Source organism: Phoenix dactylifera, chromosome 1, assembly GCF_051530095.1.
Source record: "Phoenix dactylifera cultivar Ajwa chromosome 1, Ajwa_hap1_PhDact_Kaust_v1.1, whole genome shotgun sequence".
Classification (NCBI taxonomy): Eukaryota; Viridiplantae; Streptophyta; class Magnoliopsida; order Arecales; family Arecaceae; genus Phoenix; species Phoenix dactylifera.
In genome coordinates, this window is record NC_143190.1 from 8858851 (window position 1) to 8930647 (window position 71797).

General features: G+C 39.7%; 5 protein-coding genes and 1 pseudogene across 8 annotated transcripts; 5 read left to right on the plus strand and 1 right to left on the minus strand.

Moving 5' to 3' along the window:
• The first annotated feature begins 5231 nt into the window (after positions 1-5231).
• On the plus strand, positions 5232-15163 carry LOC103715722 (uncharacterized). The gene is made up of 2 exons (XM_089925334.1): positions 5232-6187; positions 14446-15163. The coding sequence occupies exons 1-2, from the start codon at positions 5652-5654 to the stop codon at positions 15110-15112; spliced, it is 1203 nt and encodes a 400-aa protein (XP_089781460.1). The 5' UTR covers positions 5232-5651; the 3' UTR covers positions 15113-15163.
• Positions 15164-33289: 18126 nt separating this feature from the next.
• LOC148715028 (RING/U-box superfamily protein) lies at positions 33290-34043 on the plus strand. Its single transcript, XM_088720086.1, has one exon. It carries the CDS (start codon positions 33421-33423, stop codon positions 33916-33918), a length of 498 nt encoding a protein of 165 aa, XP_088576212.1. The 5' UTR covers positions 33290-33420; the 3' UTR covers positions 33919-34043.
• On the minus strand, positions 33878-41205 carry LOC103715707 (Protein kinase superfamily protein). 3 transcript variants are annotated; one of them, XM_026807940.3, is made up of 9 exons: positions 40899-41170; positions 40642-40700; positions 36649-36904; positions 36487-36539; positions 36342-36409; positions 36117-36206; positions 35898-35967; positions 35536-35816; positions 33878-34006 (listed from the first exon to the last, which is right to left on the minus strand). In XM_026807940.3, exons 1-9 carry the CDS (start codon positions 41096-41098, stop codon positions 34001-34003), a joined length of 1083 nt encoding a protein of 360 aa, XP_026663741.1. In that variant the 5' UTR covers positions 41099-41170; the 3' UTR covers positions 33878-34000. The 3 variants fall into 3 exon arrangements, with proteins under 3 accessions (XP_026663741.1, XP_026663740.1, XP_038970186.1); XM_026807939.3 differs by lacking the exon at positions 33878-34006 and adding an exon at positions 34618-35062; XM_039114258.2 differs by lacking the exons at positions 33878-34006; positions 40642-40700 and adding an exon at positions 34618-35062 and having other exon boundaries at positions 40899-41205.
• Positions 41206-50055: 8850 nt separating this feature from the next.
• On the plus strand, positions 50056-50712 carry LOC103715720 (mavicyanin pseudogene; annotated as a pseudogene).
• A 7253-nt stretch (positions 50713-57965) lies between these two features.
• LOC103715706 (uncharacterized) lies at positions 57966-65780 on the plus strand. 2 transcript variants are annotated; one of them, XM_039114259.3, is made up of 5 exons: positions 57966-58111; positions 58205-58354; positions 59972-60073; positions 63659-63819; positions 65456-65780. In XM_039114259.3, the coding sequence occupies exons 2-5, from the start codon at positions 58252-58254 to the stop codon at positions 65561-65563; spliced, it is 474 nt and encodes a 157-aa protein (XP_038970187.1). In that variant the 5' UTR covers positions 57966-58111; positions 58205-58251; the 3' UTR covers positions 65564-65780. The 2 variants fall into 2 exon arrangements, with proteins under 2 accessions (XP_038970187.1, XP_008801657.1); XM_008803435.6 differs by lacking the exon at positions 57966-58111 and having other exon boundaries at positions 58132-58354.
• Positions 65781-65928: 148 nt separating this feature from the next.
• Positions 65929-68804, plus strand: LOC103715719 (uncharacterized). The gene has a single exon (XM_008803456.5). It carries the CDS (start codon positions 67206-67208, stop codon positions 68298-68300), a length of 1095 nt encoding a protein of 364 aa, XP_008801678.2. The 5' UTR covers positions 65929-67205; the 3' UTR covers positions 68301-68804.
• The last annotated feature ends 2993 nt before the right edge of the window (positions 68805-71797 follow it).

Here is a 71797-nt window from a genome sequence, read left to right on the forward strand (position 1 = left end):
ATTTGAAGTACAAGGAGGGCACATCAATGGTAGATCGCTAGAATGAGTTGCCAAGTTTGGTGAATCAACTTCCAACCATGAACATGGTGTTGGAAGATGAGTTCCAAGCATTACGACTTCTAAATTTGCTTCCAGATAGTTATGATACTTTAGTGGTAACTCTCACTAACTCAGAACCAAATGAAATATTGACAATGAGCATGATTAAAGCTAGTTTGCTTGAGAATGAGACTAGAAGAAAGCATGTGGATTCTTTGCAACCACAAATTCTTATCTCGGATAATAGAGGGAGGAGTAGAAGTCAGAATTTTTACAACCTAGAAAAATCTAAAGGAAGATCCAAGTCTAGAAAAGGCATACATTGTCATAGTTGTGGTAAGCTCGGCCATATGAAGAATAATTGCAAATTTCTTAAGAAGAAGAAAAAAAAAATGAAAGTGAAGGCAAACAAGAGGATAAGGACACCACAATAACTTCTTCTGATGAAGAGTTGATTATTTTATCCGCTTGTGATGAAAACAAACCAAGACTTAGATTGGGTCATTGATGTGGTGCTTCTTGTCATGCTAAAGCATGGTTGGATCTCTTCTCTCCCTACAAGGTAGGTGATTTTGACTTTGTGAAAAGATGAGCAGCAGTGGCATCACAAAAATTGTGGGAATAGGTGATGTTTGTCTTGAGATTAGCTTGGGTAACAAGTTTATACTCAAACATGTGTGGCGCATTTAACACCTTCATTTGAACTTGATCTCCACCGAAGAATTAGATGATGAAGGCTTTGAAAATTGATTCGTTAATGGGTGTTGGAAGCTTATCAAGGATGCTCTCTTTATAACAAGGGAGAGGAAGTGATGTACATATTACCGAATACAAGCTAAAGTGTGCAAGAACCAAATCAATGTCGTAGAGAAAGAAGCTACAATGGAGTTTTTGCAAAGAAAGCACTCATTTCGAATGTCAAAGGTATACCTTTGAATCGATGTTCTCATTGTATTCTTGGTAAGCAATAAGGAGTTTTCTTTACACACACTTCTACTAGATAGCATGATTTATTGGAATTGATTTATTCCAATGTTTATAGACCCATGAGAGTAAAATCTATGGGTGATGCTACATAGTTTGTGACTTTTGTAGATGATGCTTTTTAGAAAGGTGTGGACTTATACTATGAAGCACAAAGATGAAGTTCTTGGTATCTTCAAGCACTTTCATGCTAAAGTTGAAAAAAAAAACTAGAAAATCGGAAAGCCTAAGAAGCGCATCTATACCAACAACGGTGGAGAATATAGAGATCCATTTGAAGAATATTGCAATGGCCATGGTATTCAGTGTGAAAAGATGGAATCTAATACTCCTCAATATAATAGTGCGGCGGAGGGGATGAATTGCATATTTGTGAGAGGATTTGATGTATGTTGTCACATGCCAAGTTGTTAAGATCTTTTTGGGAGAGGCTATGCGCACCGCTTGCTACTTGATTAATCGATTTCCTTCAAAACCATTCAATGGGGATTACCTAAAAATGGTGTGGATGGGAAAAGATACCTCTTTCAAGCACTTGAGGGTGTTTGAGTGCAAAGCATTTGTTCATACACCAAAAGACCAAAGAACCAAGCTTGATGACATGTTAAGGCCATGCATTTTCTTGGACTATAGGAGTGAATAGTGTTTGGTTATAGATTTTAGGATCCAAAAGCGAAGAAGTTGATTAGAAGTTGAGATATTATTTTTTTTGAAAACCAAAGCATTGAAAATTTTGAAAAAGTGAAGAAACCACAAGCCAGTGGAGGTGAACTTATTGATTGAAGTTTTATTTCTCCTCCTATGATTCATGATGAAAGAGGAGATATCCAAAAAGACAAAGTTCAATTAATTGATAAAAATCCTCCTCTTGAAATTGGTGCCGAGTAAGAAAAGCAACCTCCCCAAGAATAATCACCACTAATGCTAAAACTAAGAAGGTCTATAAGGCTACATCAACCATCAAAGAAGTACTCTTATAGTGAGTATGTGATGCTTAGTGATACAGAAGAACCGAAAACTTTCCAAAAAGTATGGGTTCATGAATAAAGGGATAAGTGGCAATAGGCTATGCAAGAAGAGATTGATTCTTTCTACAAGAATTATACATACGATTTAGTGGAGCTACTAAAGGGTTGAAAGGCTTTGAAAAACAAGTGGATGTTTCAGTTGAAAAATGATGGTGAAAATCAAGTCAAGTATAAGGCTCGGCTTGTCATAAAAGGATTTGAGCAACAAAAAAAAGTTGATTTTGATGAGATTTTGTCTCTAATTGTCAGGATATCCTTTATCTATATTATTCTAGATCTTGTTGCAAGCTTTGACCTAGAGTTGGAGCAACTAGATATCAAAACTACTTTCCTTCATGGTAATTTGGAGAAGGAAATCCTATATAGAGCAACCTCAAGGCTTTACTATCAAGAGCAAAGAACACTTGGTTTGCAAAATTAAGAAGAGCTTGTATGGCTTGAAATAAGCTCCTCGCCAGTGGTATAAAAAGTTTGATACTTTTATGGTGAGCTATGGGTACAAGAGGAAAAATATTGATCATGTTGTTTATGCCAAGAAGTTTAGAGATAGTGGCTTTTTCATCATCCTTTTACTTTGTGTTGATGACATGCTTCTGGTTGGCAAGGATGTTGGAAAAATTGGCAAGTTGAAGAAAGATTTAAGCAAATCCTTTGACATGTAGGGTTTGGGGCTGGTAAGAAAAATCTTGGGCATGGAATCAAGCATATAATAGGAAAGCAAAAAAGTTGTGGCTATCACAGAGTATATTGAACAGGGTGCATGATAAGTTCAATATGAAAAATACTAAACCAGTTTGAACACCACTTGTAGGCTATTTCAAGTTGAGTTTAAAGCAAAGTCCTACAAATAAGATGAAACAAATTGAGATGAAGAATATTTCCTATTCCTCCATCATAGGGAGCTTGATCTATGCCATGATTTGTACAAGACTGAATATAGCAATGCGGTTGGTGTCGCAAGTAGATTCCTTCCAAAATTGGGTAAAGAGCATTGGGCAACGACTAGTAGGTAATGAGATATTTGAAAGGCACATCCAATTTATGTATATGCTTTACTAGTACAATGATCACTCTTGGTAGGTTACATAGATTTGGACATAGCCAATAATATAGACACTTGATGGTCCACCACTGAAATGAACTATATCGCCATTACTGAAGCAAGGACTTGGGGCAAGATAAGTATGTGATCCATTGTGATAGTTAAGCCAAAGTGCTATTCATCTTAGTAAGAATGCATCCTATAATGTTGGAACCAAGCATATTGCCCATTCGCTACCATTGGATCTGAGATATCTTGGAAAAGTAAGGAATGAAAATTGTGAAGATCCCGAAAGACTGCATTCCATTGATTTGATGACCAAGCCCTTTACAAAGAAGAATCAACAACTTTGTAAAGACTTGGTGGGTGTAGGAGCTTAGTGAGCATTGGCATTTTGGCGTGGGATGCACTAAGCAATCAGAGTCATCCTCATGGTTTAGAGGATGAGTTTGTTGGGCTTACAAAGCATTTTGGGTTAGTCACATGTGGAGTGGCCCACACCATACTAATAGGTATTGGGCCTTACTAACAAGGCATGTATGTTGAAGTTGGGTACACAATATTAGAGTGAGTTTGTTGGGCTTACAAAGCATTTTGGGTTAGTCACATGTGGAGTGGCCCACACCATCCTAATAGGTATTGGCCCTTACTAACAAGGCATATATGTTGAAGTGGTTGCATACACAATATTAGAAAGAACGCAATGAAATAGAAGAAAGAGGTGGGATTTTGTTTTTCTATATTCATGCAAGATCCTTCTTTAATTAAAGTTCAATACAAAAGCTTCTTTTTCTTCATTCAATTAATCTACAAGGTGTTCAATGCTTCCGAAAATTTTTGGGATTTTTCTTTTTAAGAGCATGTTTATTAACTTTGTAATCGGAAGCTTGTTGGTGCATTTTTTTGTAGAGATTTTCTTATGTCTTTTGATTTTTCTTTGTTGTTGTGAGGATCCATGCGGGCGTGTGTTCAGTCCCACATCAGTTATTTGCTGGGTAGATCTTGGATACTTATACATGATCAAGGAACCCAAATAATAACTTCCGGCTAGCCATTTTGGGTGAAGTCCTGGGTTGTTATAAATGGTATTAGGGCAGACCTGGCCCATAACCTATGTGACTAAAGAACACTGCAGCACGGATCCATTGGGACTGACCATGGGCCAATCATGGTGTTTGTGATTAGATTTGAATAGATTTGAACCCTTAGCTTGACGAGGACGTCAGGGCTTAAACAGAGGGAGTATGTGAGGATCCGTGCGGGCGTGTGTTTAGTCCTACATCAGTTATTTGCTGGGTAGATCTTGGGTACTTATACAGGATCAAGGAACCCAAATAATAACTTCCGGCTAGCCATTTTGGGCGAGGTCCTAGGTTGTTATAAATGGTATTAGGGCAGACCTGGCCCATAACCTATGTGGACTAAAGAACACTGCAGCACGGATCCATTGGGACTGACCATGGGCCAATCATGGTGTTTGTGATTAGATTTGAATAGATTTGAACCCTTAGCTTGACGAGGACGTCAGGACTTAAACGGAGGGAGTATGTGAGGATCCGTGCGGGCGTGTGTTTAGTCCCACATCGGTTATTCGCTGGGTAGATCTTGGGTACTTATACAGGATCAAGGAACCCAAATAATAACTTCCGGCTAGCCATTTTGAGTGAGATCCTAGGTTGTTACAAATGGTATCAGAGCGGACCCGGCCCATAACCTGTGGATTAGGGGACACTGCAGCACGGATTTATTGGAGCTGACCACGAGCTGATCATGGTGTTTGTGATTAGATTCGAATGGATTTAAACTCTTAGCCTGACGAGGACGTCACGACTTGAACGGGAGGAGTATGTGAGGACCCGTGCGGGCGTGTGTTTAGTCCCATATCGGTTATTCGTTAGATAGATCTTGGGTACTTATACAGGATTAAGGAACCTAAATAATAACTTCCGGCTAGCTATTTTGGGTGAGATCCTGGGTTGTTACAGTTGTTGTTGTTGTTGCAGACCTTCTGTACTTCTCGTCTCATTGATCATTAAATTTCCACTAATGCCCTGTAGTTTTTTCCTTTTAGAAAGATTTTCTATTTAAATTGTTAGTTTCTGCTTCATTTGATAGTTTGGTTTTTGCTGGTTTCATCTTCCTAGCAGAGATATGCTTGCTCAGTGATTCGAATGGAGAAAGATACAGCTACGCTTATTAAAGAAATTGAAGCGTACCGTCAAATGCTTGCGTGATTGAAATGTGACAGATCGAGACAGTTCAACCGAACCTTATACTTATACACGGACAATGAGAGAAGCATTGACCTCGTAAACCCTGAAAAATTATCTTGCTCTATGTATTCCACCAGACTCCGTCAAATTTCACCTTCTCCGAGCTCAAATCCTCACTCATTCCCTTCCCCCTTCTGTCAGTACCGTTGACATCTTCATTCCTCCCTTTGTTCGAAGCCTTAGATACCAACTCCCCTCAAAACTATAGAATAACCAGGGCCAATGCCAGAGCTACCCAACCCCAATCTCCACCTTCCCCCAATCACTCTCCCCTTTCTCTAACGTATGTCCAACTTCTTCCAGCCCTTACCAAACCCGATGAGCTCGACAGACACCTCCGGCGATGGCTTGGACCGAAGCTCCGGCGGTGGGCACTTCAGCTCTGACCACACCGGAGAGTTCAGATACGGTGCCGGAGTTTCTGTTGGCATCCTCCTTCTCATCACCACCATCACTCTGTCATCCTACTACTGCAACCGAGCCAACACACTGAGACCAGCGCCGCCTGACAACGGTGCGACGTCCGCGGTGGCCGACGTGGAGGCCGGGATCGACGAGGCCACCCTGATGAACTTCCCCAAAGTGCTTTACTCCGAGACCAAGCTCCGCGACGAGGGGACGACGAGTTCATGCTGCTCCATATGCCTGGCGGACTACAAGGATTCCGACGTGCTGCGAGATCTGCCGGACTGCCGGCACCTGTTTCATGCCAAGTGCGTCGACCCGTGGCTGCGGTTGCATCCGACGTGCCCCGTCTGCCGCACGTCGCCGCTGCCGACTCCCCTTCCGACGCCTCTGGCTGAGGTCGTTCCACTGGCAACGCACTCATGACTTGATAGCATGGAGGTGTAGCAAGTTTTCATTCTGTTTTTCTTGTAATATTGGGTTCAAGGTAGGATTTTTCGCTGCAACTTATGGATGATTAGATTCAAGAAGAAGTGTTTCGCAAAGCAATTCATCGGATTCATGTGAATTTCTTAAGGAAGATGGAAGAGAAGGAGATAGTATGGGATGTTGCATGGAATTTCAGATTGGAATTTGGCTCCTTCAGTTGGCATTCCACTGTGTATAATAGGGAGAGGTTCACCAGATATTGCTCAAAAAAAAAGGGGGAAAAAGAAGGAATCACAGATCCCTTCCGGCCTTTTTTTGGATAGGTCAAAAGATGCATGCGAGAAATTAATATGGATTCCTGTCCTATGAATACTGTTCCCAAATCTGATCAATCTACCCCTCTTCTACTAATGTCATAAAAGATTTCAAATCATGAAAGTTCATGCATTCATAGGTCAAATTTCGCTTCAATTAAATTCGATTGAATTCTCCGTGTTTATTTCAGAATGACTGTGGAGTCATGCAACCATGGACCATGCTGTTGGATGGGTCAAATGGTCAAGTCAACATGTTTTTTTCTTCTTTTTTTTTTGATAAAAAGGGAGTTTTAGCAGTATAAATCTGAACAGAAATACAAGCCAGATCATAAAACAGTAGAAAAGTGGAAAATAAATATGAAAAGAAAGGGAAGACAAGAAGGAAAAGAAAGAACGGGGATTGATTAATTTCTTAGATAAGAAACTGATCTAATCCAAGAAAAGATTGGTTATTAGAGCCATTACTTCTTGCACCATAGATCTCTTTCCTTTGAAGACCTTTCTTTCCTTTTTGATTCGAAAGCCCAGAGAAAATGTTAACCTTGGTAGTGAGTGGCATTCTCCAAGTAAGCTGTGTTCGATCACATTTCCTTCCAGGTGAATTTATCTGGCTGGTTGACTAATAGTCAAATTAAATACCTACTTGTCTCTGCCAATATGTTTGTTTTTGTCATGGGAAACATGCAACTTGATGCTCTGTTTGACGGCCAATTTACGTTTTGTCCTACCATGGTCAGTATTTTACGTTTCTTTACGCAGCTGGGCCTGTTATTATACATAGTTTTGCAAATTTTGGTACACAATCATATCTATTTTATGCACACTTACATATGGCACAAGGATAAGATACAAAATCTCATCAAAATCAAGATTTGAGAATAAAATCTTCAGAAGATGGCCTAAACATAAAATAACTGTCAATTTAGAGGGTGGATCCCAGTTTGCTTCTGTAGTTAGCTCAAAAATTTGCACATGCTTTGCACTGGTAACTACTATATTTTTCTCCATTTTTTTTTGTTGAGTCTCTCATTTGATACACCAAGATGCTACCCCACTTGAAAGCCCTATGTAAAGGCCATCCTTATCCATGTTTAGATGATTCCTAGACTAACTCGAAAAGCTCCATAAGCTATGTTAACCAACAAATGTGCTGTAAGCTATAGTAGTGAGAAAGCACAGACTTTTTTGCTTTAATGAGTGCTTCCAATTTGAAGAGATTGAAGGTTTATTCAGTTTTTGAAAGATGAAAACAGAGAAATGAATTCCTTTTTGTTCAGAGTTTCTTTTACACATATTTTAACATGTCTTCATTTCGTTCTCTTAGATTGCTTCCTCATTTCTCCACCATCTTGTCAAATTAATATTTGTACTAATATTTTCATGTTTAACTTGTATGTTACATCACTTGTTATACTTGCATGTTATAATTTGGCTCTATATCACTAGATGGGGAACAGGAAGCCAAACGCAAAAAGCCTTGATGACGTGGGAACCTAATTCTACCTAAAAGCTCAAGATGTTAGGTTTTGAGCCAATCATCTATATCAATTTTGCTGTCTTCCACTCTTTATTCCATATGAGACTACATACTACATGTAATACTCAACATCTTCTATCATACAAAGAGAAATGACATAAAATAAGCCAAAAACTTACAGTAACAAAGAGTGTTTAGTTTAGAAGCTGTTTATGTGGAAGCAAGATTGTGAAACTCAAAGAACATGACTTGCTTGACATTGTCCAAAACACTAGAAGCCTCCTTCAATTTTTGATGATCAAATTGTCTTAACATGGAAGGCATATGATTAACCATTTTTGCTCAAGTGGAAGGGAAGTAAATGTCAGAACAATCTTGGATTAAAAAATAACTTCCAAACTAGACATGTATGACAAGATCCAAATTCAGGCTATTGTCAGACTGCTTTATTTGGCTAATGTATGGGTTTGCTTATCCTTCTTTAAGACAAATTATACCCTACACCGCATGCACCAACGTGGCAATGCACCATACCAATTACCTCGTGTCCTTCATGTGGGCCAATTACCGAGACGAGTGCATAATGAATGAGACCCATGGGAAGGAGCATCCACATATACTTGTGGCTGCCTCGAATCACTTCGCCATCCAGCATCCAATGTCCAGGGAGGTGAACGTGGTGCAATCAAAATAGGGGGCATGCATCATATTCCGGCGGCCGCTAGACTCTTCTTTAATATAGTAGTATAGTATAGATGACAACATACTCTAGACCTTGGTTTAATCCTGTCCCCATCTGGTCAAGCTTCCACTCGCCTCTTTCCCCCAAAAGGAATTGAATTAGTTGCAAGCAATATAAACAAGAAGTAAAAATCTATTCCTACCTATAATCTACTTGTTTGCGCATTTAGGTTGTTTCCAGTAAATGATTGATTGTCTGCAACCAGTGATCAAACAATCGTAGGTCAAGTGATAAATTGTCAAAGATTGATGCTTTCTTTTCTTAGATTCTTCGAAACCGAAAAGGTATACTTTGATATAATTGTTATATGATTTAAAATTACTAATGGCATCCATTGAAGGATTAAAATATCACAGCTGAAAAACTTGAAAGAATCAAAAGGATAGCAATTGAAAGACGCAACATGTAAAGGACTACAAACCTACAAGTGATTTCTTATATTGGTAAAATACAAACCTACAAGTGATTCAAAGAATAAACAGTAAATAATAGAGGCATAAAGCCCATCCAATTCAGAAATCCAAATTATATTAGGAGTTTGGAGTTGTTGCAGAAACTAGGAAGGAACCCGCGCTACGCTGCGGTTTCTTTTAATACATGTTGACAAAAATAAAGAGAACCAACAAAGCTTCATGATTCCACTCCGATTAACCCATGTCGATCTCAAGGGATATATAAGCGTTCTATATTTCTCAGTAGTCATTCACGACTTCTCTATGTTTTCTAGGATGATTCCGAAAAAAAAAGAAAAGGAAGAAATGATCATGAATTGAGAGGAAGACATGCTAACTCTACATATCTATCTATAGTAGGTTACCTTCTATGCATTCTTTTTTCCGAACAGAGGTCAGGTATGTGCCTGCAGATTTTATTTTTTTTAAAAAAAAATAAAGATCAAAAAGTCGGAAGAGAGTTTAATTCTTGGAAGCTAACTATGATTATTGCATCAAAAAAAAAAAAAAATAGTATTAAAGGATTACTCCAGCAATGCATTTTCTTGGGAGTTTCATTTTCAGAGAGTTCGGTACAAATATGCTTTTTCCGAGTTGAAACAATAGTTTCTTCCACAAGCTAAGAGGTGGAAGGTCCAGCACTGGATGTTAGATGCTAATAAGGTACTTGTAATTTATCTTCTTGGAATACTTTCTGGCTAGCTTTTTTTCGGTGAGATTCTGAGTTGTTACAATTCTTGTTCTTCAAAGATGGCTGTTTATTTTCGACCACCTGTGATGATGCACCACCTGCAAGACTCTGCTTAACTTCCATCCTCTCAACCCTAGCCTGAGTTTAACAAGCGTAAATAGTTCATGACTAATCTGTATATAGTTCATGACTAATCTGTATAACTAATCAACTACCCACGGAGGAAAGACTGCCTCTTCTCCACGCATACTCAGCTTGAAGCTTAACCAGACTTGACATCAAACTTGATGAACTCAATCCAAGACCAACCTAAACTTAATATTCTAACCTCCTTTTCTTTTTCTTTTTCTTTTTTGATAAGCATATCCTCAGCTCAAGTTCAATACTAGACTAGGATCAAGCTGGGTTAAGTTTGATCAGGTCTAGTCGGGCCAACGAGAAAGAAGGCAATGAGGGAACCCAAAATGGCGGAGGAAACACAAAATTGAATGATCCCAATGGGGCTAATAACCCAAAATTGATATTTATTTGCAAATTGTTGGATTTAATTGATACCCTAGTTGTCTGATTTTATCAATTTATATTTGGGTTGGTCTTTGCCAACAGAAGTCCCCACATCTTGCTAAACTTATACAGGCCTTGCTAATAAAAGTGGTGGCTATTGAAGATCTTAATCTTCATAGCTTCCATTTTCATCAAAAAAAGGTAGTGTTGCCGGGGTGAAAACCCGCAACAACAGATGGTGCTTTCGTTAAGAGCGGTCCCCTTGCCGCAGGCTACCCTCCAGGACTGTGGGGGCCTCCGGGTAAAACCGGCACGGAACCTTCCCGCTGGGGGGCTATGTCGTGGGGGGTGCCAAACTTAGTCCTACATCGGCTAATAGCGGGAAGGTTCTGTGCCTTATAAAAGAGGCGTAGTTCCTTTTCTCTCGAGACGCCTTTTGAAGGGCAAAACCGTGCGGCGGGAAGGCGATCCCTGCTCTCGCCAAAGCGGACAATATCTCGGGAGGAACGCAGTCCTCTTTCTCTGCTAGCTCGGTTGGGACTAGGGCTGTTGCCGGGGTGAAAATCTCGCAACAAATGGTGCTTTCGTTGAGAGCAGTCCCCTTGCCGCAGGCTACCCTCCAGGACTGTGGGGGCCCCCGGGTAAAACCGGCACGGAACCTTCCCGCTGGAGGGGCTATGTCGTGGGGGGGGTGCCGAACTTAGTCCCACATCGGCTAGTAGTGGGAAGGTTTTGTGCCTTATAAAGGAGGCGTAGTTCCTTTCCTCTCGAGGCGCCTTTTGAAGGGCAAAACTGTGCGGTGGGAAGGCGATCCCTGCTATCGCCAAAGCGGACAATACCTCGGGATGAACGCAGTCCTCTTTCTCTGCTAGCTCGGTTGGGACTAGGGCTGTTGTTGGGGTGAAAAATCCTGCAACAGGAAGCACTGATCCAAGCCTGCTCATCTGTGAATTAGTTTTGGGTTAGCATGCCCAAATTGCACCCATACCATCACGTAATCTTGATTTCTTAAGGATCACAAGAATCACATTAAAAGAAGTTTTAATAACCTAGAAAAAGCACCAATCCCTCTCCATCTGATCCCTTTCTCTTTTAAAGAGGAACTCTTGCACATCTTGAGATCTACCCACATAAAAGAACTTCTAGCATGCATAAAAAAAAAAGGAATTTCAGGGTCTGTTTGGATATTCTAGCTGGAATATCCTCCAAGAATTAAGCTTGTTGGGCTGCCCAACCGGCATCTTCTAAGGCTTACTATGGTCCAAACATAAATCCCGTGGAAAGAAAAAAAAAAGAGAGAGCCATATAGACCTTTTTTTTATCTACAAAATTTGGGATACGGGCCATGCTCAAGTGGACATCCTAGTCACTTCTTAGCTTGTTTGCTCCATTAACTCTATAACTCTTTAATTATTTCCCGCAGTCTTCTATAAACAACACCAATATTCATAAATTGCTTCTCTAATATTTAATTTATTTTTAAATTGCCATTTTTTTTAATGGATCGGGATCCATTGTTATACTTGGAGTGATAATGATGATAGAACTGCCACCATCTATGAGCTGAATTGAATCTTGGTAGAATAGGTATAGTTTAATGTGATGGGGTAGTATTTGTATAACTTTGGTATAACTTAATTACTTCTTCAGCCTGAAAAGTTGATAGAATGAGGTGAAACACGATATTAGTTTAGATGTACAACTCAGTCTTGGCAGAATGAGGTCCAGTTCACTTTCAATGGTTATAGTTGCTAGGTGTATTGATAGAAATTATTTACGTGACTAGAGTTCAAAGTTGTCATAGATTAGATGCATAATCTGAAACTTGACCTACGTTTTAGATGGCATTCTACAAATATCCAGTAAACTTGCTAATGAGCTTACTAATCCCAAGTTTGTCTGAGTCGGGCCAGGCTGGATTAACGTTTCAGGCTTAAAAATGATTAAATTGGGTAGAATTGAGGAGGGTGATTAAGCTGGGTGGAATTCAAGAGGGTGCATGTATGCTCAAGAATCAAGTGGTAACAATTAATCATCGAAGCTGCAGCACACTAGAATATATTTTAGAAATTGAATGCTTTTCAGGAATTTGTTTATAGGAAAAAGTCCAGGAACATAGTCTTGGTCAAGCTAATTAAGGTTCTTAATGTATAATAATTTTTATTAGAACTTGACTGTAAGGGATGGACATTTTCTACATCAGCAAGATCATTTTGCAATAGTTTACTAAGACTTTGTTGATATTAAACCAATATACATGTCCCCTCTCCACTCTTCAATTGATATCATTCTTCAACTGCTTGATTATGTTATATGCATTTCTCAGTTTTTGCAGATTGATCAGTTCCATTGATCCATTCTCTTCCTATCTAACACCAAATTCAAGTTTTTAAAAAGGCGTAACTTCTGCAGTTTTCTACTTAAAATCTTCCCTAAAGTGTTCATGTACTTAGCAATGCTATTCTATAGAACAGATAAAGCTAACAGCTGAAGCAACTGGTTTTCCCTGTTTATTTTCTATTCCTTACAAGTTTGGGGGTACAAGAATGCTTTATGTAAAGAAATTTGTAGTATTGATCAGTGGTGCAAGTCTATGAGCATAAACCAACACCAAGAATTAGAATCAAGAATGCAACTCCAAGAGAGATTTAAAGCATTACACGAAAGTTTGACAACCACTGCCGAATCTTGTCCTGTCAACATGAAGTCAACTACGGAGCATAACTAGAATGATAAGGCTTCATAAGATAAATATCAAGAAAGGAGTTAAAGTTTTCATTATTCAAATGCTTAGTCAAAAATAAATCTGTTGTAGAATTTTGGAGTCGAGTTCTATTAGCTTGAAGCATGATGTCAAATCCCTCTTTTGTGTCACAACCTAGAACCTCATCCAAAAATGTTAATCGAAAGATTTTTTTTTGGGGATATTTAGCATGTATAAGTACCCAAGATCTCCTCATGTCACGCTCAAATCCTAAACATAACATGGCCATGCTACCAAGGGATACAACCCACGATAACACGAAGCCAAATATTTTATTTAACTTTCAAATTCATCTTAAATAAAATATAATAAATAAAAGTCTATTTTTATTATCTATTAAATGCAACTAATACTATTCAGAGTGCCTAAATACAAAAATAAATACCAAACCCATAATTAACTACAAATTTATAGTCAATTTAAAATATTAAAATTCTTCTACAAAATCGTCAAACTTATTAGCGCGAACTCAAACCTTGAACCATCCTTCGTTTCCATCGACCCTCTTCGTATAGAGAAAAAAATAAAAATAAAAATATGTGAGCGACATGGCTCAGCGAGTAAATCTTACATTACCTTAGCGGATCAGGTATAAGATTTTTCGTATCAATGCATTATTACAAAAATAATAGATATTAAAAAATAAAATATTTTATAGTATAGTATATTAAAATAGGTTATAAAATTAATCATGCATATATAAATCATCCATATTTCATAAACATTGTTCTAATATTTAGTGTGGCTAAATCATAAACATTACATAAATCATAAAGCCAAATAAAAACCGCCTAAATCTTTAGAAAAATGTCGCTATAGATGCACTAGCTTTCTCTAATGATTAGGTTACGTGTCGCTGTTGAAACAGCGCTAATAATTGATAATGTCAACGTACCGATCATTTCAACCACTGCGAAACATACCGAGCAGTGTTCCATTCTTTTCCTAGTGGTTTGGATCGTTACTCACTCCCTTCTTTCATATTGTAGTGTTTGCATTAAAAGACATATTACGTCAACACCACCATCCGAGACAAATTGACTAATTAACTAAACACATATATTTTATTCCTATTTCTAAAGTTACGTGAGTTGGATCGATGCCAAATTTAAGTTGGCTCCCGTTTTAGTTCCATTCTGGCTCATGGTCCTGGTTTAGGTCGGAGGTTAACAGAGAGCACGCCCACTATATAGGCGACTGGAGAAACCTTGACCTCGAAAGTCTTGCAGAGATTAATTAGCTTTGGACAATTTCCAAATCCCAAGCTTCCCTCCGTTCCCCTCGCTGCAAACCATGTGACCATTAATCCTTAAGCCTCGCATTTATTGCATCTTGGGATACCATCCAACTTCCAAGACTTCAACACGAAAGGGAACCACCTCCCTTGCCATCCACGCCCATCACCTCCCTCACCTAAACCTCATGAACTCCGCCAATAGCCCCACTCTGAGCCCCCATGGAGCCCCTGCCACCGTGCTCAGCCCCCACCTCAGCGGCAAGCTACGCTACGTTCTCGGCTTCTCCGTTGGCACCTTTCTCTTCATCGCCTCCATCACGTTTGTATACTACTTATGCACCCGAGCCAACATCCCGACCCAGCCACCGCGCCGGCGGTCGAGTGGGTCTGCCGGTGAGGCAAGGGTGGCCGACGTCGAGGCCGGGCTCGACGAGGCTACCCTGATGAGCTACCCCAAAGTGCTTTACTCCAAGGTCAAGCTCCGTGATAAGGGGTCGACGATGACAACGACGGCCTCTTGCTGCTCTATATGTCTTGCCGACTACAAGGGGACCGATGTGCTTCGCACTCTGCCGGACTGTGGGCACCTGTTCCATCTCAACTGCGTCGACCCATGGCTGAGGTCGCATCCGACGTGCCCGTTGTGCCGCACCTCGCCGATGCCGAGCCCTCTTTCGACGCCTTTAGCTGAGGTTGTTCCATTGTCAAGCCGATCATGGAATGTATGAGTAATACACAAGGCAGGAAAGGACTTTGCTAAATTTTTTTTTTTCATAACATGATTCTCTTCTGTGAATAGTGTATGTCTGAATTCAATTCAAGCTGTGTTTGCATATTAAGCACGTTATCAGATACGGTTGTTCTTTTGCTTGGAGAAGCAGGAAGGAGTTGACTCATATTTTGGCATTTATCTTAGACCCTTCTTGTTTGAGCTTGGGGCTTAGGGCTGGCAATGATGCGTAATTTTGACGGTGTTGTTGTTTCATGGTGTGACTTCATCTTCGATCCCTCTAGCTATGCTGAAGCTGAATTGCTTTGTTTAGCTTACGTTTCATGAATAGAAAAGGTTTATTTTTTTCAACTTATCTTAATTTTTTAAAAAAAATGAAGGGAAAGCAATTAGCAATCCGTCACTTACTCTACCGAAGACGAAAGAATACATAAAAAAGTAAACGAAAAGGACAAGCTGGCTGCTTCTAGGTAGGCTGCGCGAGACGTGGCATCTTTTTCTGCATCCTATGAAAAATGATATAAAGCCTCGTTCCATTAGTTTGCAGTTGCCAACTACATGGATTTTACGTGTCATTGGTTGTTGCTAACAAAAAGAGAAAATAGTGCTGATGGGAAAAATATTTGACACCTCGCCTTCGATTTAGACCAACTTCTTTGACCTTGAATATAAACCGAGAAGAATGACTTAGGCATTGGCCGAAGAGCCGATTAGCTAAGAAGCCACTAGCTAAGGAGCCAATAAGCTGAGAAAAACAATCAGCATATATCAACAAGGACTGACAGTACTAACAATCGACAGCTTCGGCAATTCGCAGTCATGGCAGTATTACAGCCTGCGTCGGACCAGCGTTGCACGTCGTCCACGCGGACTGACTCCCACGCCACGGCTATACTATCGGCTATTACCTGACCATCAGTGCACACCACATCAGCTCAGGTAATAACAGAACAGACTCCTATATAGAGGCATCCTCGGGGACCTTAAGGATGCAAGTAACATACTATTCATGGAGAACGACACTCTGCTAAAATTTCTTTCTTCCACATTATTGCATCTCTATTTAGACTTAGGCATCAGAGGGTCTCCCATCGGAAACTCTCCGACAAGCGGACTATTTTCAGGCCACCTTCGGACGAGATCCACTACCGTGCACCTCGACCCAATCTACTTAACTCATCTCCAGCCGACCTCAAGGTCGTTCGAGCTACACTCCAACCTCGGTCCCGAATTCAATGGCAATAGATTAGCTCTAAAGGAAGAGCCGCCCCCTAGCTACATCAATAGAAATTGAAGAGACAAATCACCAATATGAGGTCACAAGGAACCCGCGGTATATCGCATGCTTTGCAACGCCATGCTCCGACCTCCCAAGGGTTGTTGTAGAGCTCATAACCTGCTCCATCGAAACAACCCGCCATGCGTGTGGGCAATGAGCTTTCAACCTACTCATTCAATGGATGCAGGTGCTGACCGTGGAGGTCCAGGGCCTGCAGTAGGCATTAGCATGATTGGAGCAAGTCCGGCAGGAGTTTGGCCAATCCAACCATCACTCTCACTCACTGGCGCATCGCATGAACCTAGTCAGTTATCGCTCTCAAGGTCGAAACTCAGAGCGCCCCCCTCCCTTTGAGTTGGCGCACCCAGCAAAGTAGTCCTAGTCAAGATAGAAAATGACGTGCTTCGAGCCCCCATTCCAGCAGGGCCTCCGCTCGGAGCCTCTCTCTTTTTGTCATATGGAGACTCTTCTCTATCGAGACTCCGACCTCGATAGGAGAATCGAGAAGATGGGCCAGCAGATTCAGACCCTTAGAGGACAAGCTCCGAGGGAGAACAATGACCTCAATATCTCCTCGGAGGCCCCTTCACTAGGTTCAGGATGCCACCTCGGAGGTAGATCATGAAGGAACCGATCCCACCTCGATTCAAGATGCCCCAGGTAGAGCTGTAAGACGGCACCTCCGATGCTCTGGATCACCTTGAGAGCTTCAAGGCTCTCATGATGCTATATGAAGCCAATGATGTCATGCTTTGCATGGCTTTTCCCACAACCCAGCACAAGGTGGCTTGATTCTGGTTCTCCAGGCTTTGAACCAAATTCATCCACACCTTCGAGCAGCTCGCCCATCTCTTCGCGATGCACTTTATCTTCAGTTGAAGACAGTATCATGGCTTGGACCTGCTGCTCGGCATTAAGCAAAAGGACAAAGAGTCCCTTAGGGACTATACTAGTCGCTTCAACATGGCGACACTAGAGGTCTGCAATCTTGATCGGTCAGTTGCAATGTCGGCGATGAAGAGAGACCTACATCCATCACGCTTCCTCTTCTCCTTGGAGAAATGCTTCCCCGCTGACTTCATTGAGATGTTGGCATGTGCAGAGAAGTATGCCAGCATAGAGAAGGACATGGCTTTCCACCGCGAGTTTGCTGGAGGAAAACCTTCCTGAGGAGGCAAGAGGGCCGCGATGAGCAAAGAGAGCATAGAAGTGTTTTACCTTGGCTTACAATGACCTAGGAGCCCTCCTTAGAACTTCGGGAAGCACCTGATGCTCTCCGCCTTGAGGACTCATATCCAAATGGAAATTGAGGGTCGAGGATACCTCTATCCTCTGCATCTGATGAGAACCCTGGCAGCCAAGAGGGAATAGAAGAAATACTGCTGTTTACACTAGGACAACGGCTATGACACGAAGGAGTGCATCCAGCTCAAGGATGAAATTAAGGCACTCATCCGACGTGGGTGGCTGGACTGGGATGTGCGCGCTCGGTAGGACCAAGGAGTGCCTGCTTCGACCTCTAGTCTGCCATCTTCGGAGCCGATCGACAACTGCCTGACTACTGAGGTCATCAACACCATCTCTGGCAATCCTGCTGAGGTCTCGAGCACCTTAGGCTCAAGAGGTCAAGGCAGCATTGAAGTGACAACATATAGGAGACATCATCACCTTCTCTGACGCCGAACTATAGAGAGTCCCGATCCCCCATATGGCTCTATAGTTATTTCTCTTACAATCGCAAAATAGGATGTAAAAAGAATATTTATTGATAATGGAAGCTCGACCAACATATTAGTTTAAGATACTTTCCAAAGAAAGAGACTGCCTGCTGAGCAACTTTGGAGAGTTAACCCTCTTCTGGTTGTTTTCTCAGAAGACTCAATTTTTGGGTAATCAATCTATCAATCACTGCAGGACAAAAATCCCAAAGTAACACTTTGAGGCTAGACGTCCTCGTAGTTTGAGTCCCCTCAGCCTCCAACACAATTTTCGGTCGACCTAGTCAAAACATTTTTTGAGTTGTGATATCTATCCACCACTTGTTCATGTGATTCCCTACAAGGTGCAGAGTGGGAGAAATCCTAGGTGACCAAATCGTTGCTCGCCAATGCTACATGGCCACCCTCAAAGGAAAGAAGCTAGTAGAAATCCTACCAATCGAGAGGCTGGACACAAGGGATGAGCTCAAGGAGCAACAAGGAGAACCGACCAAAGTGCTGATACAGGTCTCCTTGTGGGAAGATGAGCCGGATCAGACTGTCCAAATTGGCTTTGGTCTAAGTCAAGGACACCGAACTGAAGTAATCAACTTTTTTCAAGCCAACAAATATGTCTTCGCCTAGTCGACTGTCGACATGTCAGGCATAATCCCCAAGGTGATAATTTACGAGCTCAACATAGATCTGACTCTCTGACCAGTGTGGTAGAAGAAAAGAAACTTCACCATAGAAATGCAACAGATCGTAAACCAGGAAGTTGACAAACTCCTGACAAGTCGGCCTTTTTTGCGAGGTAAGCTACCCTAATTAGTTGGCCAATATTGTGCTTGTCAGAATAGTTAATGAAAATAGTCGAGTTTGCATCGACTACGCCAACCTGAACAAAGCCTGCCCAAAAGATAGCTTTCTGTTCTCGAGGAAAAATTAGTTCGTAGATGCGACCGTGGGACACCAACTGCTCACCTTCATGGATGCTTTCTCTAGGTACAACTAGATCCCAATGGTGCTCAAGAACGAAGAGAAGATGACCTTTCTTGCTGATAAGCCTATACTTCTACAAGGTAATGCCCTTTGGCTTAAAGAATGTAGGGGCTACTTACCAGCACCTCATCAACAAAATTTTTAAGGAACAAATCGGCCGCAACATGGAGGTGTATGCAGACAATATGCTCGTGAAAAGCCAAGCAACGAAGCAGCATATCGCCAACCAAAGGAGACTCTTGTGATCCTCAAAAGGTACCAAATGAAACTCAAACCAATGAAGCGCACATTTGGAGTCACTTTAGAAAAATTTGGGAATTCATAGTGATCCAGTATGGCATTGAGGCAAATTTGGAGAAGATCCGAGCAGTACGGGACATGTAGCCCCCAAAGATCGTCAAAGAGGTTCAATGCCTAACAGGTCAGGTTGTTGCGCTAACGAGGTTTGTCTCTAGATCGGTGGAGCGTTGCCTCCTATTCTTCAAGGCCTTGAAACACCTGAAAGACTTCCAATGGACCGAGGAGTGTCAACAGGCCTTTGACCAACTGAAGGAGTACCTCAGCTCATCACCTTTCCTCACAAAATTGTAAGTTGGAGAAATGCTCTACCTGTACCTTCCTATTTCTCCCACTATTGTGAGTTCGATTCTAGTCTGAGAAGAGGGAGGATGCCAAAAACTCATCTACTACATAAGTTGGATTCTTGGCTAGATACTCCAAATTGGAGATGACAGTCTGCACCCTCATTCAATCACAATCCTGATCGACCAGCCAATGAGACAGGTTCTCTTGAAGCCTAAAAATGCAGGTCGTCTAGCAAAGTGGGAGGTGGAGCTCAGAGAGTTCGACCTTAAAGTATCGACCTCAGCCATCTATCAAGGCGCAGGTGTTGGCAGACTTTCTGGTGGAGTGCACCATCCCTAATGAGGATCCTGCCGAGCTTCCCAGGAAGATGGAGACCACAGAGCGATTGTTGATCCTGTATGTAGATGGGTCATCGGGCTCGAGGAGATGTGGAGCTAGGCTCATAATTACTAGCCCAGATGGAGTAGTCACGGAGTACGCTCTGCAATTCGAATTTTGGGCCTTAAATAATGAGGCCGAATATGAAGCACTTATCACCAAGCACAAGCTCTCCAAGGAGTTCGGAGTTCAACAACTAAAGATTTCAGTGACTCACAACTAATGATCGAACAACAATGAGGAGAATTTGAGGGTTGGGAGCCTTTAATGACCAAATACCTACAAAAGGTAAAGGACATCACTCGGCCATTTGTAGCTTTGGTATATAGCAGATCCCTTGGACGGAGAATGCGAGGGCCAACCTACTGTCAAAGTTGGCCATCTCGAACCTTGTCATGTTGACCAAAGCCACCTACCTCGAGGTCCTAGAGACGTCGAGCATTAATGAGGCTGAGGTTGTGCTGAACACCAATATCAAGCCAAGCTGGATGGATCCCCACCTCAACTTCTTAAAGGATGAAATAGTGCCTGCAAATCGAGCTGGAACCCACCAGATAAAGCAACAAGCCTTCCACTACGTCCTCCTCAAGGACAAGTTATACTAGAGGTCATTTTTGATACTACTCCTTAGATGCCTCTGTCCAACTGAAGCAGATTTTGCACTTCAGAAAATGCATGAGGGCATCTGTGGCAATCATCTGGGGGAGTAAATCTTTAGTCTACAAGGTCCTGCGGCAGACATACTACTGGTCGACCTCACCAAGGAATAAAGTCGACCTCATCAAGAAGTGCGATCAATGTCAAGACACATAAGCATCCAACAATGACCGACTATATCGTTGACGTCAATCAGTACCCCATAGCCATTTACATAGTCTGAAATCGACATCCTCGGACATTTTTCACTGGCAATAGGGCAGCGCAAGTTTTTCTTTGTAGCTGTGGATTACTTTAACAAATAGGCAGAAGCCGAACCAGTAGCTCATATTACTAAGAAAAAAACTCAGAACTTCATCTGGCAGAATATAATCTACAAGTTCGGGCTTCCCCAGATAATCATCACTAATAATGGGTGTCAGTTCGACAATGCTCAATTCAAAGAGTTCTATACCGAGCTCGAAATTGACTATCGGTTCACTTTGGTAGTGCACCCCCAGTCTAACAGAGAGGCCGAAGTGACCAACCGGACAATCCTGCAGAGATTGAAAGTGAGACTGGATTGAGTGAAAGGGCTATGAGCCGAAGAGCTCAATAATGTCTTGTAGTCACATTGGACAACATCTCGAGCCCATACTGGGGAGACACCCTTCAACCTTGCTTTTGGAATGGAGGCAGTGATCTTATTGGAGATTGGACTTCCGTCCCTTCAGATGGAAAGCTTTGATGACCCAAAAAATTTAGATCAGCTCCAAGCCAACGTCGACCTGCTAGAAGAAACCAATGAGCAAGCTCAGAACTGTATGGCGGCATACCAGCGAAAAGCAGCTTGGTACTATAACTAAAGGGTCAAAGGTAAGCTTTTCTGACCTGGCGACCTCGTCTTGAGAAAGACCGAAGCATCCCTACCAGCAGAACTCGATGTTGAGCCCAAATTGGAAAGGCCTATGCAATGTAACCGAAGTTGTCTGACCGAGAAGATATAAACTGGAGTCGCTTGATGCCACTTCGATCCCACGGATGTGGAACTCTGACCACCTTCATGTCTACTACCAGTAAAGTCCATTATTTTCTGGGCTTATCTCTAATAAAAATTCTTCTTGTTATATTTTTGTCTTTCAGATCGGGTAATTAGACAAGCATACTTGACTTAGGATACTGTCAGAGACGCTTGGGTCCTAATAAAGATGGCACCCTGGGGATGCCTAAGGCCTCCTTCAACCGAGCTTGCTCAGGGTCCCTTTGAAAACGAAAACTCTAGAGATAGCCAACAAAGGAGACACCTCGGCGGTTGACCTAGGACCATCTTAAGACTGAGCCCACTCGAAATTTCTCTAAGACCATAGTCCAGATATGCCTCCGGAACTCTAGTCCAAAGATGAACAAGTCCAAGCCCACTTGGAATTCTCCTAGGACCATAGTCTAGTGATGCCTCTGGGACTATAGTGCAGAGATGAAAGGAGACACCCTGGGCTGACCTAGGACCTCCTCAAGATGGAGGCCACTCAGAATTTTTCTAGTACTATAATCTAAAGATGCCCCTGGGACCATAGTCTAGAGATAAAAGGAGACGTCCCGGGCTGACTTGAGACTTCCTCAAGACCGAGCCCACTTGGAATTCTTCTAGGACCATAGTTCAGAGATGAATGGAGACACCTCGAGCCGACTTAGGGCCTCCTCAAGATTGTGCCCACTTAGAATTCTCCTGGGACCATAATCTAAGGATGCCTCTAGGACCATAGTCCTAAATGAAAGAAGACATTCTGGGCTAACCTGAGACCTCCTCAAGATAAGCTCACACAAAATTTTTAGGGAGCCGAACTTCGGAAAGATTGACCGAGGGGCCCAAGACAAGCTAAAGCTCCATAAGGAGAAGGGTCTGGTTTGAAACCAAGAAACAAACAACATAAGTAAAGATCGAAGTCAAGTACTTTGAAAAATTCTTTACCTTTTATTATCTTTTAGTACATACATTGACCTTGGCAGAAGCCGAGCAAAAAGAGCTACAAGAGAAGCTCGAAATTTGGAGTGTCGACCTAAACTCAGAAAAAAGGCAAACGATGAGGGCAAAAATTGAAGCCATGTACTTTAAAAATTCTTAACTTTCATTAAATTTGTAAACCCTTACAATTGATCTCAATAAAGGCCAAGCAACAAGAAAAGTACACCAAGCTCAATTTACCTGAGTGAAAGGAAGAAAGAATAAAAGAGATAAAAAGGCGAGACTTCACTCCTCTCCTTTGCCGCCTTTCCCACTGCCAACGTTGTTGTCACCGACCTCACCCTCCTTATGGTTGTTGCCTTCTACATCGTTGTTGCTACCTTCGCTACCCTCGCCTTCACCGCCATTGTTGTCATCATCATCAAGGCTAGAGAAATCCATCTCTATAAAGAGCCGCTGAGCCCGAGCTTGGCATTCTTCGAAGCCTTTCTCAAAGATGTCGGTAGCATTCTCCAAGGTCTCCTTGCAAAACTCCACTAAAGCGTAGTATTCCTCGACTGCTCTTGTAACCTTCTGCTTGGCTTGAAAGACGAGCTTCCAAGCCTCAAAGACTCTTTCCTCGACTCAGCTGGAGAACTTCTAGGCGTCATTAGCCTTCTACTTTGCTGGATTAGCTTCGCAGAAAACTTCGTGACCTTCTACTCGATGACTTTCAAGGCCTTCCTGGCAGCAGATAGGTGGCTCTGCTTGGGCCGAGGCTTGTCCCTCCGCCGAGTCGACCTTGTCTTTGGCATCCTTCGTCTTCACTTGGCTCGCTCCTCGGCCACCCTAGCCTGCTCCTTAGCACCCGCCACCCTCACCCGAAACTCCATGCTGAACCTAGGAAGTATCATGATCCTCTCATGCATGCAGCCAACCTCGAGGGCATGCTGAAAAGAAAAAGAAGGGTTAGTTACCGAAGTGAGTGATTTAATGAAGATTTATAAGATAGAAACTTACCTGAACGACCATGACAAAGGCCTCACTGAAGAACCAACTTCCTCGCCACCTTAGGGCTCCAAGGACATATGGACTCCTCAACCGACCACTCTAGGAAGTCGGTTCTGAAGTTATGGACCGAAGCTGAGTGGCCCTTCTCGAATGGAGCAGATGGACTCGAATCTGACCGAGCCAACGCACGGATCTCCGAGGATGATCAGCATGGGGCGTTGCGATAGCGTGGGGATGGGCAAGGATGACCCCTTCTAGGAAAGCCGACCTGATCGGCGATACAATCTCGACCTCAAGATCGAGGTCCATGGTCTCCTCTTGAGATACGAGCACCTTGGGGGAGATCTCGGGGACCAAGGCCTTGGCAGTGACCTCAGTAGTAGCTTCGGCGGCTTCGACAGCTTTGGTAGCAGGCGAAGGAGGATTTCCCTCTTGACTTCTTCCTTTGGGGGGTTTCACCCCCAAATGCCACGACCAACTCTTCTTCATCTTCCTCCTTTGATGGATCAATATGAGGTCAGTCTTCATGGCGGTGAGAGCTACAAAATTGAAGACAAAGTTAGTCAATAACACAAATATGAAAAGATAGAAAAAATTCACGAGAAGCTTATCCTAGAGGTTGGCCGAGCTCAGGTCAATATTGATCAACGTCTCCTCAGACAATAGCTCCTGAATGGTAGGAATCTTGGATTGAAATTTTAAGAGCTTGTGTAAGGCCCCTTTATCGTCACCGGGCAACATTGGGGGCCGATTTAAATCTCTGCAAGGTATTCTCCATACAGTTTCAAACAACCATGGCTACTCAGTAAAAATGAAGAAAAACCTTCCTTTTCATTTGTGGATGAAGGAGGGAGTACCTCATATCAGCTGGCGATCTTTTCTAGAAGAAGTACCAGCTTTGCTATCTTGAGCATGCCTCTTCAGAGTGAAGCATCCCTGAAAGAGGGAAACTAAGGCTTGGATGCCCTAAAAAAGAAAAAGAGAAAGAAAGTTGACGAGGAGCCGCCAGAAGTTCGGGACTAGTTGGCTCGGGACAAGGCTATAGGCCCTCATCAGCTTGACAAAAAAGGAGGTCAAGAGGTAGTCTCAGCCCAACCCTTAGAGTCTCCTCATATAGGCAAAGCAGAGAAAAAAAAGGACTAGTCACCTGAACATTGGGACCAGCAAGCTCAACGGTGAAATTGGGGGAACGAAATCCTAAGCTCAAATGAGGTCCAATTCCTCTTGGGTTAGGATGGATACCTCATTATATGGGTGCAATCTGATCTTAGACTCAGCCTCGCCCAAAGGAGACAACTGTCAAGCTCGAGAAGAGTGGTTAGGTGACCAACTCTTCTCTAAAGAATTAACCTCACCTCCGCTCATGGTGATGAAGAAGAAGATGAAGAAAAAGATGAAGGAGAAGATGAGGGGGCGAAGAAGACAGAGGGAGAAAAAAAGAGTAGCTAAAGAATGAGTACCCATTGGAAACCAGAGAATGCAGAGGATGCTAGAGCTAGAGACGAAGGGACTTCGCCAAAGCACCACCTAGGACCATGGACGCTTGAGCATTCGGATAGAGAAGCAAATGAAGCAAGAAGCGCAAACTAAAGGGAGGGGTCACACTTATATGGAGGCATAAACGATCTTGATTTAAGCATCGATTGGCCACTCGGGCAGATCAAACCATGTGTTGGCTCGGAATACAATGCGATAATTCACCAAGATCGTTGTAGTAATGACGCCTCAAAGAAAATCCTGCAATGATGATTCTCAGGACACCCTAGATATGGTGATGCTTCAAAAAGATTGATCAACACATTTAATGCCCCGAACCAAGGTCGCCCTTGATCGAGGTGATGACTCGATTTTTTTTGTCCGAACTGGAATGCAATTCGGCCTCGAAAGTGGAAGAAAAGTGATGGAGAAAATATTGGATACCTCGATCTCGGTCCAAACCGACCTCTTTGACCTCAGACATAAATAGAAGAGAATGACATTGACCACGACCAAAGAGCTGATCAGCTGAGGAGCCACCAACCGAGGTGCCAATCAGCTGAGAAAAACAATTAGCATGTGTCGACAAGGACTGACAGTCCTAACAACCGACAACTACGGCAACTCGCAACTGTGGCAGCACCACAGCTTGTACCCGATCAGCACTGCATGCCGCCCACGCGGATTAACTTTCAAGCTGCAGCCGTACTATCGGCCGTTACTTGGCTATCAGTGCATACCACATCAGCCCAAGTAACGACAAAACAGGCTTCCCTATATAAGGGTCAGTCTGGAGGACCTCAGACATGCAAGTAATATATTATTCACAAAGAATGATACTCTGTTAAAATTTCTCTTTTCCACGTTATTGCTTCTCTATTCCGACTTAGACATCGGAGGGTTTCCGCTAAAAACTCTCCGACAAGTGGACTTTTTGCAAGCCACCTTCAAGGGAGATCCACTTCTCCATACCTAGGCCAACCTATTTAGCTCGCCTTCAGCTGACCTTAGGGTGATTCAAGCTGACCTCAGTCCTGGATTCTACGGCAACATGCGCTTTTTAAATCAATTCTCTTTATGTCAATTCTTCCTTGATCTCCAAGTTAATTTATTAGAATTCTAAGCCCTCATTAATAGGCACAGTTTTATACCCACAAATTAGTCAATGATGAACTACCATAATAAATAGCCAAAAATATTAGGCTAATTAATATTTGCTTAGATATTTCTGTGGTCTCATTTGAAAGGCTCCTGTTAATCAGACAAGATTATCAGGGTACATTGGATAGCTGTTTGGGAGAGCAACCATCCAAAGAGGAGTTATTTATATCGGAAATGCTGGTAACCATCGGAGGAGTTACCATGACAAGAAACCACCTCCTAAAGAAAGTTATTGCCGGAAGTAACATACGTCTAACCAATATGATAAAAGGAGGAAGAAAGATCCAATTGATTCTTTTCAATACATTTATATAGCTCTACTACCGAAAGTAACAACCCTCTCCTAGGATTCAAAGTCTTTCTTGGTGGTGAACGATCTTCCAACCAACAATGGATGCGGCTCCCTTGCCTGAAGAGTGAAGGTTCAATCTACTCCCATATGGATATTGAGTGATTTAGTGTGAAGATCCGTGCAGGCGTGTGTTTAGTCCCACATCGGTTATTCACTGGATAGATCTTGGATATTTATACAGGATCAAGGAACCCAAATAACAACTTTCGGCTAGCTATTTTGGGTGAGGTCCTGGGTTGTTACAAATGGTATCAGAGCGGACCCTACCCATAACCTATGTGAACTAGGGGATACTGCAGCACGGATCCATTGGGGCTGACCACGGGCCAATCGTGGTGTTTGTGATTTGATTTGAATAGATATGAACCCTTAGCCTGACAAAGACGTCAGGACTTGAACGGGGGGAGTATGTGAAGATCCGTGCGGGCGTGTGTTTAGTCCCACATCGGTTATTCGCTGAGTAGATCTTGGGTATTTATATAGGATCAAGGAACCCAAATAATAACTTCCGGTTAGCTATTTTGGGTGAGGTCTTGGGTTGTTACATCTAGATTGAAGGTTCAACCTACTTCTATATGGATATCGAGGAATTCACAGATTGGAGATTCAAACTGTTCGAACGTGGAAGTTAGGGGACCCATAAAGTACAAGTACAGGACCTGACTTCTCCTTTTGTTTGGGGTTCAAACTTCAAATGAAAGAATTGGTCATGACTCAAGTAGCAGAGATGACTTATTCCTTCCCCTCTTATTATGAATAATTCTTTTATCTCTATTCTCTTGTACTCAGATATCCTTGTGAAATCAATCATTAGTTTGCTTCACTTACCTATGAGCTATTCCTCTCCTTATTACTTTGTGATTTATATAATTCTTGTTCTACTAGAAATTATGAAAAACCCTATCTGTTAACCAAACTCCTTGATCGATCCGCTCAATTTGTCATGCCAGCATCCTAATCAGTCAGAGCTTAGTTTCTTGGAAAACATTTTGGGCACACTCAGTGGGACTTAGTAGGATAGAATGCAACAGAACAGCTGTAAAGCAGCAAGCCAAAGTGAAACTTCCCAATGGAATGATCACATAGAATCCAACATTCCTTGTATGGTTGCTCAAGCAATGAAAATCATTTATTCATGCCATTTTGAATTTCAAGGAGGCTGCTAGAGATGATTAGAGGAATAGAAATAATCAGGAGTTTCGGGCTATAGAAAGATGCATCGATTGAATTGCACATGCTTCTCAGCAATTGGCTCCTGAAATCTATAGAAATTAATAAGATTAGGAGATATATTCGGCCTGTTAAAATTGTATACCTTCCCAGGTTCATCACCATAAGAAGGTATAAATTGATTTAGCGCTTACGCATGCTTCTTAATTATATGATAAAATCATGAAGAAAGTACTTATCTACCACTGAAATACTCTGGATGATCCTCAGGATTCCATCAGAGTAATATTAAATTCCTTGGTTGGGTTCTAGAATTAGATCATTCCATTCATGGCTGATCCAAAAGGCGATTTTTTCCTCTCAACTTTTCAAATAATTTCTGGTATATACTGGGCCATGGTATTTATATTCCAATAGGTTTTCATGCATAGAATATTTTTATTTGCACGTTATGTCTTTGAATATGTACTACATATGATGTTCTATGCTATGTTGCCAAGTATGACTGAATAGTATTTTTGAGGCTTTGGTTAATATACAAAACCAGATGCTTTTAATCTAGTTCTTGCTAGATGTGGCCCTATTGTACGCCTACTTTGATCGGTGTAAATGCTAGACACCTATTTAATCTTGGTAATTTACTATAGACCACTTCAAATGCCCTGAGGTTCATATTTTGCAGAAGTTTCTGCATGTAGTTTTCAGCCTAAAACTAGATCTGAATTTGATTAATTATTTTTGGGCTTTATTTTGGCAATGTCCAATAATTGTTGGATCGTAAACATGCATGGGATGCATAATTAAAATTTATTATAACTTCTGATTGGATTAGATAGCAATAATAAATCTAGTCTAATAAATTCAGCATGTTTCATTTATGTATGTTGTTCATTAATGTCATGAATGGCATATAAGTTATAACAATGTATTTCCCAGGAGGCTAGTGGCAGTGTACAGCAATTTATCAATCTCATTAACCAATTTATATATGACTAGCCACTCTAGTAGACTATTCTTTTAATTTAGTCCATATCATATCTTGATGATGCACTATAGGATTATCAAAACTTATGCACAAGGATATCCTGAGTGATTGATCTGATCAATTACTTAGATAAAACCCCAGATTCAGTGGAAGTATCTTGATTCAATAATACCCTGTTCTTGATATTCACCTAACTGATTTCTCCATCAATAGCGGACATATATTTCGTATTGCATGCATGTGACTCTTCATGCAGGTTGAGCAAGCACTCTAATAAAATAATGAGTTTGCAAAAAAATATTTTGCTATGATGCATTATTTATTGATAATAAATACCATAAGATAATAAAATAAAAAGGTTCATCATGAAATATCTCATGAGTAATATTTTTGGTGATGAAATACCATGCATTGCTAATTTTTGTGGCTAAACTTCTAGCACCAAATATTCCCACTCCTATTTTTTGGTGGGATGCTTTTTGCGATGATTTAAGATTTTTTCACATTAAAATATTACAGTCTTGAACATCAAGATTTTTAGCAAAGATATATTCCCGTCATGAGTTAGTTATTAATTTTGATAACAATGTTAAAATTGCTGTCCAATATATATTTGTGAATAAAAAATATCTATAATTTTTGGGTAATTAAATAGTTTGGTCACTAAAGTTTTTTTGACATTTGGTGACAACTTAATTTTCATTGCAAATGGATTTTATTTTTTTTGGCAAGGATAATATTTTATCACTAGAATTCATCTATTGGTATGTTTACAGTTTTGTCACAAAATATAGACTATATAGCGGTGAAACTCATTCACATAGAGATCATGAATATTGGGAATCTATATTATGCAACGAGATATTGCTTTTGCTCATTTGAATTGAAGGAGGATATCAAATTGGTCTATTTTCAGCATCCGATACATAGTTAATATATTTTTCATAGTTAGTAACTCCGTATCAAAGTCATCATCAATATCGTCACTATCATCAATATTGATATCATCATAAGATAACTTTTAGGCTTGTCATCCACGCTCAAAGGGTTGAAGGGAGATAGTGCATCAAGCTATTCGCAAGGGCCAACTTGATCCTCTTCCCCATGGATCCCAGATGAGGAAGAACTTGTTCAGAAACACTGTAATGAAAGGAGCACAGGAGTTCGTTGTTAGGTATTGACTAAATAAGATCGTCCAGTTTCTATAGATTCTACAACTAAAATGCACTTCGAAGAGGATAGAGCTAAGTAGAGAGAAAAGGTTTTCCATGTGATGAAAAATGAATAGAGCTAAGTAGAGAGAAAAATTTTTCCATATGATGGAAAATGAAAAGTATTTTGTCACGAATTATGTATGTCTTAACAATACTATTTATTTTGTCACAAAATTTTAAATATTTTGTGATGAATACTATTTTCGTCATAGATGGCTTTTAGCAGCGGGGCATTAGCTACGAACCTAGCGACGAATTTTTTTTGTCACCAAATATTTTAAGCGATAAATTTTTTTTTTAGTAACAAATATTTTTTATGGATAAATGTATAAATTCTTGTAGTGGAAGCTGATTAAAATATGTAATAAGTTTATGTATCACAATATTGTTATAGTTATTTTTTTCCTTTTAGTTTGATATTCCTTATTTTGTTTATTGTAGAAACAAATGATAGATTTTTAATTACAATTCATACCAAAGGGTGAGGCCTCGTAGACTCTACATGAGACAATCGATCATGTGCTTGATACCAGGATGGGGTATATCAAAGGTCTTAGATATGATTCAAAGCTAAGTATTTAGAGGTCCACTTAGGAACATTATTAGTCTCAGGAATCATAGATAGAGGTACGGAATTTGAAGATACGGTCTCAGTAATTAGAGAGAGATGATTTGTGGTCAAAACTAAAATAAGTGTTAGCTAATCAAGCTTTGCATAATGACCAAACAATCACATAATTAGTGATAGATAATATTGAATATTTTCAAAATATTGTTTCTTCTTTGTTACTTATTTATTAAATAAAAGATATAAAATATTACTTATATACTATTGTCTAATTGCATCTTATATTCATTTTTGTACAGACTACTAGCATAGATCATGGATTCTCATGCTGAGAGAGCAAGAAACACTTTGTTAGATTTTGGAATAGTTGTACTTGTAGCTATTATTGTAGTATATTTATTTAGTGGGTTTTAATTTTCTTATCGGGAATATTATGTTAGTGAACATTGACGAAGTATGTGGATGACTGACGACTTTGATTTGTCATGGAATTGATTTATTATTTAATAGATTCCATGATTTTATGTTCAAATGTGTTGTTGGTAGATGATATTTGTAAGATATGGATGATATGCTTATCAATCATATATCATATATAGTAAAGACTTTAAAAAGGAAAAACTATTTCCTAAGAGTAAAATACTACCAACAATAAAATAATTTTCGTCTATAAAACTGACTCAACGTACGCTGGTGAATATCAATTTCGTAGTGAAACTAGAAGAAAGCAGGCAATGATAATGCTTTGTTACTGAAGACTAAATATTGGTGTGGAATAAGTTTTTCTCACTAATTTACCATTTAAGACAAAAATATCTTTCCAGCAATTGTTGGTTTTTAGCTATGAACGTGCATTCATTGTCTGTATTTTACAATTTGCAGTAGAAATATATCATCTCTAATAGCTAATATTATAGTGATGACTAGAGGTGCAAATGGGTCGAATCGAATCAGATCCTAAGTGATCCCGATCCGATCCGATTTTTTATTCGGGTTCTAATTTTGGATCCAGATCCGATCCGGTTGAAGATCGGGTCGGATCGGATCTGGTCTGAGTTGGGTCTGGTCCGAGTCGGATTGAGTTCGGATTCGGTCGAATCCATTTTTTTATGTTTTTGGAAAAGATTTGGGCACATCTAATTTGGTCCATGCAGGTCCAACCTGACCCGACCCATTTGTAGCCTTAGTGATGACATTAACAAGGTATTAGCTTATTTAACAGAAAGATAATAGTTGGGGGTTATATGTCATGCATATAGCAAAAGTCAAGCGGTGAAATATATATTTCCGAAACGTCAGGGGGGAATATATAATTACCCCAAACCTCGAGGGTGATTAGTGTAATTTACTCTTCAATTTATGGTTCTTCCATTCTTAATCTAAAGAAAATATAAGAACCAATAAATGCAAAGAAAACTTGATGGTACCTGTTTACATATACATCCCATTTGAATTATAATCCTTGATTCAAGAAGCATTTATGTTTCCATTGAATGAAAAAAAGGATGGTACTGGAGAAGAAATGGAGCAGTTCAGAGCCCGTGTATTCCAATTTGTCGACTTGTGAGGTTTGGTTTTCTTTGGACTTGGATATATGGCTTGAGTTGTTAGGTTCCTTACATTATCTTTTTGCTCCGTTTCTTTTTTTTTTTAAAAAAAAAGTCTTCTTTGTTTTCTCTTATTTTATACTCATTTTATTTCTGATGAAATACGTGGTGATCTTTCCCACCATTTAGAAAAGAAAACTAGGTCATCGCAGCAATCCCCCTGTTTTACTGGATAACTGAAAATCTTCCTAAAAATTGGTTTTTATTCCAAAAGAATTGGCGACGGCAACTATTAAATCCCTCCCTAATTCCATCCTTTTTCATTATAAGAGGAATTCTTGCTAATTATGAGATTAATACAGCATTCAAATAAACCATAAATAATCCACCCTAAATATTTCTCAATTATGATAGCTGCTAACGTAAAGCAGATCAATTTCCTTGACTAAGCCCAAAAACTATTCACAGATTTATGACTTGGCATTTATAAATTATTAGAAATCTATGACCATGAAGCAATATTTATTAACTTAGAAAGACAAGAATATTTAAATTACAAAATACAACTGCAAATAAGACATGGGTTGATAGACCGTTCAATCTTGGCACGTTTGCAACTTGTAACAATTACTCAACCACTAATCCCTAAATGCTTAAGCAATGAATATAATAAATAGAACAGTGTTAGTATAAGTCTAAACTCACAATTAAAATAATCTCACAGCCAACATGTTCCTTTAGATCCATTTGAATTACATCATAGTTGCTGCCAGATCAATGAGTGAGGTTTCCACGATAACCAATTAATTACCAAACTAAATAGGCTACCAGCCGCACCTCCAGTGAATGTCAAACCACAATACAGAGAAATTTTAAATCAAAGATTTGAGATCATTACAGGGGATATAGAAAACACGGGGTATTCACAAAATAAAAGAGATTGGTGCTTGCAGTCAAATGCATAAGTTAGATAGATTGAGACTGATGAATTCAAGTGTAGATCCAAAGAACAAGCTGTAGATAAAGAGAGAAGCATTGACCTCGAAAAACTTGCATTGATTAAATTGCTTTATAATATTCCTCCCTGACCCTCTCAAACCATTCTAAGCTCAAATCCTCCCTAAGCCTCTCCCTGTCTCGCTCCAAACCACGTTACCGTTGACATCCTCAAACCTCCTTTCTTTGAAACAACCTTCTGAAAAGATGAAGGAGACACCATTTCTTCAATCCAAAAGAACCACTCAAGGCAGTGCAAGACCAACCCAACCCCAGACCAGACCTGGATAACTACAACAGCTCCGCCATGAGCCCCGACGGAAGCTCTGTCGGGGTGTTCAGCACAGACCGCGTCGGAAAATTAGGCTATGGCCTTGGCTTCACCATTGGCATCCTCCTGCTTGTCACCACCATCTTGCTTGCATCCTACGTATGCAACCGAAGCAACACAACCACCCGGTCACCACCTCGGCGACCAGGTCGGCCTGCTGATGAGACAAGGGCGACCGATGTGGAGGCCGGGCTCAATGAGAACATCCTGATGAGCTACCCGACACTGCTCTACTCGCAGGCCAGACTCCACAAGAAGGGATCAATGAGCTCTTGCTGCTCCATATGCTTGGCAGACTATAAGGACACCGACATGCTGCGAGGTCTGCCTGACTGCAGTCACATGTTCCATCTCAACTGTATCGACCCATGGCTGCTGTTACACCCAACATGCCCCATATGCCGCGCCTCGCCGCTGCCGACCCCTCTTCCAACGCCTCTAGCTGAGGTAGCTCCACTTGCAGGGCAGTCATAATAGCATGTCTTTGATGCAAGAAAGGGAAGAAATATTACTTAGCTTTGTCATATTGGTATGTGGTTTTTCTGTTGATAAGTTTTCATCCCTGTAAATAATTTACATACTTCAGATTCAACTTTCAAGCAGGGCTTTTGCAAAGCAGAACATCAGATTCAACTTTTCTTTCCCTGCAGAAGTGCAAGGAATAAGTAGAAACAGGTCAGCCTCTAGGCAGTGACATAGGATTCTTTTCTTTTTTTTCATTTTGAGGAAAACAGAACATGAAATTTTAAATCTAACCTGAGCTGCTCCTAGCATTGCCTTTTTTCTTTTCTCTTGAGAGAGTGAAATAGATAAAAAAAGTCCCATGTCATTGATATGGAGTAGGCCGCCTATTCTATATGTCATAGAGTAGGATGATGGGGTAGGATGCTTGACATTTCTATCTAGGTATTATATAGTAGGCAGTGCCATAGGGACAGCCAAAGAAGAAAGAATTCAATGAAACATCCTAAAAGAAACAAACTCACAAGATCACTCATGGAACTGAAACATCCTTTAAGTCGAACTTAATCTGCCAAGTGAAATATAAAACAACTGAAACAGGGAAAAAGTTTCCAGGCAAAAAATTTGATTTGCCTCATGAAAGATAAAAAATACATCACAACCACCAGCAAATCACTTATCATGGTAACATGTTTGACAAAAGCAAGAACCAAGACAATAACACTGAATCTCTTAAATGGATTTCCATGCAGTAGAAACATCAGGTCATGACATACAACAAAGCAATGGGAAACAATAGTAATAATAAAAGAAGGCAACCTTCTAAGAAGGGTATATAGAGAAATGGAGAAAATACAGTTGGATTAAAGAACAAGTTGTGCTATAGACCCTTAAGAAAAAAAAATGTTGCCCAACTGACAACAACGACTAGACCTCGCTGGACTCGTCAATTTCTGCACTCCAGTTCTCTAACTTTTGTTGGCAATTCAGGCCCCAGACTTAGCACACACTTGTGCATCCAGCTTTTTTATTTAGTTCATCCATTCCTTTGAGAAAATCATAAAATAAGAAATCAGAAAGGCCTATTCTCGGTGATCAAGATTGCACCTATGAGCACGCTTCCTTCAGAGGATACATGGCGGCAAAGATCCTTAAGCTTGCAGCATTAAATAACAATAAATTAGTCTTTGACATCTGAGCAAATTCTGCAAACTTATTGTAATGTAATGAACAAATTGTTGAAGACAACAAAAGATTGATAAAAAAGGAAATAGGAAAGTTATATCACTTAAATGTACATCAGACAAAGAATGATTGGTTTATCTTCTGATGTAGCACTGTAGACTCCCATTGCAAATCACTTGGCATATGTTCTTGTAATAATTGCAAATTTTTATTGAGATAGACATCAAAAACAATTTAAATTACATATAATGTTTCTGTGCAAATAAGCAAGTAACAAAAAGACGAAAAGCAAATAAAACTGACCTAATTTGAAAACAAAGAATCTTGTTGAAACACTTGGCTAACTTCCTGCTATTATTTAATTTTACATACACTGAGGAGTATAGCTTCCAAGTCAAATGCTCCAGGATTACCAAACCAGGTTTATGAAACACAAGATTCTACCTTTCCTTGCAAATAACGGAGTATCTGGGGAATAGAAATCAATGGTCCATCTCCAGTCTTGGTACACAATCTTGCTAGAACCAGAAGGCTTTTAAGCTCTTTGGAATCATAACTGTCTCCAAGATCAGCATCCACCATCTTGTGCATTGAATACACAAAACCAGATTCTTGGACCCATTGGACTAGTTCATCATCACCACCCAATGATTGACCAGTTATGAGCTCAAGGATCAGCACACCAAACTGAAACAACAATTCCTTGCTTCTTTGATCAATGTGCTCTGCGAGATGGAAGGAAATCAGGAGTCATGAGTTAGTTTGAATGCACAAATATAATTAAGATGTCACGTCGAAGGATTAACCTTCTGAAAAGGTACAGTTAGGTTCATCAATTTGATTCAAGTCAGAGTCCAGAAATCCCACATCAGATAGCTGTAACATCAAAAAAAAAAACTGTTTTTAGTTTCTATTGCCTTGGCTCAGGAAACTGTATTTATATTCTGAAAGGGTGTGGCATAGATGACTGCTTTTGACTGCTTTCAAATGCAAACAAAAATGCATTTCAAGCAAATAGGCCTTACCTTGGCCACAAAGTTCTCATCCAACAATACATTATTTGAGTTGATGGACACATTATAAACAGGAGGGTCACAGAAATAATGAAGATATTCCTGCATTGCACATCATGATTGATGGTAACTATAAGTTGAAGAAATGAGTAGATAATTATTCTTTTTATAAGCCATCTCTTCTTTGTTTATGTGCATTATGTTGTAAATAGATAATCTGTCTAGCAAACCACCCACCAGAGCAGCTGCCACATCAACAGCAATCTGTAACCTGGTCCTCCAATTCAACGGTGTTCTAAGTGGATCTGTCAAAATCATCAAATTAGTCTGTCACAATTACATAATAAAAGTTCCAAATGTCTTAATTATGTATTAGTTATACCATGTAGATACTCCTTTAAGCTTCCATTTTCCATGTGGTCAAAGACAAGAAACCTGAAACCAACCTGCTGTGAAAATCCTTGACAGGAGAATAATTAATCTTGCAATGTGAAGAACAATTTGAGGTTATGCAAATCCTAGACTTAGATTAACTATATAATACCTATCATTTCCTTCAGAAAATCCTTGAAGTCTGACAAGATGGCGATGGTGCAAGCGTCCTAAGAGTTGCACTTTCCTATAGAAAGCATTCTTGCCTTGTTGCATAAATTGTATCTTCCTTACTGAAGCAACAAGACCATCATGAAATCGAGCTTTATATATAGTTCCATGACGACCATTTCCAAGAATCATGCTGTACCCATCAGTTGCTTTCTTAATCTCCTTGGATGAGAATTTCTTAACAAATGGTATTGGACCTACAGTAAGCAGAAAACATGAAATTTATCAAGTTCTCAAAATCAGAGATGAATATCAGAGCATATGATGGATAAGAGTAGTTTTCCACTCAATTCTGCAGGTATCTAAGGTAGCATATTATTTAAATCAACCATGATGATAAATATCAACAGCCCAAGGGCAAACATGTGGGACTCCACTCTTTTAAACTTAATATGTCATTGCAGTATCCGATCATGTACAATATAATTTAATTTCAATGGTATAAAATAGGACTACTAATTCAGGTATACATGCAAAAACTTGCATAATTGGCAGTAGAAATGGTACAATAATCCATCAAGATGCAGAGAAAGCAATTCACAGAAAGAACTCTCTTAACATAATCGAATAAATGATTTACTACCATCAACCTCTATATTAATGATATTTTTATATAAATACCATCCATGTTCTATATTTGTCTCCTCACTAATCTTAGATGCTCTTCCTCGCATTTTCATATATCAGCTTGAACAAAAAATATATTTGTGTCAATGCCAGAGAGTGTATATGATGAAGAAAACGGAGCTCATAAAATGGAGAAGTCAAACTGTGTCAATGACTTTTATTATCTGATCATAGGCAGGTTGATCTAGAAGCTGTGAAATGAAACATCTGAGAGGTAAAAAGATTAAAATTGGGGATAAATGAAGAGAGGAAAGTGAAGTTGGTCATCTCAAATCAAGCATTTAGATATTGGATCAGTTTCTGTTCCGATCACCTGCTTACAGAGCAATGTAAAAAAGCAAAGTGAAGTTGGTTACTTCAAACTAAGGATTTGGGTTTAGATCCCAGTATTCATGCCATTCTTACAAATATATACATATATATACATATATATACATATACATATATACATACATATATATATATATAGAGAGAGAGAGAAATTGACTTGGCTTCGATGATTCGAGTTGTTGGATATCTACTCTAAATTATTTATACACCAAAAATCATATTATTTTGAAGATCCCTAGCCTAAGCATCACATGGTAAAAAAATCGATATTTTAAGTAAATATGAAAAAATTTATATTTTTTGACCACCTGATGCATAGAATAGAGGTCTCCAAACTATATGATTTTTTGTTTATAAACAGTTTAGAGATAGTAGATCACATCCAACAGCACGGATCATCAATGTGGAATCCCATCATCCGATCTAGACCAGACCGGACCTAAGTGGAGATCTACTCAAGTATAGCCAAATCAATCTCTTTATTTACATATGTGTATATATATATATATAGACACACACACACACACACACACACACACACACACACACACACATATATATGCATGTATATACGTATGTATAACTATTTTTATTGAAAAAAAATATTAGAGATGGATTTAATAGATGTCAAGCTGACTCATACTAGCTATTTATATTGGTCCGGCATGGTGCATGTTGGTTGGCACATGAAACCATTATCCAAGTGCAGTTGTCTTGCATAAAAGTTGAACGTTTGGTGGTTGTAAATCTAGAAAATGGCATTAAACTTGGACATGGTACAGTCTAAGGGCTCGTTTGAATTTCTGCTTACTTTGTACATTGGATAAACCATGTGTTCAGGTTTTAAGTTAAGAATGGATAGAGGCGGGGAGATGAGGTTTAGCTGTGCTTGCAGATTCCTTAGATTAAATTCCTTTGAAAATATGGGACGTGGCATATAACCTTCAAGAAGGAATGTAAGTTCCCTGTCTTTTTCAAGATTGCTTCAAGGATCTCCAACCACAAAATTTCATCTCTTCAGGCCGCTGAATTCTTCCTGCCTTAGGTCAGCGTGAGGTTTACACAACATACAAGATAGGCGTCCTCCCTAAGAGGCCCTAAATGTCCCAGCAAATTGGTTTGTAGTTCAAGGTCTATCAATAAATAGAACAGTAGGGAGGGAGAAGGCTTATAAATGTAGATGGATTCAGATGGGCATACAATGTTCATTTTGCTGCCTCATAATGCATGTCTCAATCGCATGGTTTGATTGCTTAGGTGTTATGATGTAAAGTAATGTCTATCCACACCAGATATAATAATACAAGTCCCAAAAAATTGGTTTTTGTACTTCAAGAAAAGGTTGAAGAAGATAACTATGTCTTTTAACCAGTGATGCATGGATGTAAACACGACCAAGCCCAGACGCATATTCAAGGGTTGGATCTGTCCAGAGGAGAAGAGATATGGTCAAATGCAGAAGAATAATTCCATCTAAATTTTATATGTTGATATTAGAATTGTTATATTAAACATACTAAGGGGGCTAACCATTCATAAAAACCTAATAGTGTTTCGTTATTACTAGCTTGTCAATCATTGATAAATTTATGATGTCACTCTTGATTTCAAACATTTCAATAATTTTGACTTGTTTGATGTGTCAGTTGAAAGGTTTAAGTTAGTAATATAACGATGCATTCATCAAAATCTTAAACAGTGGTCATAAATATAACTCATGATATATATGATCACTCCATGCTATATTTTACGGCATCTAAAGAGTATCAGCTTCAAAGATGATGGAAAAAGAAACTAGGAATTATGTAGTGCGTTGTTTTCTATATGCTTTAGCAAAAGCAAATGTTTGTGTCATATGTCACACCCATAGAATTCTTATAAATTGCTTTCTCATAAAATCTCCATGCATATGGCATTCTACAAAGGTTTTCTTTCTTGATACTTCATTACTAAACAACCTTAAAAAACAACAACGACCTGCTTATGATGTCATTACTTTAAATTGGAGCAGTGTTGGAAGAGTTCAACTTTTGACCAATCTTTAGTTCTTGCAATAAAAGAATCTGGTTGGTATCAAAAGTCTTTGATGTGTATCCAGCTTACCACTATGAGTGGAACGTTTCTTTGAGCTTTATCTGGAAATATATATAATACTTCCTTTAAATAGGTCCCATAAATGTTCCATATAAACCATATAAATTAACATAATCAAGAATATAGAATCCTCACATTAAGATAAATCCATGACTCGGCTAATCGATGGCCACACAAAGTAAACAAGACACCTTCACTTAACTCTATCGGCAAAGAGTCGGTAGCATCTTTGAGATCGAAAGAAAACAAATTACCTTGACTGGGCGTGGTTTTTGGTTATATGAAGCATATACAATACAGAAACACTTCTTCCCTTCTTGGCAAATACCGTTGGATGCTCAATAAAAGGTACAGAACATGTTCCAACTCATTTAGTTTTCCTCCCAATGTATCTTGCAAAATCCTTCTTTTACTGGGGCTATTGAATGCTTCCAATTATACTAAACCATTTATCTAATTAACAACTACCATCATTATCATTCCACCAAAACAAAATTTCACTAGTATAATACTATATGGTGCATGTGATCAATGTACAAAAGATATTATTCTTTTCATAGAAAACAATTTCTTCAGGTATATCCTCGGTATCCTCCTCATGCCTGCCTGATTTTAGTGTCCTCCTCTGACTTCCTACAACTGGAAATATTATCTTCGGCATAATATTATAAGTAATAAAAACAAAGCATAGGTGGTTGGATGGGTCTACGAATCTATGAATTAGCACACTAACCAGGCCCAAGTCATTTGTAAACATTGGTGAGTTGGACACCAAAAGAAAATTTTACAAGCACCTCGAATCTAATTATTAATACTCCAATGAACTGCAGAGAAACCATGAGCATATAGAATTATTAATCTTAAAAATGAATCTGGTCAATGCCTGATAGAAAGGAAGCATTATCTCCAAGAAGCCAACATCCTTCCCATCCCATCAACAACCTAGTTATCAAAACATATAATCAAATACAGTGGGCATACTATCAAAGACACATCAAACTTGTAGTGATCTTTCCTGAAGAATAGCAACCAATTGGCGCCAAGATGTACAAAATTGCAGACATTCATAGAATTCGAGCTCGTGGTAAAGAAACAAAAGGGAAGACAAGAAGAAGAGAAACGTAGCAAATGGAGAGGGACCTGCACGAGAGGGGCGATGCCAGGGGAGGAGTGAATCCCTGAGCTTGCGGAGGAGGAGCCGGTACTTCATCTGCCGAGAAGAAGAGCAGGGGATTCGACTTCGCCGAGAGAGAACGGAGAAGAGGGAAGAGAAGGAGGGATAGAGAGGAGGGCGGCGGGGAGAGAAGGAATGGAAATTTCGGAGGCGTCCAGATGGGCATTTGGTTGGTCTCTCTCTTCTTTAACCGGAATCTCCCAACTTTACCCCACGTCTTCGTCCTCTCGCTCTACCACCCCACCACTGGTAAAAAGAAGAGTTTAAAGAAACGGGGAAGGGATAACAAGAAACGGCTTTTTATCACAACGGTTGTGGGGGAATCTACCTTTATTCGTCTTCTTGCTGACTTTTCTTTGCCTTTTTTTTTTTTACTCCCTTTCTCCTTTTCCGATCGGATGTGCCCGTGGGCGAAGAGTGGTTATTGGTTGGACCAGGTCCACCAATCGGGGGGTGGACCCGTCCAACCGCAAAATAACACGTATAATGATGGATAAAAGGGAGACAAGGACTCATGGTTCTACTGGCCCATCAGCTTGGTGGATGGATCTAATCCAACTAAAAAATTATAATTATACGTGGACAAGAGGAAGGATTGAAATCACAAGGGCTGATAAGAAGATAGCAGAAATATATTCTCCATATTCTCAAATTATGCAATAACTTTATAATTTATTCACAAATTGTTCATAACTAGTTTTCAAAATTTCGTATGTTACAAATAAATAAGACAACACGTTGTTGTTGATTATTTTTTTTGCTATAATTTGTTTCTTTTGCTTCTCTTATGCTTTCTCAATAAATATATATATAAATATTTTAGAAAAGTTTATTTTTAAAAATTTAATTATTTTCTTAATTTTTTGTTATTTGAAATCTTTCTAAGTTTTTGACAAATTTGCTAAATTTTTTAAAGTTTGGAATCATTATATCTAATTGGATTGCTCTCAAATTCCGGTCTTGTGGCTATTTTTTTGCAAATTAGTTAGCCTGCATGGAAAACCTTAGCAATCTTAGAAGAAAAATGGTGCGGATACAGTAGTCTCATGAATAAATGATGTGGGCTACCGATCATCTATCAGATCATCGATCAATATATCAGACTTATATGCAATCAAGAATTTGTGCACCATGTAATATTGTCGATATTGCCTCTCAAAACCCAACCTACATGTGGTTGAGCTGATGGGAGAGCTGCTCTACTTGCTTGGGTTGGAGGAGAGTCATATGGTACTGCAGCTGATTTACAATCACAAAAAATAATCAGAGGGTTGCCAGAATATGTCCCGCTGGGAATTCTTCGATGCTTAAGTTAGGAAGAGTTTCAAGAAGAAGCACAAGAGATGAAAGAGGGATAGAAGTACGAGAGTGTGGTATTCAAATTTCTCATCATACCTCGTGCCTAGTATTTATAGAGGAGAAGGCGCAAATTTGTGTAGTTAGGATCGTGCGATTTGCGGATGAGCAATTGAGCTTTTTCTATATCCGCTGACCAAGACGGTTAGCATATTCCCTTTCAGGAGCATCATGATCGAGCTTTTTCCATTTCTACTGATTTGGTCGATTACAATATTCCTTTTCAGGCATGTTGAGATTGCACTGAGCTATATCTGATTATGCTAATTGTTTAATTTTTTAATTGGCTATTGATTTCATTAGACACTTGTTGTTATCGTGTTGGCAGGCTGAGTTGTCAGGCGAGATTTTAGGCATAGCGAATATGAACTCTATCACTTTTATCCTACTTCTAGCTACTTCATCCCACTCGGGCTACTTCATCTCAACATTCCAACGGCTCTTGTGGTGCCAAACCAGAGACCTTCAACCTAGCATTGTGGAGCGCATTCTGAACTAGGACAACTTAGACCAATTCTAGGTGGGCTATCATGTTTTGGCCAACTTCTCCTTTAGGCTACCTGGGGGTGAGGATAGGGTCAATGCCTACAATCCCCTCAGTTTATCTTTTATGAGAAGACTCTGAAGGCTAGATTGAAGCTTCCTCTTCCTCCTTTTGTTGTCTTTCTTCTCAATGGTTTCTGATTGTTGCTTGTCCAGGTTCCCAATATGTGGCAAATTATCAATGATTTTTTGTTTCTTCTATTTCTGTATGGTATACAACCCATTATAGAGCTATTTCATGCAAGCTACATACTCAAGGAGCATCCTATTCAGCCGGGCTGGTGGTGCGTCTCAGCTCGGAAGGGGTTCTGGCTGATTTATGGTAGTCTTTCAGTGCATGGCTGGAAAGACTGCTTCTTTTTTATATTGTCTGAGTAGCCCTAGTGGTTTAACATCTTCTGAACCACGCCCAAGAAAATCTTGAACCAAATCCTTATTCTCTTCGATGGTGAGGAATAGATCTTGGAGTCCTCATGCAGCATCAAGGCTACTATTTAGGAGGTGTTGGCCAAGCAGGCCTTGGTCAATGTCGGACTGAGCCTTGCTTGGCCTCAGGGTAGGAGATTCTCTATTTTTCAATACTTCAACTTATTACTAATTTTTTTGACTTTATTTTTGTTTCTTTAGACATTGTCGACAAGTCTTTGATAAGAAAGGTAGCTGCTGCAAAGCACAAGATGTTATGGAGGGTGCTTCATTGGCGTTCCCTAAGAGGTTGCGCGAGGCCTCACTTTTAAGGTTGCAAATGGGTCGGGTTGACTTGTGACCCGACCCGATCCGACCCGCTTAGACCAGAATCAACCCAATTTGGAGGACCTGTGGGACCGACTCGGGTCCTAAAATTGGACCCATTCCATTTTCTAGGTTGAGTTTGGGTTTACTGAATTTAGACCCGACCCAATCCATTTGAATTTGGATAATTTTTAATTTTCAATCCTACAACCCAACCCAACCCGACCTAACCCAAATCTATAAAATTATTTTGGCCTGCGGGCCGCAGCCCATAGGGGTGCAAACAAGTCTTGAAGCCATAGATGGGTTGACCCGAACCAGACCCAAGCTAGACTCAAACTAGACCCAAATTTTTCGGATTGGGTCGGGTTATACATGAACACAACCCGACCTGAATGACCCGTTAGGTCAAAAATTGTAGCGGTGGATTCGACTCGATCTAACCTAATCTTCTATTGGGTTGGGTCTAGATCTGGGTCCAAAATTAAAACCCAAACAAAAAACTAGGTTGGGTCAAGGACACTCATGATTTGACCCGACCCATTTGCACCCTTACTCGCCTTCTTGCCCCAATTGGGATGCAGCTGCAACCGCCTCGACCCCTTAAGCAAGTCAAGCTCCATCTAGAGGCCTCCGTGTGGACCCTAAAGTGGAGATTCCGCTAACTTCTCGATCCATTCCTTCTGAGGAACTGACAACTCTCCCACGTCCCGCCTTAAGGAGGAGGTCCACCGCCTTAGCTAGACCATGAAATCCTCTACCTCAGCTTTGACGGACCTGAAGGTGGCCTGCAAATTGATTAATGGGATCATTCTCCCCGCCAACTGGAAGAAGCTGGAGAATGGAAACACAAGAGCCTTTTTGATGGGGCTTTTCGAGCTACTGCCGAGGTGAGCATCATCTTGTATTTTGTAGATCTTCTGCTAAGTCATTTCATTGCTGACAATTTATCTTTTTACTTAAAAATGTTACCCACACAATACTCGTTCATAAGCAGTACCACCAGCTCCAGCAAGACACCTGAGAGGTGGAGTGGGAGTAGGAGACAAGATAAGGAAGAGAATGGATGGATGAGCTAAGGGCCCAGCTGAAGGCCAGTATTGTGGAGCTGAAGAGCTTCCAAACCCAATGCATGGCAGCTCAGCTTCGGGCTACCAAGAATAAGAAGGAGCAACCGGCGACTGAGCAGGTGACTTCTGCCAAAAAGCATGTCCTCCGGGCTATGGGGGCATATAAGGCCTCCCAAGATTTCTAGGACATTGCTTCTGCTTCCATTGGCTCTTACCAACACAGCTTGTACGACTGCTGGCGATAGGTGATGAGGTGCTCCCCCAAGTTTGACTTAAGCCACATTATCCTGCTTAAGGACGATAAGGACAAGGAATTCGAGGAGGAGGGACATGAGGCTGAGGCTGTAGAATGGAAAAAGAGTACCGTTGAGCAAGTGCAGCAAGGTGAAGGTATCGCTAATCACTCGTGCCTGTTGCAAACCTTCCTCAGGCCGCTGAGGTCCCGCCACAAATAGGGATTTGTATATGTCTTCTTCTTTCGCTTCTTGGTGCCATTGTTGAAATGTAAGGTAAAGGGCAGCTTCCTTTGCTGGAGGCCTTGCTCCTGATTCTCAACATCATTTTGCCAAGGTTGTAGACTTAGGTTCTTTCAGCCTAGACATGTAGGTCATAGATTGAGGTCAGAGTTCTCTCGAGTCTCTATTTGGACTTGATGAGGTCAAGGACTCTTGAACAAATTTTGAGAGGCACGTTCATGGTCAGCTCGGACCTTTCTTCTCTATTCGTAGTTAGGTCAGTGGGTTGTGCCCACTTTGTCATTGCTTTGTAACTCAGCTTCATTGTTCCCTCGCCTAAAGAGGCAAGTTGTCCAACCCTCTGAATCTTTGAGCATTTGGTCGAAACTCGGCTTGTCATCCCGGTGCATGGTTCCCCTTGCCTAAAATGGGTCGCTTGGCCCTCCGGATCTTCAGTCATTTGGTCGAAGCTCAGTTCTTCATCCCAATGATTGGTTCTCCTTGTCTGAAAAGGTGGGTCATTTGGCCCTCTAGGTCTTCGATTGTTATTCGAAGCTTGGCTTGTCATCTTGGTTCCTAGTTCCCTTTGCCTAAAAAGGTAGGTTGTTTGGCCCTCCAAGTGTTCTGTTAGTTGGATTTTTTGGATGGCTAGCACCTGGTTGATTAGGCTAAGCGTGCCTCTCATTCAAGCTTAGTTTTTACAAGATCTTTCATCGGCTCTTAGTTGGTAATAATAGTCTAGTGGCCTCTTGAGAGGCTCATCTTGGCCTATGATGCTCAAGTGTAGCACCATCTATGGTCTCTCAAGAGATTTGTGTGACATTAAATGTCTGTGATTGGCGATTTTGCATCTTTGCCAAGCCTGCAAGAATAATAGATCGGTAGCCCCTGAGGAGACTTGTTCGACCTAGGGCACTCAGTTGTGGTGCCATTGGTGGTATCTTGAGAGACTCATCAGACATTTTATACTTGATAAGCAATTTGCCCATTTTATCCAAGAATTATGGTCGGTGGTATTTGAGAAACTCACCCGACCTAGCAAGAACACCAAGGATCGACAACCACGGATGAAATATTGGACAAGTCTTGCAACAACCACTGACAATGCTGCACTCATGCACCACAAGTCGGACGAGCCTTCCAAGACGCCATCGATCTATTATTCATGTGGGCCTGCCAAGAATGCTAAACATCGTCGATCACGAATAAAATGTCGATCAGGTCTCACAATGACCATCGATGTGCTGCACTCATGTTAAAACTAGGCTTGAATATGAGGAAGCACACTAGACCTAATCAACCAAGTATTAGCTATCCAACAAGCCAAATCAATCAAAGATCTGGAGGCTAAACTACTCACCTTTTTAGAAAATGAGAAGTAGGCACCAGGATGAAGAGCCGAGCTCCGAGCAATGATAGAAGATATGGCAAGCTAAACAACCCACCGGAGAATAAGGCACTGGGATGAGGGGCCAACCTCATCATCAGCAGAACAGCAAGCCCAATCAATCTACTACACAATCAATCTTCATTTTCATATCAGTCGCTGATCTAGCAGGTACTTTTTGGCATATTCTTTTTGACATGGCGTGAAACATCCCTAATATGGTCTCACATGGGCCAATGATGACATATGTCCACTTGCAGAACGGCCTCATGGGTTGTCCATGGAATGGGACCATGCTAGCAACATGCCTAGATGAGCGGACAAAGAGGCTTGACATTACGTCTATTTTGTCTTCATAATTCAAAATTTATTGTCTATTCATCAATTTATTTTAATTTGAATAAAACTAGAAAGTAATCAAACAATCGATTACAAAATTCAAACGAGAAAAGAATTGAAACCCTCTGAATAATTATAAAAACAAATCCAACATATTGTGATAAGAAATGTGGTTTATATACTATTCAAATATGTATACTATTCCATGGTTTCCTTGCTAAATATGTTTTAACACATTCCAGATAATCTCCTTCCCAAGTTGATTTTTTTTAAAATTTTTTTTTCCTTTTTTCCTCCTCTATTTCCAAAAGCCTGTGGTCAAGCAAGCAAATACTGGGCTTGGCTCGGTTAATTTTTCACCTCTAGGGATATGACAATAGACCCATAATTAAAATCATTTAACTAAAACTCCTGGCTTAATCCATCTCTTTAGTCACCTGATGCAAAACTGAGACAACTTTCAAAGTCCTACAAGAACAAGTTCTGACTTTGTGCTCTTTTATGAAAGTAGGCTACCACAGAAACTTAATGGTGCTGATGGATCAGACTGGGTCTTTTTTTTGGGTACCGATCTAGGTTTTATTATTTCCAAATACAAACCTATTGGACTTTGGATCTAAATTTTATTCCATGTCCGGCGCAATGAAAGTTAAATCGGCTCCAGGCTTAGGTGATAAAAATATGATAAAACCATTAGTTCTTAGGGTTGGTATCGGCTATGTTAAGACCTGCACTTGATCCAATGCATATCAATTTTCTGGCCTGAGTTCTTGTTGCGTCCCAAAACATAACATTTTACCAATTAATCAAGTTAAAACCATCCATGCTTTGTGATCTCAGGTATGTCAAGACCTATACTTGATCCAATGAATATCAAGTTTCGGCTCTGAGTTCTTGTCGAGTCCCAAAACATATCACTTTAAGAATTAATCCAGTTAAAACCATCTATGTTTTGAAAAGCTTATCAATGAAACACTAATTACATACCCCAAAAATTGAGCAATAACCCACAAGCACTTGATGGTTGAGCACTTAATAATGGTCGACTGAAAATTGAAAATATATGCTTAATTTATAATCAATTACAGCCGCCTCAACATGTTCGAACATATGATTGTTTTTATTCTTTTTACCCTATTAAATTGTAGAACAAAATTTTATATTACCAAGAATTTAGAAATTGAAGGGAATAGAAATAAAACTAAGACCATATACATGTATGTAGATAGACCGGGTAGTTAGTCAGAACAGGATTGCTTATAGAAACATCAAACCTGGACCTGATTCAAAAATTGTCAATGGAACTAATATCAGACTCTGATACCCAATCCTCATCAGGGTTATTCATGAAAGGTTTTGTTTCAACATGTTCCTTTAACTAATGTGCTAGGCTTTTATTAACAGTGTATGAAACTATGGCCACATATATTTTCCAACTTCCATCTTGACATTGTCACATGGCTCATCCAAGGACCACATATATTTTCGAACTTCCATCTTGCATATGTATGTATGCATGTATGATATATATATATATAGACACACACACACATACATACATACTTGTATACATAAATAATTAATTAAATACATGTCTATATGTGTATCTATCAATTTTTTTAACCATAAATTAAAAAAAAATCAATAATGAGAGGAGTAAAACCTTAACTCATTTTATTCCACCAAATTCTTATCATCTCATTTTAGTATAGTCTTTTTATAATATATTTGTTATGATTTAGCATTTGTCATTTCTTATAATGTGTTTTCGACTATATGTATGCATATATACATATATGTAGATGCACATAAAAACATAAACAAACAAACTACACACACACATATATATAATTTGTTTCTATATATGTATGTATATGTATGTCTGTACATATATATGTGTATTTTTGTTTGTATGCGCATAACTGGTTAGCATTCAGGTTTTCAGGTATGGTTTACCTAAACCCAAATCTAATCCAATAAGACTTCGGGTCTATTTTTGAAAACAAATCTAACTTAATAGCTTTTCGTATTAATTTTTCTACCCAAGCCAAATGTTTCATGTTAGGTTCTGATTGGTTTAATGGGTTTTGTCCTCCATTGACACTCCTATATAGTGGATGTAATTAGATATGTTGATCGATTAATAGAAACAACAAATATATGAGATTAATAGGGTAGGAAATCACTATCATCACCAAGATACTGTATTAGTGACAGAACCCTGTTTTTCGTGAATGTGTACATTTCATACCCATTTTGCAATCACATTTATATACATCCTCATAGGAACAGGTGCCTGTAAACAAATGTATGGATTTCAAGATCTGAAAAGGGATCTGAGAGCTCACTTGTTTTTCTATGGGTGAGGCAGATGGATCATTGGAATCATGGGAAAGGTTGAGAAATGTCCTAAAACATATCTTGTTCTCGTGCATTTAAAAATCAATCATGTGAACAACTCAATAAAGTTAAATGATGTTTTAGGAATGATTGATGTACCCGCTCACCCCCAGGGTCCACCATTAGATCATGCAATGAAATCTATGAAATTCATGCAGACCGATGAATAAAAAAGTTTGGAGTGCTTTGGGATCTATATGGGATACGATCCAATGGTCAAGTTGTGAAAAAGGATCAATAAGTCTTTGGTGCGAAAGATACATCCCAACTCCACCAAAAATGCCCTAACCCTACTCATGATCAAATCCAAATAGCTACTATAGCCCACAACAACACACTTGATTCACAATTGCATTAAAACTACCCATATGTCAATCCTGTCACCTCCAAAGCCGTTGCGGCATCTCTTAACTGGTCTATTAGCTTTGTTTCTTAAATAAATAACCTCGATAATTACCTTTTATTTCTATGCCTTGCCAAGTTCCTTGCCCCGCCTTGCCATAATTTGGATATCAAGAGGTATAAACAGTAATTAAAAATAAATTTTATAACTCTACAGCATTAATCAACTATTATATTACGTTTTTCTCTATTAATCAACTATTGCATTACTATTATATAGCCATAATTCGGACCAAATCTAACTGGACCCAGGAAGAATCAGGTCATGAGTGATGGTGATCCATTGGCTGGCCTACAAACAATCTCTCTCAGAAGCACAGATGTTCTTGGCCTAGATCAAATTAGTCCAGGTCCCAAAAGTAGTCTCATGAAAGTTTGTTCATATATACATAACCAGGCGGTTACTTGTCCTTCCTAAAGAAGTGCTACGTGATTCCAACTCCCACTTGCCACTTCCTTGAAGTCCAAACTTCCTTCTTCCCCCTCCCTTTCATTGTTAACCAACCCCATCAGCAATTGAAGCCAACATCCTTGTATACAAATGAAACGAAGATCAATGAAAGCCAGGCCCATCCTTCTGCTTCAAATGGCTGTCATAGCTGCTTTCTTCGCTGCATCTTTGCTCGCCACTGACCACATTGTAGGGGACTCCATATGGACGATCCCTCCGAGCAATGATTTCTATAGCAACTGGTCTCAGAACAAATCTTTCAATGTTGGTGACTCACTAGGTAAAAATGCCTATAACCTAGTATTTTTTTTTATTTCCAACAGAACTCACAGGTTTATATTACACTCTTTAGAATCATGATATTGTTGTGCTGTTGCTTGTGCTCTTCAAGTTTTTAGGTTCGAGATGGGACTCTACAATGTGGTGCAGGTTTCTAAGAGGGAGTTTGATAGCTGCAGTGCTGAGAACCCCTTCCGAACGATTCTTACAGGGCCAGTGACCATCGATCTCAAAGAAGAAGGCATCTTATACTTCATTTGTAGCTTTGGAAACTATTGTCTTCTAGGCCAAAAGCTCTTTGTCTCTGTCCAGAGGCCACCACCACCACCACCACCGGCCAAGTCTTCTTCACCTACTAGCTCTTAGTTGCTGCGCCAGCACTTTAAAATTTCAAACTTTATAGTTGGATCCGAGCAGATTAGCCTGCTTCTGTATGCGGGTTTACTTGTTCCATAGATGGATTGAGTGTACAAGTAAATTTATGTTAACTTACATCATTGCAATAATCTTTCTGATTTCAAATATTTGTTCTTCCTGGTGTTGGGCACAAGGTTTATTAAAGTAATAAAAACACTTCATAGATAGTTGTAATCCTAACAATTAATTTTTTAGTAATATATTTATTTTAGTGATATGTTCTCATATAATCATTTACTTGAAAGGAGAATATGTTGGGTTTATTTACTTAAAAAGGAGAGTGTTTATATATATTTATAGTGGCAATCGGAGATCGATGGTTGGTTCGCAAGATATGACTCTTGAATGTTGAGGTTTAAAAGTTCGAGCAAATCTGAAAAATCCGGTAAGATTCAGAAAGAAGCTTCATTGTTAAATGCTACAAAAAAATTAATGAGATGAGATGTAAATTTATTGAATTGCGTCTTTCTAAAAAATTTAATTATGATATTAGCATATTAACATGATCATATGTATAATGCCTCCTAACATGTATTATGTAAAACATAACACAATGTAATTTTAGATTTTATAGGGCTCATTTTGTATGTTGCCATGTCTAGTAGTGAGATCAGGGTATTATTACGTGAGAAATAAATTATTACCAGGTTACTGTGAGGACCCATGCGAGCGTGTGTTTAGTTCCGCATCGGTTATTCACTGGGTAGATCTCGGGTACTTATACAGAATTAAGGAACCTAAATAATACCTTCCGGCTAGCCATTTTGGGTGAGGCTCTGAGTTGTTACAAATGGTATCAGAGCGGATCCGGTCTATAATCTATGTGAACTAGGGGACATTGCAGTACGGATCCATTGGGGCTAACCATAAGCCAATCGTGGTGTTTGTGATTAGATTTAAATGAATTTGAACTCCTTAGCCTGACGAGGACGTCAGAGCTTGAACGGGGGGAGTATGTGAGGACCCATGCGGACGTGTGTTTAGTCCCACATCGGTTATTCGCTAATACCTTCCGGCTAGCCATTTTGAATGAGGTTCTGAGTTGTTATAGTTACAATATGAAGTATTACATTATATACACACACATTATGCTCATGAGAGAGGAAAATTTAGCTAGGTCCTATTATAATAGAAGATGAATTATGTGAACCTCTGTTTCCATTGCAATACAACTTGAACTATTATGGTCCCAAGGAAAACTTTACCAAGCCTGCCAACAGTAGTTTGATAGTTCATGTAAATATACGTGGTTTGCGTGAATGATATAGGGGAAGACTATATGCTCTTATATAAGATAGCAATATAATAATTGTACTTTTTCTCATTATGTTTTTGTGCATGTAATATATAATACATAGAAAGCAATGACCAACCCGATAAAGAAAGGGGTTCGTAGAGAAATATTGACTATCCAACTAGGTAGACTAATTTATATCAACCACATTAGGTGCGTATGTAGTATATATGTCATATTTAGGGGTTACCATTTGACTATTTATGCCATGCCCCAAACCCGACACTCGAGTCCGGCCATGTGACACGGCTGCGTACTCCCTACACTACAAAAAAAATTGTCTTTTTCGGTGCTTTTTAAAACCTATACCGACGCTTATAAGCGTCCGTAATTTTGGCACCGGTGCTTTTTAAAGTATCGCAAAAGCGTCGGCATTTAAAGAGTGAAATTTTTTTTTGCCTGTGCTTTTTAAAAGCGTCGGCAATAATGGGAGCTTTGCCGATACTTTAAAGCATCGGCAATACTTATTCTAACGACACTTTAAAGCGTTGTTAGAGTTATTTTTAAAAAAAAATTATTTAAAAAACCTAATTTTTTTTTTGAGGGCAAAAAAAGAAATTGGATCAATGGTTCGTTTACAAATGCCCGATGTTTCTTTTACAAATTATAATTTATATGATATTTTCTTACAAATTACAATTGGAAAGACCAATCAATGGTTCTCTCAAATCCCGTTTTCATCTCCTTCGCATCAGTTGAATACCATGTGGAGGGGGGGGAGACTCTTGATAGTAAAAATTAAGAGGAAAGCAAGAAACGAGAGAAAGATAATAGGATTAGAGATGAACATATATTTTTTATCAAAATGGATAAGATTGGAGATGAATGCCACAAAAATACAAAAAATAGTAAAAAGAATAATAAAAAAACATACAAGTGGGCAAACAACCCACTTCGGACAAGCTTCTAGAGCTTTTTTCTAGCTTTTGGAGCTTCTTTCCTGTGAGGGGTTTGGCGATGGGGACTCCGCCTAACGCCTCCACCCTGGCGCCCTCTAACTCGGACTGCAACGACATCCTCCAGCGTGGGCAGCAGCTCCGCCCCTTTGTCCAATATCCCAACGAGCAAGCCTGGGCCTTCAACGCCACCGCCACCATCCTCAACTCCGATACCGCCGACCTCGACGCTTGGGAGCTCCACATCGGCTTCTGCCATCGAGAAATCCGCGTCTCCGCCTCACCCAACATCCTCACCCATGGCTCCCCCTTCCCCTACTCCACCCCCAACGACACTGCCACCTCCTTCTCCAGTTTTCCCAACCCCAACCTCAAGTACCCCATCGAGGTCGCCGGCGACCCCCCTTCGGCTCCCCTCCCTCTCTCTCTCTATGATCGTGGCTAGGGTTTCTTGGTTAGGAGATCGGCATTGTATAAGGCGGTTGTGGACCATGGGGTAGTGCGGGGGAGTGGGTTGGTGTCTGAGGACATTTTTAAGCATCGTCTGGCCCAAGTGGGGAGATGGTTGGCGTCCAACGACACTTTTAAGTGTCATCTGGCCCAAGTGGTGTCCAACGATGTTTATAAGCGTCGTTTTAGATTAGTGTTTGAGAAGGTTTAAGGAGAAAGTTAGTGTTAAGTGGGGCATTTAGTGAGTAGGACTCTGACAATGCTTTTAAGCATTGTCTGCTCTTTTTCCTCTTTAGCCTCCGACGATACTTAGAAGCGTCGTCTTATAATTTGGTTTCCAATGACGTTTTTAAGCATCATCTTAGTTTCGTCTTTATCGATGCTACTAAAAAACGCTGGCAAATTTTGGTGCGCTCACCAAATTGTCGACGCTTCTTTTTTGCGTCGGCACATAAGAGTCAAAAAAATTCTATTTTTGTTGTAGTGCTAGAGTAGGGCCCCAGAGAATATGCTAAGCTTGAAAAATCTATTACAATCTCAATATTTGTGAAGAAAAATGATCTCATTTCATAACAAGTAACAAACTTATACATAATTAAATTCATTCATACAATTGGTAACAATGATGCTCCATCTATTCATCCCTTTTAAAATGAGGAAGGTCCGATGAAGGGATGAAAGGACCAACACCAGTGGCGACAATAAGAAGGGACGATCCGAAGATGGGAGAGGGAAAGGACTTCAGAGATGAACCACTAACCCACTCTCAACCTCTCCCCTAGACGACTAGCCACAGAAGGCCTAAAATGGAGACGACGCGCAAGTCACCAGCATTATATAGAGCCTCGGGCGACCAAGATTGACATGACTGTTAGGATTCTCGATTCAATCTCCATCACATGTTGACCAGGCATTCAATCCTGAACTGTCACTCAGGTCGCTACAAGCAAAGCATACATTCATCGCCTAGAAATTCTGCCTCTAATGATACTGCTTTGGGAAGGGCAGACACCAGCATGCAATTATAAATGCAGTCAATCTCTAGAAGATTTTTGAAGATGAAAAGAGAATCTCGGTTGATTGGCTTCATGGCTCACCTTGGCTAGTCGGCTTGATCAGCAAAAAATTACTTTCTTCTCCCGAGCCGATCAAATCAACTCGGCCTCAAAATTTGGCGGCAAGTGATATGCCTCAGAATCGACCATAGCTGATGTGGCAAATTGACCAATAAAAGCTCGCCACATAGCCGCAGACTGACTACTCAAAGCTCGCTATTTGGCCGACCCAAAAGGCACGGGAAGAGTCCTTCTTGACTTGGATAGTAAACAAGCCGAGCACTCCAGCAACCCAGTCAGTTCGGTGCCTTGGTCAAGCCGGTTCCCAATGGCAATAGTACCTTTCCACTATTCCACCAGCATTAACCTTCACTGCGTATATGCATTCGCAATCAACTACATCCTTTCCAAAAATAGATCAACAAGCTCCCAAATGTTGTTCCTTCTGAAAGCTTCTGTATATCTCGTCTTCATAGCCCACTTCCATTGTGGTTGTGAGAGTACCACAAAAGAATAATGGGCCCCTTTATGCAAGATCAATAAAAAAGGAAGGTCCCACAGGAGTTTGATACAGCATGATAGGAAAGACTTTTTTTTTTTTTTGTTCAAATCGGCAACTTACACAACCCTAGAATAGACACACCGATCAACATCAAAATATATCCTTTAATCTCTAGGGTAATAATGCTGCCATTTCCAATAGCACTGCTCTACAATGATTAGCCATATATGATGCCATCCAATCGGTTGCACAATTGCCCTGCCTATAGGTATGATGCATGAGTTACAACTCAAAATAAGTCTTTCTGTATCGGCCAACAAGGGGGGTAGGTATCCTGGTGCTCAATCCTTGCCATAGTCCATGAAATTACTATTCTGGAGTCATCTTCCAGAACAATGCAATCAGCCCTAGAACGAGAATGGCATGCATCTGTCCCTCCCATGCAGCTCTCAATTTGGCGAGCTACCTTTGTCCAAGAGTGGACAAGTAGTGCAATTTGCAAATCAAGGAGGATTGGTAATGACTTAAGAGCTATTGGAACATCAGGAGCCAAAGTAGGGTAGCTACCTTTGTCCAAGCATGGACAGGTAGAGCTATTTCCTAGCCCAAGAACGTGCTCCTCACAGGTGCTTTCCCTGACAAAAGGTAGGGCAGCGCATGTGCCCCCAGTGTCCTACCTGGGCAAAGATTGATAGGACCATGAATTGATGTAGATAGTAGGGCTGCAAAATGAGTCGGGACAACCCATGACCCGACCCGACCCGACCCGACCCACATAAGACCCGACCCGATCCAAATTTTAGGACCTGCGGGACCGAGTTGGGTCCTAAATTTGGACCCATTCTATTTTTCGAGTCGGGTTGGGTCAGGTCCACCTAATTTGACCCAGACTCGGACCCGACCCGACCTATTTTTTTTGGATCAATTTTTTACTATTATAGTGGAACTTTGAATATAAAAATACATAGATCCGGATCCGATCTAACCCGAATGACCTATCAGGTCAAAATTTGTAGGCATGGACAGGACCCGACCCAACCCGATTTTCAACCGGGTCGAGTCTGGGTTCAAAATTTGGATTTGAACAAAAAACCGAGTTGGATCAGGGTCACTCAGGACCCGACTCAACCCGACCTATTTGCAGCCCTAGTAGATAGTTGATTAGGAGCAGTATTGTCAATCAATACAAATTTCAGCCCATCGGCTTTCTTGGATTCATTAACCTTGTTATATTAATTGGCCAGTCTTGGTAATTTGACCTTTCTTGACCAATTCAAACAGTGCTTCTTATGCACCCTCCTCTTTGGTTGTTTAGCTTTTCCAAATCAATTTGATCAATGCCCATTAAGTATTTTTATCTTTAGTTCATCAGCCTTTTAAAGCTGATTCATATGCTGCCTCCCCCGTAATTTTACCATAGATTGACCGACCTCTTTAAGCCAATTCCCATGTTGCCCCCTGGAAGCTTTCATCATGATGAATGATGTATCTTTTTGTAATGAAATCTGAAAACAATGATCACACAATGCCCTGGTAGGTATGCCAAAATAGTTTCATTAGAAAACAATTTGACTTGATCGATGTCGAGCAAGCCATGATTGTTGTGAGAAATAGACTGCTCTTTTTCATGTCTTGACACTAGGGACTTAAAATCCACTGTTTGATCTAAAAATTGCTTTATCGAATTGGACAATTCATCTAATAGGGGAAAAAATGGATCACCCAATGCATATGGTTAAAGCACCCGAATCCGACAATAAGCCTAGTCTCGGCGAATGTGATCTCGGCGAGCATGATCTCGGTAAGCGTGGTCTCGGCTAAGCAAAGCTGGATTAACTTCGAAGCCAAGAAAAATTCAGTCAGAAGCTGAGACCGACTCCAACTCCACCGAAAATCAAGCCGAACTCTAAATCGGACATAAAGAAGAGGTCACCAAATCCTCCATTTTCGGGATCAAATTTCGCAGTCTCCACCACAACAGCTGTCAAACCTGAATCCTTGCAATCTCAACCGATTGCCAGCTAGCCTGAATTTTCGTGCTATCTAAGGTAATCTATTTAACCCAAGATTTGCACAATCACATCCGATTGCGAATAACCGCCACACCCCCTCCTATAAAGACGGGAGAACTTCAGGGAGAGAGAGGACTTTCTCCTCCACTACAAAAAGATTTCTCCATTAGAATATCTTTAAATCCTCTCTAACTTAAGCATCAGAGGGCTTTCGCCGAATCCCCCGGTCTGGGCTTCTTGCAGGTCTGCTGGAGACAGCTATCCGCCACCGCCTGCGGCAGAAGCTCCTCCTCCTGGTTCGCGATCACCCCCGAGTCCAATTTCCAGCAACAACATCATTCATGAAATCATATGATTTGGTATCTCCTTTCATTTGAAGCATGCCATGTCTTTATGTTCTTCTAACTTCATCTAATGCATCACACGCACAAAAAAAAAGGAGTTCTCATAGCAAGTATCATGCTTTATATCATGCCATTCATATATCATAATAGGATTAAAAGGATAGCAGATGCTTTATTATAGTTGGTCAAAAATTAATTGAATTTAAATATAAACATAAGTTACTAATACCAACAAATCAGTATCACAAGATTTAGATCTTGTAAGACTTGACTCGAAATTAATCTTAGAATCGGAGATCAAATTCAAACCGAACTAATGTAGTGTTATAGTCTTTAGGAGTTTGTACCAAGGATCAGGATTCACATTCTCCCTCACATTGATTTATAATAGGACTTCTATTAATTTGAAAAAAATAAAGAATATCATATGCATTTCGTTCATAACTAAAATCAAATCGAAATGGATTGAAATAGAAATCAGAATGATCATATTAGCTAATATTCTCGGATCGTAACTAAAATAAAAATTAAAATTTGAATAGGAATTGGATAAGGGCATCTTTAGTTTTCTCTGAATGAAAATAGAAATATTTTTATTGTCCAGCTCCTCCCAACCAAATGTACCATCAAGCTGAAGCCAGCTCAATTAGCTTAGACCTACTTTGTCTGAGTTTTCATGTCAGCCAATTGACAGCGCAAGCCATTAGATACGGTGAGGTTTTAACCCATCTTAGGCGCAGGATTCAGCTTTCGCATCTAATAACGGACTTTCTCTCACCTCATCTCCCAAAACAGGTAAGGAAATATCTAAATATATCCTCTTGCAATAAATTTGCCGTATCCGAACTAAGCCCTGAGCTCCATCTTTATCTTCTGTCAAATCCCTAGAAATTCCTCTCTCACCGTGCTACGGATCGATCTGCGAAGAAGAAACAATGGAGGTGATGGCCGCTCGTTTTGGGCTCCTGCCCGCTCTCTTTCTGGCGTTCTGCCTCCTCTTCTCTTCCGCCGCCCTCGCCTCCTCGGTCGAGTACTGCAGTGAGTTCTTCGAATCTTTTTCTATCTCTGATTCGTTGTCTTCTTCTGTCATTTTTTGAGTATTTTTTGGTGTTGCTGTTGCCTTTGATTTGTTCTAAAGAGGGGTGTATTTGGTGGGATTCTGTGAGCTCCTTGTGCATGCGCAGCGATACTGTTGATTTGGTTTTCTTGGATGGATCTTAATGTCGATTCCAATTAATTCGATATCGTCTCCTGCTGACCGTTTCCTTTTGTCTTTTTCTAGATCCATACTGCTTAGCAATTCGAAGGGTTTTGACTTTTCCTTTTCTTCGAGATGTTTTGAAATCGTTTGTTTAAATTCATATGGAGAGTTGTTTATTGGATTACCCTCTTTTGTAATTTAGTTACGGAGTTATTATCGCCTCGCAAAATGGTACCGAGATGGTCGATTTGGTGGTTTTGTTTTGAGATATATGTTTTGGAAAATTGTTTAACTTGTATTTGGTTGCAGAGAGGTTCCGTAATGTGGCATTAGGAATGATTCTTTGATTGTGCTGCTGATTTTGAATATTGATGATAAGAAAGGAATTATGCGTTGATTCATAGGAGGATTGTGTTATCTATGTAGATAAAGGTTGTTTTCTTTCTATTAGAAGCTTTTCTGATGCAGACATGGTGTTTGTGAAAAAGCTAGAGTCAGGTCTTTATGGTTTCCCTTGATTACGAGAAGTTCCTAAGGTTTTGTTGCTCAAAGTCATGTGCCTGTGTTTGTAATTTTGCATGAAGATTGTGCTATGTCCTCTTGTGAATGCTATTCTCAGTTCGTCTACAAGGCTAGGTGGAATATCTTTTAGGTCAAACTGATTTTAAGATGCCTGAGAGACCAGTGGCCTGACAATCTTTCCCTGCATGCTGTGGAGCATGTGGATTTGATGATTCTCATAGGAGAATGTGGGATCATAATTGCTCAAGTTTCTGGCATATTTAAAAATGAGAAAAGAATTTATCTCATCTTGTCAAAAAATTGGGAAAGCTTCAAGTGCATCTAACTGCGCCTGTAATAACTGATGTATTTAAAGATTAAAGATAGGATTTCTCTGGTCTTGTGAAAAAATTGATTATTTTCAATAAAATCAAAGCTTAATTTTGTTACCTTCATCTCTTACCATATTGTGAACAATACGAATATGGTTTTGAAGGCCCAAAACCATATTTCTATGCATGAATTTTATTCTTCAAAGAAGCCTCATACCGAAGTCAAACAATTTCAGCTGCCTCCTCCATCTTCTTCACAATTTAAACCTCTTCTAAAGGCTTGCACTCTTCTTAATTATGCTAGGCATGGGTTTGAGATTGAAATGATGTTTAATTGTTCATTTATTTGATTCATGTGGTCGTCCTTTTTTAAATTTGACCATATGATTGAATAATTCTAGTGATCTGTTGATTCTCTTATATCTACATTTTCTTACTAGTTTACTTTTTGTTAAATGTAAAATAGTTTGATGTAATAATTTGGCTTGTTACGTTATCAACTCTTTCTCTGTTTCATGTTTTCTTATTTACTTGTTTGATCATTATTGGATTCTTGGATTTTTTGAGTTTTTGGTTGTATTTTTAATAGTGAATTGAGTTCATTTCATATGTAATTTGTAGAAAAGGGAGCTGACTATGCAGTTAAGGTCAGCGGCGTGGACATATCTCCAGATCCAATTGCACGGGGCAAGCCAGCTACATTCACTATCTCTGCATATACTGGTAAAAGCACATGTTTGCTTCTTTAGTTTGTCTATTCAGTCATTCCTCATTTGCTCTTTGCATGTCCATAGGAGTCTTACTTTTATTGTCGTTCATATTGATCCCTGCAATATAAACATATTTTGTAAGGTTAATTTTTAGGAAAATTTGTCTGCAGAAGCAGGCATAAATCTTTTAATACATTAATTATGTTTAAAATTCTTTTGATCAGAGATATCCTATCACTTCTTGTGAAGGATTGCTTATGTGATTGATGAGTTTTATGTTTACTCACCCCTGTCCACCCCAAAAAAAACCCACCATACCCCCCACCAATACTTTAGTGATGTCATGCTAACTCATCAGGTCTTGGATTATCTTAGGCTACGATTGAGTTGTATATACCAGCCTGCAGGCCATCATTGAAATAGAAGACTGCTGTTTTCAGTTCATGAGTCTATATTTGACCAATATTAAGCTGACTGTTAGGTCTTTTGGGGCCTTAGCTATTATACTATATGATTATATATGTAACTAGGGTGGCAATGGGTTATGTTTAGTTGCATCAAACTCAATCATCAATATTAAAAAGCATGATCTAAACCCAACTTCATCCACTAACGGGTCCATCATGCTCCACTTAGTCTTGCTAGTGAATCAAGAGAGCTGACTTGTGACCAACCAAGTTTATAGGGAAGAGGAGAAGAGGGAGGGGGTGAAGGAGAGAGAAGAGGAAGATACCAGTGGAAGTGACTGAAAGTTAGTGTTGTGTGGTGGTCTCAAGCTGGTGGAGATGAAAGGAGGGTAAGGATATTAGAAAAGAGGGAGGAGAGAAAAGGTGAAGCATTCAGAGTAGAGAAGGGATTTAGTATAACATATGTTATATGTTAACGGCATCATGACAACACAAGTCAAAAAAACTTAAAACTTCAACTTGATCCAACATACCCAGTAAGTCTGGCTTGCCTAATCATGAGCAAGCTAGATTGGGTTAGGCAGATTGAAAGCAGGTCAGGAAGAGTTAGGTCCAAAATTGCCAGCCTTGTAACTAAGATCAAACAAAGGAGGAGAGATAGATCTTGATGATTGGATATAAGATAAGAAATACTTGGATTGAGGCTTTAATGAGCATAATGGGGAAGGTTTTGCAACATGCTTCAGTAGGAAAGGCAACACCTAGCCCTAAACCCTCGTATGAGTGTTTGCCTAGGTTGGGCTAGTAAATCTGGTCCATGCAAGCCTAGGCTGGCATTAGATATTAGGCACCTAGATTGACTAGAGCTTGGCACATTGGTCCATATCTTTCGTCCTTTCTTTCTGTCCAACATGCAACCTATCATCTTTATTTCTCATTTAGGTTTTTTTCTTCTTTTTTTTTCTACTTTGCCCCCACCCTGCCAAAAAAAAAAAGAACAAAAAAAAAGACCCTCCTCTTCTTATCTATGTCTACTGAACATTCTTTCATCTTTTGCCCCATTCTTTTCTATTCCATCTTGTCTTTTGTTGTATCTTCTTAATTGTTTCTTCTACTACGACTCTTTTTCTTTGAGGAGTCTCCTTTTCCTTTGCCTCCCCTCCCCCTTAAATTAAGGTTATTCCAAACACATATCGCAGTAGAAATGTTATGCGAACAGTAGCTTAAGTAAAAACTAATTGCTTCTCCAGGTCCTAAACTTAGAAACATTTAGCTCCCTAATTATTATTTCTTTTATACTCTCAGTAGCCAAAATTCTAAATTAGAACAATTCCGTCATAAGAAAACTTAATCAGATAAGTGTTTAGCTGGCCTTTTAACGCTGAAGTTTCTTAGGATCTTGAATTTCAGATCATAACTGTTTTCCAATAGTTAATAATTGCTATTTGAGATAACAGTCACTACTTTTGAAATAACCGGTTAAGGTAACTTGAGAAAGATGTAAAATTAAAGAGAAAAGATACTGTTAAGAAAAGGTTTTTGAAATTACCTTTTTCTTTTGCAAGATATGCAAATTGTTCTTGAAATGAAATCCCATTTATTCTTGGAGACCCTTTTTAATGTTCTGGCCCTGGGTAGTTTGAGTCCAAAAGAAATATTGACTTTCAGAGGAGCTGCCTGCCAAATTCTTAATGATCAGATACTGATCGAACAGGGCTAGTTGATGATTCTAAATATTATTAAGATTATCAAGGCCAGTTCACCTAGAAGCATATGTCAATGCCCTTAACTGGCACCAACGTATCAAGCAATTCAACGAGTGCTACTTTGATGGTAAATGCATAGCCAAAACCTTTCTAGGGAAACAATGGCATAATGCATATAAATGTGATTTGAATTGAAAGGTCTGAACTTTAGTTGAAAATACCAAAGTGCTAGTCAGACTAAATCTAAATGACCCTAAGGGATCAAAACCTTCATACGTGGTTATGTTTTGACAGGCTGGTATATGATAATTAACCGCTTTCTTACTCTGTGTGCATGGATGTCTGTCTGTGTCATAGCATAACCGTTGTAAATTGTCATAGTAGGGATATGTTATGGTTACCAAAAGTTTGAAGACATACTAAATGTTGGGATGCCCTTGTTTTTTTTTTTTTTTTGGTTTGGGGGGGGGGGGGTGGGGGGGCATCGCTGAAAACTTGGAAGTTGTTATATAAATTTCACATACATCTGTCTTTGCTTATGTCTAGTGATGTTAGTGTGCAATTAATAATGCTTGGCCCCAAATACCACCAACAAAAAATCAATGGTAGACCTGTCAAGTAAAAATCGACATCACTGATCATGATCTAAAATGTCGAAATTGCTTAGAAACCGTAAATTGTGTTTTGAAGGTCTTTTGTGTATGCATATTAGGGACGCAAAATGGACAATTTTAATTATATGGAAGCATTCTTTGATTTCATAGTTTAGAATTATCTAAATCAATCCAATTTTGGTCGACAGGTGTTTTAAATATATATCAAGGTCAACAGTTTGGATTCTCAAGTTATATGACCTATAATATACCTCAGCTTGCTATCTGTATTGCAACCATCCGTTTTGTATTCACTTGATGCATAAGAGACCTCCAAAGCACATTTTTTGGTTTCTAGAGACTTTATATGTTATAGATCATGATTGCATGTGTGTGGTGTTTCATTTTGACGCTACCAGTGAATTTGCTTCGATAGTACTTGAACTGAGATACTATCTAGTCTTCTAGCTTTGCTATATACATATGCTGGAAGGAGAGATCTGAGATAATCTTTATATGGGTGACCTCGATTGGACCATCACATGACATATATGTAGATGAATGATATAGACATACGTTACTTGTGTAGACCTATCGGCAATGGGGTTGTTTGTGTTTTGCTTTCTTGTATTTCTTCAACCATACATCATCGTAAAATAGCTTTGTAGCTATGAAGTGCAGTAGAAAGTTAAGGGAAATGATTGTAATATTAATATGCCTATAACCTAGTCATCTGTGTGGGTAATGCATTAACTATTTAATGCACTCATGAAGTATTAAGATGTCTCAGTTTATTGCTTAGATATGGATTTGCTTTTGTAGGTTCACTACTTGAATAATTTACTATACAGTATGCACAGGATGATTAACCATTTTGTATGGTCTGATGCAGTGAATGCCATTACTGAAGGAAAATTGGTGATTAATGTCAAATATTTTGGATTGAATGTATATGAGGAAACTCATGACCTTTGCAAGGAGACATCGTGCCCAGTCTCAACCGGTGCATTTAAGATATCCCATAAACAGACACTACCAATATTTACACCACCGGTAAGATGTTGCTAGTGTTTTTCCTACATATATGATGTTCACGTTCGATTAAATGCACTGAATTTTGCTGGAGTTGTTAATTTTCAATGATTCATAAGATCCTTGACAGAAATTTGCTTTGGCTATAAGTATTCTTGAACGTTCTGTAAGGTGGGAAATATTTGTCCATATAGATGGATTTGTTTGTGGAAAAATATAGGAAACAATTTCTTAGCACCACAATGCTGTGGTTTCTACAAAATGACCAAGGGATGTGGTTAGCTTGATGATCATTCATGTATGAGAACAAAGAGATATTGAGGTCTCATGTGGCTTAGGCTACTTATTTATATTTGCTCCCCTTTCAGTTGTGTGAAGGTCTTCAGGGGCAGAAGAAAAAAAGGGGTTGGGGGGGGGGGAGGTCGTGTGCATACAGATTTTAAAGTTATGATTAAATGTTTCAAAGGTGATATGCATATGCAGTTGTATTTTTTAAATATTTTAAAAATAAATGATATACATAAAAATAGAATAATTACAATACTAACAGTAGCAACATTAATTACAAGAGCACATAAAAATTAGTACTGTGTTAGTAGCTATTAACAATAGTTATGACATTGTTAACATTAATATTATTAACAATACCTGAATCTGGCCCTGCCATAACCTGCATCTTTCCACAAATCTGTTGAATCCACACTGCTTGCATGGGCTCTCACAACATATGGAGCCACACGCTACAAAATGGGGCCACACATATGGCTGTATAATGCTACTTTAGACCTGTTTATCTGTCCATGTGCTGCCCAACCACATATAGCAACTGATAGAGGGAATGTGGTGTGGTTGCATAGCGACATTTGCGGCCACGTAGACTGCTTTTAAACAATATTATGGTTACTTGCTCACTGATTGCTGACCAGAGTCCTTGATTTCAGATAGGATCATGAAGCTTAGTCATGTAATGTTAAGTTTGCCAGGATTACTAAAACTGATATATATGTAAAAAATAAAAAAAAACTTGGAAGATGAACTATTCCTGTGTTTTTAGCTGTCCATTTCTTTAAAACTTTAAAGCATATTCAATATCCCAGTGATTTATCCTGTATGTAAGACTGTTTGCCTGGAACGAGTCAATGGTCTGAAAAATTATACGAACTAAAAAATGTATGACCGCAAATTGTTAGCTCATGAGGTAGCATCTGTAGCCCATGTTCGAAAGTGGCAATTTGATTTCAGGCTCTCACAAGTTGTTTTTCTTGCTTGATCTACTAAAGATGTATTCTCTGTGATTATCTGTTAAAACCAGCATATATTGCACAAGTTTGCTTCTCTGTTAAATCATGTGAAAACTTTCTTTTCACCCTGCTTTTAGCTTCCTGTGGCATGTGATAGCTATCTAAATATATTTAAGGGCAATAAGTTGGATGAGTTCAGGTCTGTCTTCTTTTGTCCTGCTTTATCCCTCCACCCTCCCCTTCCCCCCTTTCTTCTTGCCCTAAATGTCCATGTGGTTTTATGATATCCTAAGAACATACTGATAATTGGAAGTGGAAGTGGAACCACTGGGGGATCATTTTTGCTCCAAAAATGAGTGTGGGAATCATTTTAGCGGTGTTATTTTAAACCTTCTGATGATCCATTCTTATTGCAGGGCTCCTACACACTAAGAATGACAATGATGGGAGAAGATGGGAAGCAATTGACATGCATCACCTTTGATTTCTACATCGGATTCTTCTCATCTGTAGCTGACATCTGAATGGGTTCAAATATGAGCTGTCATTAGTATAATATGTATCATGCCTAGTCTGTGGTTCTTTGACATCACCGAACTGGATAGATTTCCATTGGGTAGAACCCTATGATATCCATCCATAACATCATGCATGAATGCAATCCAAATCAGTATGAATGTTCCATATCTCCGCTGGATTATGAAACAAATGATTTAGATATGAGTACTTCCGTTCAAACCAGCTATCTCTTTATCTAGTTAAGGCACTCAATGGTGTTGAAGTATTCATAGTAAATAAATATACACGTTCATCCAAACTGCGGAGTTCACTATTATACCTGTCTACATCCCTTTATCTGGTTTAGTAGATTTGGAGAATGTACATTGTTTTGCATGGAGGTGGCTTTTTTACAACTGGATTACATGAAAAATTACTGTTGATGTACTAAGCTATCCATTACAGTTGTTATTCAACCATGGGACGATGCCTAACAGATCTAGTAGGTGGAAATGCAGACAGGTTGCAATTGCTGCACACAAAGCTTAACACCAGGTAATTCGGATGTGGATTTCCATAATTTGTGCTTGTAGTAGCTCACCGTGTTTCCAGTGCCAGACATGGGTTAAGAAACCTCTTGCTGGTTTGCGCGAGGATGAGAAGCAATTATGTTCACAGCCACAATGATCTGAGAAGGCCAGGGGAAATTTATAAAAGGATACGGGGGGTCTAAACCGATAAAGTGGTCAATTGGCTATGCTTTTTCCTGAAGTCTAACTTTGTGTGGGTGCCATTTCCGGCTTATGCTTGCCTTCTATCTAAGAATTTGTTATGTAAAATGAAACAGGATTAGGTTTAAGCAGACTGAACTGTCGATCACCCTTTGAAAAATGATTTTTATTCATGTGACTAGTATGAGCTTGGTTGCAATAGTCTAGGAAACTATAAGCAAATGTCTGTATTAAGAAAAAATATTCCAAGCTAAAGCAGGATCACCAGATCTCCTTCCGGAGGTCTCAAGAGTAAGATATTCTATTACAGGAATCATGTATAGGCAGAAATGTCTCACAGCTACACGCGATACCTGTACCGTTCCCTTCTTAAGCTGCCAATGATTTTTTTACCGTGAGATTTGTGTTATTAGAAAATATCATGTCTTGGTAAATAGACATTTGATGGATACTTTATCAGATTCACATGCTTGTGCTTCCACAAGAAACAGTACTGCCTGTTTGTAGTCCTTCACTTGCTTTAGACTTGGGATAGGCCAAAAGTTTCCGGCAAATCGCATTGTATCCATCAGATCCCATCTCTTTCCCTGGGCCCAACTTCGAACGGATGGCCCCACCAGGAATTATGACCGTTGCCCTCACCCCCAGCTTTGGTTTCTTAGTGGCAACTATTTTCAAATTTAAAACCCCCTAACTTTATAGCCGTTGGCATCTCTGCCTAGAGAGAGAGAGAAGCTTAATGAAAAGCTCGGAGTTGCTTCTCCTGATCCCTCCCAATTCCCTTTCATTCCATTCTCTAAATTGAATCATTTCATGTCCTTATTTCCAATTAATCTACAGGGCATCCACACAGCCCCCCACTTTTCCTTCTTTCCTTCTCCTTCCTCCAAATCTCCGAGCCTGCCTTCAATACCGGATTGGAGTGGAGAAAGTGGAGATGAAGGGGATGAAAGGCAGGATCCTGAAGAAGCTCAAGTCCATCCCCCATGTCGGATACCTCAAAGAAGGCCGAGTCCTCCATATGAATGCCTCCGATGGGTTGCTCGAGGACTCCCCTCCCCACAACCCCGGCCGGTTTCTCTGCGATCTCCCCGTTACCAGAGAAGAAAACCCTGATTCCAAGGTCTCCAACCCCACCACACCCTCCCAACCCGAAATCATCAATGTTGACGATCTCATGAGAGATCTCGAAGACGAGGAACCGGATCTCAGCAGTGGAAATAAAGAGAACATCAGACCGGTGTCACCGCCAAAACACCCGGCTTCATGGAAGAAGAAATCAGAGAACTCCCTCCAGTCTGAAACCGAAGACCATAATTCTGAGGTCGACATGCCCGCCTTCCGGCGACCCGACCTCAATTCCGACACCCTGTTCGACCCCGACCTTCTCGCTGCATTCGAACAGGCAGTGATGGATCATATGCGAAGCTATGAGGAAGCTAGGAGCACGGCCAGGGCACCAAAAGAAGAAGAAGAAGAAGAAGAATCCCTTATAGATGAAGAGCCTCCCTCGAAAGTTCCTCGCAAAAGCGAGGACTACGTGGATCCACTGATGGAATTCGAGGAGAGGTGCCCTCCAGGAGCGATGGGAGCTATAGTTCTATACACGACGACACTCCGAGGGGTGAGGAAGACATTCGAGGACTGCAACAGCGTCAGGTTTCTGCTTGGGAGCTTGAAACTGGTGTTCTTGGAGAGAGATGTATCAATGCACATGGTATTCAGGGAGGAGCTTTGGAGAGTGTTAGGGGGCCGGACAATCCCCCCAAGGCTCTTCATTAATGGGAGATATATAGGAGGGGCCGACGAGGTGCTGGGGCTTCATGAGCAGGGGAAGCTTCTGCCATTGGTGCAGGGCTTGCAGCTCGAGCGGTCGGGTGGAGCGGCTTGCAAAGGGTGCGGCGGGGTGAGGTTCATGCTGTGCTGCGAGTGTAATGGCAGTCGCAAGCTGTATCATGATGAGAATGGGATGCACATCCAATGCAATCACTGCAATGAGAATGGTTTGATTCCATGCCCCATTTGTTGCTAAACATGCTCTCTTGCCTTTGGAGATTTCCTTCCTCCGAGAGATTCGTTGTGCTGCGAATCTCTAAATTCTTTTGATTGTCATTTTGCGCTGTATCATCGGTGCTGTTTGTGGGTATGTGCAAAGTTGCTTCATCTTCTAATTACTTTTTTGCAGAGTTGCTCCATTATTCTCTCTGATCTACATTCACCTTGTCAATAATTTGCTGTTGTAAACCTTGGCAATGAACTTTGGACCTCTTGCTCTGTTTTTGTCTTTTTTTTCTTTTCCCCTCCTCTTGTCTTATAATCGGATAACTAGTGGCATTCTAAGGAACAGTTTGCTACCATTCTAGAGGGACCGGACTTTGAGGCTTAGAATATTTATTGCTGATATTTGAGAGCATTTAATTTGGGACATGTATTTGCATATTGATACTACAAAAAGATACACTAGGACTGCTCAAAGACATCTTTTTAAGTTTTTCTGAGAGGAAGACATCTTTTAAGTTGCTCATGCATTATCTAAGGTTGTGAGATCTTTCCTTGGTGGGGTGACTTGGTGAACGTGCCAGCTTGTAGCATTTCAGCCTCATGTTTTTTTGTTTCCAATCGGATTTCTTCTTTGATGAAACCATGATTTATATCAGCATGTTAATTGTTTCCAGAGTAATTATTCTTCAACATTCATTAAAGTAATTGCCCGTAAAATTTGCTCTTCCAACTGGAAACAAAAAAGCAGCCAAATTAGCAGCAATAAACTTTTTATAAGTTGTTTAGCTCTCGAAACTGTACTTGATGCTGAGATTTGCATTATCTCTGTCCTCTGCTATTATTCTTGTAGCATTCGCTCTTTGATTGCTATCTCCAACATATCTCTTGGAAACATCTGAACCTATTCATAATTATTTCCACTTGCTTGTTCAGCTATCATAGCATGTCTGAGTTTCTAGCTTAAAAGAGGAAGATATTTCATCTTACGGGTGCAAAATCTTAGTATAAAGTCATTCATGTTGGAGGAATATTGCCTAGAGATTACCATGTTGTTCTTTTAGAATAATGTTATAAAAGAAAAATCTACTAAAATAAATTCAAAAGATTGAAAAAAATTTATTGAAATGAGGACGTGTGATGCACACTATCCCAAGAACATAATTCACCCATTACATGTGAGCCTACAATGATCTCGTCCTCAACGTACAATAACTCAACTCAACCCAATCCTCCTCTAATAAGCACGGTCACTCGGAGGCTTCCGAACGACTCCTTCTATTGCATAGAAAAGGAAGAAGAAGAAAAAATGAAGGAAAAATAGAAAAATAGAAAATGTAGAAGTAAAGTCTCTATCGGAGTGCAACAGAGTGCACTACAAAAAGTGGATGTGTAAGTGTGTTTCGGATATATCCCAGAGGAGTTTATTTATAGACTCTATCCAGATGACTAAGGAGACATGATGATTCTGAAGATACATGTTGTTTTGAAAACACTATATCTCTTCAAAACCCAACGTTCTCTTTTGAAGATTCATAACTCTTAGGAAAGAGACGTTTGAAAAATAAAAGTATTTTAACCAACTAAAATTTAGGCCATAAGGCTCTTTTTTTAAAAAAAAATTTAAATCATTTTTATAAATTAAAACTCTAACAATCACCCACAAAAAAATTAAATTTAGAAAAAATATAAAAAAGAATATATGTGCAACATATACTGTGCAATGGTGACATGCCCTGTGGACTTAAACCTCACTTAGTGTTGAGAGTATCCACCTGAAGAAACTATAGTGGATTAGATCTTGAACTAGTCCTTTGTCTCAAACTTCTACTTTTCACATATATAGCACAGATCAATTGGTCTTTATGTAATCAGCGCTATTTAAAAGGCATTGCACCTATTTCTTGATTTTTTATGAAAATTCAATTAGGGTTAGCCTAAATCTCTAGTTGCAGCCTATACGACAATTCTCATATAGGTAAATTCCCTAAGAATTTTTGTGACCTAATACTTGCAGATTTTTTATCCTAGACTTATTTAAAAGTATAACTCAACCTTTCCTAATTATTTTGTCACTAACATTAGCACTCATCATAAAAATAAGAGGAGATATACTCTAAAGAATGTGCTCAGACACGATCACTCAAGCAACTTTATTTCTACCATATTGAACCTCTTTCATGAGATCTCCAATTATAGAGATTGGGTATCTACTGTCGGTGACTAAGTAGTGCGCTTAAGCCCCACCCCCCTTGATGAATCTAGGACTCCTTTCCTAGACAAACCCTTGGTTAATTGATCTACCAAATTTTTCTCAAGCTCGATAAATTTCAAGAGAATGACATTACTCTTTTTGAGTTGTCATATAAAATTTATGACAAATCCAAATATGTCGATTCATATTTTTATTAGTACTCTTTGTATTTGTCAGTTCTATTACCGTCTTATTATCACAATGGATTGATATAGCCGGAACTAGATTAGGCACTAAAGGTAGCTCTAAGATAAGATTTTTAATCCACTCTGCATTAGTACAAATAGTATCTAGAGCAATCAACTCAACCTCTATGGTGCTTCGAGATATAATGGTTTGCCTAGAATATCCCCAATCTATGGTTGCACCACCAAGAAGGAAAAGATATCCGACGGTTGGTATTAGATCAAGAGAATCAATAATCTAATTTGTATATCTGTAACCCTCAACCACCTCAGTATATCCTATATACAAGAGACATAGATTAAAAGTTTTCTTAAGATATCGAAATACCCTTTCAACAACTAACCGATGAGAATGATTTGGATTTTGAGATTCTTTTCCATTTTAAAGAATGTCCCTCGGGGTCTAAAATAGGTTTGATTTGATTCGATTAAATTGATCTTGGGTCCAAAATCATATTTGGGTTTATGTTTAAGTCGATGCTCTTCTTTGATCCTAACAGAGTTTATAATCTCTGATAGGGTTAAGTCATCTTGCTTATGATTTAACTCATTAGAAAAACTCAACCAAGATAGAGGGAGAGATCAACTAAGGTTTAGACTTTATAATTTTCAAAGAATTTACAGCCAATCAGTTTCTTTCTAAGCAGATCTTGAAATTCATGGATTTAGATACCGATAGATTTGGGAATCCACCATAATATATTTACAAAACTTGGATATGGTGAACCGATCAAAACCGGCATCATGCATTCCATATTTCGCTTCAAGAGCATCTCAAAGATCCTTAGCTAATTCGGTAGAAAGGTACACATCATACAACAAATCAGAAAGGGAATTAAGGATCCTATGGTGACAACCTAGAGGATCCAGAATTTTGAGAACTAGGAGAAGGTTGAAAGTTGATCCAGAGGATGGTCTAGGATCAGAGAATTCTAAGGCAGAGATCAACCCTAATATAGTGAGCTAATATTTTACTTGGCTTTGCCCCATTCTGAAAAAGGAACCACTAAATTTTTCGGATTTGCTTGCACTATGATCATCAAAGAAGCCATTTATTAAGTTTTGGTTGTTTAATTAGTTCTAAAAATACAA

Bases quoted from the DNA above. Each gene is read 5' to 3' on its own strand.
- LOC103715722 (XM_089925334.1), top strand. From the start codon at position 5,652: ATGTCCAACTTCTTCCAGCCCTTACCAAACCCGATGAGCTCGACAGAC. The intron at 6,188-14,445 runs GCACTCATGACT...GCAAACCATGTG, and splicing joins GAGGTCGTTCCACTGGCAAC to ACCATTAATCCTTAAGCCTC.
- LOC148715028 (XM_088720086.1), top strand. From the start codon at position 33,421: ATGAGCCCCGACGGAAGCTCTGTCGGGGTGTTCAGCACAGACCGCGTC.
- LOC103715707 (XM_026807939.3), bottom strand. From the start codon at position 41,098: ATGCCCATCTGGACGCCTCCGAAATTTCCATTCCTTCTCTCCCCGCCG. The intron at 36,540-36,648 runs GTATTATATAGT...GGTTGGTTTCAG, and splicing joins TTTTCTGAAGGAAATGATAG to GTTTCTTGTCTTTGACCACA. The intron at 35,968-36,116 runs GTAAGGCCTATT...TTGATGTTACAG, and splicing joins ATGAGAACTTTGTGGCCAAG to CTATCTGATGTGGGATTTCT.
- LOC103715706 (XM_039114259.3), top strand. From the start codon at position 58,252: ATGGAGGTGATGGCCGCTCGTTTTGGGCTCCTGCCCGCTCTCTTTCTG. The intron at 60,074-63,658 runs GTAAAAGCACAT...GGTCTGATGCAG, and splicing joins CACTATCTCTGCATATACTG to TGAATGCCATTACTGAAGGA. The intron at 63,820-65,455 runs GTAAGATGTTGC...TTCTTATTGCAG, and splicing joins TACCAATATTTACACCACCG to GGCTCCTACACACTAAGAAT.
- LOC103715719 (XM_008803456.5), top strand. From the start codon at position 67,206: ATGAAGGGGATGAAAGGCAGGATCCTGAAGAAGCTCAAGTCCATCCCC.